The sequence below is a fragment of the Garra rufa genome, unplaced genomic scaffold (genome assembly GCF_049309525.1).
Source record: "Garra rufa unplaced genomic scaffold, GarRuf1.0 hap1_unplaced_066, whole genome shotgun sequence".
Taxonomy (NCBI): domain Eukaryota; kingdom Metazoa; phylum Chordata; class Actinopteri; order Cypriniformes; family Cyprinidae; genus Garra; species Garra rufa.
In genome coordinates this window covers 2095-68308 of record NW_027394341.1, presented here as the reverse complement: position 1 = coordinate 68308, position 66214 = coordinate 2095, and the positions used below count along the sequence as shown (strand labels likewise).

Here is a 66214-nt window from a genome sequence, read left to right as displayed (position 1 = left end):
GATAATGCATTGCTCTGACTTTATGAATAGCACTATTGAAAACACGACTGCAAAACTGCAACGTGTACAGCTGAGTCATCATATCCGCTGAGGGATACAGCTCCACTAACATCAACTATAATCTTAGTCTTTAGTGAAATCCTACATTTATATATATATACACACATCTGGCAGACACCTTAATTGAACTTGTGATGACACTGATACTTGCCATTTAACCCATGACCTTTGCATTGCTAATGTCTAGAATGCTACAGGAACTAGAGCTAAACTACAGGAACTATAGGAACATACTCTTGTCAATAAACCATACATGCACTGACTTTACCAAATAATTGACAGACTCGCCAATGACAAACATGCTAAAGCTTCAGGAACACAGTTCATACAACAGCCCTTCAATGACCATTGTTACAACACTTAAGATAAACGGAAAGCTAGTCATATATTTAACAGTAGATGTAAAATAGCTCACAACGTCATGTTAAAACAGTCAAATCAATCTTCTTGAAAGCAAAGCCCTCATTTAACTCTTTAAAATGAAGTTTACGTGTACATAATGCTAGTCTAGTCTGTGTTTATTTACCAAATCGTCTTTTTATTTAGCCCTAAAACAACATTTTGTTCCAAACAAACTTTCCAGTGGTAAGTTCATACCTGAGCCCATTATGGATCCGTTGTACAATGCAAATGTAAAGCTTTTTAGACATTTGCAATTCAAATCTGATGCTGCTGGTAAAGAAACATATTATATTATATTGCAGAGAATGCAGAGAATTTATTACTGTTAAATTAGGTTATTGGTACTACAGGAGTACATGCAACAATTTGAGTAGAGATCAAATTATGTATGGAAACCCATTTCCAACATAAAGCCAAAATAAATCATAATTATAGCTTAATAAATCATAATTATAAAATTGCTTGTCATAATTAAGAGATAAGTTGAAGACAATTAGAATAAGTTAAAAATTCTAAGTAAAAATAAAAAAAAACATGACAGAAAGTCAAAACTTTTTTCATAACTGCAATTTATTCTCATAATATCTTAGAATCACATACTTTTTTATCTTAAAATTATGACTTAGTGTCTTAGTAATTTTGATTTGACATCATAATTTAGATTTTTATGTCATAATGATGACTTTCTCACAAAACTTTTATCTCATAATTATGGTTTAGAATATCATACTTCATTTTCATCTCATAATTGTGCCTTTTTTGTCAACATTTTATCTTATAATTATGACTTAGTATCTCATAATTTTGGCTTGACATCATCATTTAAAAGTTTTATGTCATAATGATAACTTTCTCATACACTCTTAAAAATAAAGGTGCTTTAAAAGGTTCTTCACAGCGATGCCATAGAAAAAAACATTCAGTCAAAGGTTCTTTAAAGAAGCCTTCTCTTTCTTACCTCTTTATAATCTGAGGAACCTTCTTTCGCCACAAAGAACCTTTTGTGAAACAGAAAGCTTCTTCAGATTTTAAAGGTTCTTTACGGAACCATTTAGACAAAAAGGGTTCTTCTATGGCATCGTCAAGCACCTTTATTTTTAAGAGTGTAATTGCAACTCTCATCTCATAATTATGGTTTAGAATACCATACTTTTCACTTTTTATCTCATTATTGTACCATTTTGACTAATTTTTTATCCTCATACAATTTACCAAAGCATGCCTTTTCTTATGTGGTGGAAATTGGCTTTCATAATTATGAGATTAAAAATTATATGTAAAAAGGTTGTTGTGAGTTGCAGCAAGTTCTTGGGTGAATAAAGCAACAAAATGATAATTGAAGTACTATTAGTCTTAGCCTCAGACGTCATGCCCACAAAATGAAACGTGGCCTCTTGGGCAGGCCTTGGCCATGTAATGTGGCCAAGGTTCCCGGACCTTCTGCCGTCAGTCTGAAGGTCTGGCTATGCAAGACTAAATTACTATTGGAGTCACCAGAAGAGGAATTAAAAAGAAATGTGAGTGGAGGGAATGAAAATGCATGCTGTGAAGCATGACTATGCTAACCTTGGAGAGGGTGCTGGTGTTAAGTGTTGTAATTGTGTTGAAGCACATAGTATTGCACATGAGGGTTATGAAATCAGAAAGAGCATAGTGTAAGTACAACAAGAATGATCTAAATATAATGTATCTTAATAGAGAAGTAGTGAAAGCTCTTGAAATGAGGACCAAATAAAAAGTGAAAGTAGACTATGGTTGAAAACATACTGTACAAAAGTATGTAAATGTGAACACTTGACTTTACCAGTGTATTGTTAATTTGCATTTTTTGTTACTGTAGTGTTAGCAAACCTCAGTCCTCAAGTGATAGAGTTACTTTCAAATATCTGCCATGACCTATTGTTGCAAGAAACTTGTTATGCATGAAACTGAGCTTGTTTACAGAAGGGGCCTTGGTCTATGGGCCAAGGACCCCTCATAGACAAAGACTGTGCTGCTTTACATATTATATGAAACTAAGTGCTGTATTTTAAGCTTAGCCTACCTACATTTTATTTGTATATAATACATTTTTCTACAATTAAAGTTTGGAAAATGTAAAATTTTAAAGCGTCTTGTAAGTTTTTGTTGAAGTTACCTTAATATTTTTATTTGTATTTTATTCGTGACTCTAGACCACAAAACCTTAAGTAGCATGGGTATATTTGCAGCAAAAGCCAAAAATACATTGTAATGGGTCAAAATTTTCTTCAATGCCAAAAATCATTAAGATATTAAATAAAGATCAAGATATTTTGTAAATTTCCTATCATAAACATATCAAAACTTAATTTTTGATTAGTAATATGCATTGCTAAGAACTTCATTTGGACAACTTTAAAAGTGATTTTCTCTTCTCTGATTTTTTTGCATCCTCAGATTCCAGTTGTATCTCGACCAAATATTGTCCTGTCCTAACAAATACATCAATGGAAAGCTAATTTATTCAGCTTTCAGGTGATGTATAAATCTCAGTTTCAAAAAATTGACCCTTATGTCTGGTTTTGTGGTCCAGGGTCTCATTTTATATCTATAAAACATATTGTCAAGTATTGAATTCAGGTTAAAACATAGAGGTAAAATGATTAGGGAAGGAATGGAGGATAATAGCAGGGAAATCGATGCAACAATTAATTGTTAAAACCCTGGTCTAAAATTAGTTTTTAGTGATCTAGAACTTTAATGTACATAGAGAAGTCACAATGGATAGATTCAGGATTAGCTGACTTGGATGTAACTTTTCTGTGTTGTTCTTTGAGATGGATAAAATAGGAAACTATAAAGAATTGTCTTTTGAATAATAATAATATTATATATTCTATATATATTAAAAATATTTATATTGGGATAAGGAGACTGAGGTGACAGTAGAGGGCACTGTTGAGACAGTTTTCAAAACGTTTGTTTTCCTATTATTCCATATAGAAAGGAATCTTGTAAATGAAATGTGATGTTCAGTCTCATCTCATTAATGGTTTCTCTTTTTGCTTTAAATAGCCTGTATTTTTTTAATGTGGGATGCAAATAAGGTTGTGCTAAACCTTTCTGTTCTGATTTGTTGTTTTGTAGCAACTGTAATTGTATTTTGCTTAATGACATGTCAAAATAATACCGTCACAATACGTAAATAAATCTATTTGCCATGATTTCTCAACTAAAGGGCAAAATAAAACATAGTAATGTTAATGCAAAATAAATAAGGGTGAGCTGTTTCGGCGTGATTTCCAATTACATTTCTCACCTCTATCTTACAGCTGCAGTCAAAAGTTTACATACGCCCTGCAGAATCTGCTAAATGTTAATTATTTTACAAAATGCATGCTATTTTTTTTTAAATAAGATATTTAACATGAAAGACGTTTACATACAGTGCACAAGAGAAAATAATAGTTTAATTTATAATAAATAACCCTGTTCAAAAGTTCACAATCAAATAGGCTACACTTCTTAAACAGCCCCTGTAGCTTTTTAAGCGGTATTTGGCTCCCTCTTGGGGAGGAGCTTTGCGGCAAGCGTCCTGTCACGTGACCGTAATTAATATTCATGAGCTATTTCGGCCTTGCTGTTACAAATGAACAGTAATAGGCTATCTATTGATTTTATTTTGCGGTAAAAAGCTAACATTTTTCAACATCAGTGAGAAGAAAAAGAAAGAACATTTATATATCTATCTTCATACAGCTGCATTCAAAAGTTTACATACGCCCTGCAGAATCTGCAAAATGTGAATTATTTTACCAAAATAAGAGGAATCATACAAAATGCATGCTATTTTTTATTTAGTGACTACTGACATGAATAAGATATTGCACATAAAAGACGTTTACATATAGTGCAAAAGAGAAAATAATAGTTGAATTTATAATAAATAACCCTGTTCAAAAGTTCACATACACTTCTGAAACAGCATCTGTCGCTTTTTAAGCGGTGTTTGGCTCCCTCTTGGGGAGGAGCTTTGCGGTAAGCGTCCTGTCACGTGACTTTAATTAATATTCTTGAGCCATCTCGGCTTATTGCTGTTATAAAATAACAGTAACAGTCTATTGATTTTATTTTGCGGTAAAAAGCTAACATTTTTCAATATCTATCTTCATACAGCTTCAGTCAAAAGTTTACATACGCCCTACAGAGTCTGCAAAATGTTAATTATTTTACCATAATAAGAGGGATCATACAAAATGCATGCTATTTTTTATTTAGTGACTACTGACATGAATAAGATATTTCACATAAAAGATGTTTACATATAGTGCACAAGAGAAAATAATAGTTGAATTTATAATAACCCTGTTCAAAAGTTCACATACACTTCTTAAACAGCCTCTGTCCCTTTTTTTAGCGATATTTGGCTCCCTCTTGGGGAGGAGCTTTGCGGTAAGTGTCCTGTCACGTGACTTTAATTAATATTCTTGAGCCATCTCGGCTTATTGCTGTTATAAAATAACAGTAACAGTCTGTTGATTTTATTTTGCGGTAAAAAGTTAACATTTTTCAATATCTATCTTCATACAGCTTCAGTCAAAAGTTTACATACGCCCTACAGAGTCTGCAAAATGTTAATTATTTTACCAAAATAAGAGGGATCATACAAAATTAATATTCATGAGCCATTTTGGCTTATTGCCCTTATAAAATAACAGTAATAGACTATCTATTGGTTTTATTTTGCAGTAAAAAGCTAACATTTTTCAATATCAGTGAGAAGAAAAAGAAAGAACATTTATATATCTATCTTCATACAGCTGCAGTCAAAAGTTTACATACGCCCTGCAGAATCTGCAAAATGTGAATTATTTTACCAAAATAAGAGAGATCATACAAAATGCATGCTATTTTTTATTTAGTAGGTTACTGACCTAAACAATATATTTAACATAAAAGACGTTTACATATAGTCCACAAGAGAAAATAATAGTTGAATTTATAAAAAAAAAAAATAAAAATAACCCTGTTCAAAAGTTCACATACACTTCTTAAACATCCTCTGTCGCTCCCTCTTGGGGAGGAGCTTTGCGGTACGCGTCCTGTCACGTGACCTCAATTAATATTCATGAGCCATTTCGGACGCCTTTCAACAAATCAAGTAGGGCGATTGGGCAGACGTCACTCAAGTATCTTAATATTCATGAGCCAAGCCTTCGCCATAGTAGATAGCGGGGTGGTACACTGACTGGCTGAGTCTGCCGTGAGGAGGGGAGATGGATGCGACGCCGCTTTCTACCGGCTGTGGTACTGAAAATGTTAAATATAAAAATAGAGCTGGCTTGTTTTGAATGGCAACGATTTTACTGAGGAAAGCAGCATATGAGATGATTATTTAAATGTTTAATGCATTTTTGTATGAGTAATTCCGTTCATTTGTGCAGTGAATGAGATGGAGGCCGGTGGAGATGAAGAGGGAGAGGCTCGGGAGGAGAGCACCGAGGTGAGAGATGATGTATGCACGAAAGAATAAATCTTTACTGTCTTCACGTCTAATTATTATAACATTCTCTATTCATGAGCATATTAATCTCAGAGTAGTGAGAAAAGGGAAAATCGGAGATCATTCTGTTGGCTGTTTGAGTTAACCGGCTTTTTCATTCATTCGAGGGTTGACACCCTTTTCATGTGACAATGTCTGAGCATCTTTTGTATGTCTAATAATAGTTTAAGCAGATCATGCAGATGATAACCTTGCATTATTAGTATTTTCCCCCCATCGGTTTATTTTGGCACACATTATTTGTGGTTGTTAATGCCACACCTCTTAAATCCACCTATTCATATTTCTGTTGTGGTTTCATATTAATAATTAGAATTACCGAATTATACTGTACAAATAATTTGCCTTTATTTAAATGTAAAGACTAATGGGAAGTTAACAGTTGACAGGTTTCAGTGGACTGCATTTTTGTGAAATTGCAAGGCAAGACCTTTGCATGTGTTTTCAATTTACATAAAGGAGAAAAGAGAGAGAATAACTGGTTTTGTTAGTTCCTCAGAGAAGTAACCTTTTTAAATAGTGCATAGAGGACAGGATTGCATCACTGTCACCATCTGAAAACATAAAGAAATCTCTTAATTTTTGAAAATGTGTGTAAGTTTTAGGCCACATGAAGATTTATAATTACAGATTGATATTCAGAATAAACTAGCACGAATATAGACATATGTCTGGTTCACAGAGACAAACATAATCACTTTGAAAAATATTATTGTGTTAAATGTGATGGTATGCGATTTTCAGTATATATGTACACTTCTGTTTAAAAGTTTGAGGTTAGAAAGATTTCACATCTCTTATGCTCACAAAATCTGCATATATTTGATCGAAAATACAGTAAAGGTTGCAATATTGTAAAATATGTTGAGAAACATTTTCTATTTGATTTCTAATCACTTTTGATCAATTTAATGCATCCTTGCTAAATAAAAGTATTAATAAATAAAAAAGAAAAACTTGCCAACCCCAGACTTTTGAACAGCAGCGTGCATAAAGTGTTTTAGCAACTGCTGTGCTCTCAAACAATGTAATTTCTCATTACATACACCTAATTTTCTGCCATCACATGTTCTCTTCTTTAGCGCCAGAGACTCGCTGCAGAGAGAGATGAGGCTGAAAGGCAACTCAAGCACATTAAACGAGGTAAGATCAATACTGAATGTGAAGTCACCTATGCTGTTTCATATTTGTATATGTCAGGCATGTTTGTCATTCGAAAGAAAAATATTGCAATATGAAACACAGTGTATATTCTGGTGTGGTTTATAATCATTTGAATGTCATTAGTGGACTGCAGCAAATTCATTTTCTGATCTTCTGCACAGACCAGAGGTCAACAATTAGCATCCTGCGGTCCATATCCGGACTCAACCTGGACCACAAATCATTACTCACAAATGAATACAATTATAAACTGCATTTATCAGCACCCCACTTAACCCTTGCAAGCTTTTTAGTGCGTTCAAGTCAAGTCAGAAAGGCTGCATTAACATCACCACAAAGCCGTACTTACAAGTAGGAAACATTGAACTTTCTGTAAGCCAAGAGTTTAAAGGTTGGGTTCGTATTTGTAAGAAAACATGGCAGATGCAATGGATGCCGCATCTGTATTGACTAGAGGTCAACCGATAATAGATTTTACAGATACCGATAACTAGGATGGACGATACTTTTTAAATGGATACTGAACAAACACTAAAATAGAAAAACCACAAATTTGTTCATAGTTCATTCACTAGTGTTAGCAGAAGCAATAGACTGTTGGATGCAGATCCAACCATTATTGCAAAACCGACCAATTAGTCAGCATCTAGTATTGACAATAAATTTGTGGCAATTAATGAATGAATTATCTCTTTTATAGTTGCATCTACAAAATAAAACAATTCAGTTTACAGCACATTTATAAGTTGGATAAAAACATAAATGGATAAAAAACTAAAAACATATTGATTCACATTCTTTATACTACGGGACTGCTGAATGCTTAAATCTGACGATGCTGCCAGTCACTTTGGAGCAGTGATGGGGAAAGTTACTTTTAAAAGTAATGCATTACAATATTGAGTTACTCCCTAAAAAAGTAACTAATTACGTTACTTAGTTACTTTTTCTAGAAAGGAATGCATTACATTACTTTTGCATTGCTTTTTAAATCTGGGCAGGGCTTGCTTGTTTTTTTAATATAAAATATTGGCAAATGTAAAAGCCTTTTCACACCAAAAGCCTCAGGCTTAGAGAAAAGTAAATTCACGTCTGTACAGTAGACCACAGAAGAAAAAATGTCAACTCTTTAACAAATGTTAGATTATCTTGAGTAATTTTTGCTTATTAGTTTGGATGAATTGAATCATCGAAGGTCGGCAGCAAAGACATTGGTTAATAAAATGGGATTAAATACATAAAGGATATTTGTATTTAACATATTTAATTATTGCAGGTTTGCATTGAATTTCACTGTTTTGAAGAATACTCTATCTGTTTTTTAGAGAGTGAGATGAATTAATGCATGTTCACATTTATTCTAGAACTAAAGTAACATCTTACGATTTCTCTAAACATGGGGACAGGAGAGCTTTTAATCAGTAAATGGGGGGAAAAAGTAACTGGCGTCACTTATTTGAAAAAAATAACTCCGATATTTTATTGTCAATTAAAAAGTAATGCGTTACTTTGCTAGTTACTTGGAAAAGTAATATTATTATGTGATTACCCCAACACTGCTTTTGAGAGACACACTTGAGAGAGGTAATTCACAAGCTTAATCTCTCTCTCCCTCTTTCATTCTGTTTGTCTAAACTTCATTATTAACTGCATTAGTTTGTTATCAATGGCACAAGCGTCGTTTCTAGGTCTAAAATTACATTTTGGAATTAGCAACAAAGGCTTTGGATAAACTGCATAAGAAATTAATCCTATTCACAGTAGTGTTTTAAGGACAAAAACAAGATGAATGCCTTGAAATATATCATCTGATCAATGTCTAGAGGTGTGGTAACCGTAGTATAAGCAGAATAATTGACTTTGGTCTGTTGAATTCTATGGAAATAATGCACACTCTGCTTTGCATCATGGCTGCATCACCACCTCAGGTGTGCATTATTTTCGAAGAATTCAATGGACCAAATCAATTATTCCTTACTTCTGTTTTGCAGAAAAATGTGATTTGAACACGACTGAGACGAATCCATTTGCTTCCTGTACCACAAAATCCTAAAAAGTGTGCTCAATAAATATGTGATTTAGTATTTGTGATTATGTTGGTGTCCAACACACCTGACCTCAGTGAACTCCATACATCACCTTTCCACTCAAGAGTAGGAGGTGAAGATGATCTCATTTGGCTCTTCCCACTAACTTGATGCTCGGTGTTGTCTTATCTCATTTCCGATCCCCTCGCCCTCACCCGTATCATCATGACATTACCTGGGGGCTCTTCTGAATGGTCCATTATTGTAGGTGTTAACAGTTATTCCAGTCTCTATGGTTACTGGGAGCCAACTGTGGAGACGCATTGGTGTTAAGGTGACCTTAGCTGCTTCCGTTGCATTTTGTGACATGTAAGGAAACCCAGCCTCAGTCACTAACTAATTTGTTAGCACTCTGACAACACTCGAGCGCCTGCCAGCTTTAGGAACAGAATCTGGATATTGTTCTCAGGTGAGGAAATGCAAATTCTTCTCTGCAAGATTAAAAATAGGGCTTCATTTGACAGGGTTTTATGTGTTTTTGTATTTTAGCCTTTTGGATTAATCATAATGTTTTTGACAAACTCAGAGTGCCTAGTTAGGCATGTAAAGAGCTAAAGAACACATTTTTGTAATTATTTGGCATAACATTTGAGTTTTTTCTCCTTTCGTATGTTAATTTTACGCTTTTTTTGTGCATGCATTTTTATCAACATATATTTACATGACTATATATATGCATATATACTTGTTATATGTGACTCTGACAGCTGAATAAATAAGCTTTTCATTGATGTATAGTCTGTTAGGATAGGACAACATTTGGCCGAGATACAACTATTTCAATATCTGGAATCTTGTCCAAATCTTAGCAATGCATATTACTAAACAAAAATTAAGTTTTGATGTATTTATGGTAGGAAATTTACAAAATATTCTCATCATCTTTACTTAATATCCTAAAGATTTTTGGCAAAAAAGAAAAATCTATAATTTTGACCCAGACAATGTATTATTGGCTATTGCTTCAAATATACCCGTGCTACTTATGGTTTTGTGGTCCAGGGTCACATATATGTTAAATTATATGTGATCTCGGAGGCCAATTTGGTAAATTATTTGGATACTGTGAATATTAGTTCAATATTTTATTGGTACAAGTGAATATTATAATGAAATTAGTTTTATTTTAAACTGTTTTAGGCTTCTTTTTAGTGGACTCCTGGAATTGTCAGACATTCCCTAGGGAGGCAACATAGACCAGGCTGAATTCAGCTCTCATCACTGTCTTGTTATTGCACTAAATTATTAAAAATCACCAATTATGAATAATTTATTAGTAGTAAATGAATAGGCACCCGCTTTTCAACCTTCCATTGTAGTTCATGCCAAAACCACTCTCATGTCTTTTCTAAAATGCAAGTCAACCTGAATATGATTTAGTGAAAATATATTTAACATGAATAGCTCGAAAAGCAAAATGCATGACATTTTCGCAATTACCTTTGCAATGAGTTACAGTCAATGTTTGGTTAATTTTTAATGCAATGAAATTGCAGTTTAAAAAATGCATTTATTTTATAACCTCATCCTCACTAAATGGCACAAATTCTTGCTTTAGCTTACATGACACAGCAAATGTCACAGTAGTTTGGCCTAGTTGCTGTCATACAGGACAATAGTCTTGTGCTGCGTGCACGTGATTGGTCTGTGTTCTATTTAATGATTGGCTGCTGCAGGGGAACTGCTGTTGAGTATCTGGGAGGTACTGGATGTGCGTCTGGCAAAGCAGCTGTCTCCCACCTCCTCTTTGGGACGCCTGAGCGAGCCTCATTAAGAATACCCTCTGCACTTATGCAAATTAAAACAGGATGCGTGTTAAGCAATCAGCCACATTACTCAGCTTATTTACCTTTACGCTTTACATATCTCACCTTATCAGCTCTTAATATTTACATTAAAATGCATGCTTTTGCATTTTAATGCAGTCTACACATCCGCCCGGGGTTTGGAGTAGATTACGGGTTGCAAGCGCAGGCACAAAATTAGTGCTGGAGTTGAAACCAAAATTGCTGGGTGATTAAACCTCAACTTGTTGAGATTTATTAAAAGAGCTTAATCGCTATGATCAAAATTGGGATGGAAGCGCTTTAGACTAATGCCAGCCTTGTGTTCAAGTGGCAGACAAATGTTTAAAGCCGTCTGCAAAGGACTTCTTTAAGCTTTCGCCTCTGTTCGACTGACTCCGCAGAGCCATATTTTGCTCATGCAGCATTAAGCGTGCTGGACTTGCTGACCTAGAATCTGCTCACAGAAGAAAGCCCAGAAGCAGCACTCTCTCAGTCAATCATTAGAAGCCAAATGAGTTGAGAGCGGAGCAGATGAGTTCGGACTGATCTGCAAGGGAAAGAGAGGGGGACACACCCCTGTTATTGTCCTGCTTTATTTTTATGGGCGGCACGTGCAAACTCGCACACCCTGACTCATTGTCAGAGGCAGAATCTGTGAATGACCCAGATGTGCATAGATTGTTTTGCTTTAATTGTATTTCACAAATGCCAGATCTGGTCATTTATACAGCATTTATAGTTAGCTGAGATGAAATTTCAAGCATTTTCAGTAGTGTTCAGTGGTGTGGTTTTGATTGAAAACAGAGTATTATACATTCGTTTTGAGGGGTATCAGTTGTATCTGTTTAATACAAGATACTGATTTCACAGTACAATACACTCTTAAAAATAAAGGCTCTTTATTGGCATCAATGGTTCCATGAAGAACCTTGAACATCCATGGAACCTTTCAAATGCAGAAAGGGTTCTTTATAGTGGAAATTCTTTATAGTGAGATTTTTTAAATATTCTTCAAAATTATTCTTTTAAGGACCGTTCACTGAAAGGTTCTTTGGGGAACCAATTTTTCAATTGTACACTGCAAAAACACCCCTTTGAATGCTTTATTTTTAAGAGTGTCCTCTCATAATACATTAAACAAAGACAAAATCGAGTCAAAATGTTACTTTTTTAAAATCTGGTATGACACCAGAAATCAGCTTAGTCCTTCTAAATGATGACAAAACTATAAATATTCATAATTCTGCTCAGCTTAAAATGTGGAATTACGTTACACGCATGAGCATGCACTCCCTAAACACATATATATTTAAAAAGTTATAAATTATTGTATTTTCTAAAATAATGCATTTTATGTTTAATTGTACGCTTCTGCGTTAACCATATTTAATGCACCATTACTTTATTTGATGCCAAATTAAATCTAAACTTTTATTTTGGGTGAACTATACACAGTACATGTTATTACTATTCAAAATATATATTGTTGCATTTTTGTATTGCAATATATATTGTGACACAATATACTGATACACCCCTATTTCTTTCACTGCCTCATGTAAAATAAAAAATATGTCACTTTGGACCACAAAACCAGTCGTAAATTGCACAGGTATATTTGTAGCAATAGACAACAATACATTGAATGGGTCAAAATGATCGATTTTTGCCAAAAAAATGCCAAAAATCATGAGGATATTACGTAAAGATCATGTTCCATGAAGATATTTACTAAATTCTTACTGCAAATATATCAAAACTTAAATTTTTGATTAAAAATACGCATTGCTAAGAACTTCATTTGGACAACTTTAAAAGCGTTTTTTTTTTTTTTTCAGTATTATTTATTTATTTATTTTTTTGCACTCTCAGATTCCAGATTTTGTTGTATCTCAACCAAATATAACAAAACCATACATCAATGGAAAGCTTATTTATTAAAAAATTACCCTTATGACTGGTTCTGTGGTGCAGGGTCACAGGTTGTGACACAATAAATTCACTGTAAAAAAAAAAAAAAAAAAAAAAAAAAAAACTAAATTGTTTCAATGTAAATTAATTTGTTACCCCACTGACTAAAAAATTTAAGTTTAGTCAACTAAAATATCCAAGCTGTCATCACATAACATAAAATAACTTAAAATTTCAAGTTGACTAAACTAAAGAATTTAGGGTACACTCAAAAAAATAAGTCATTGGATGAACTCAATTTAATTGAGGGCAGGATTTCCATCCAATAAATATGTGTGATCCCAACTCATAAAAAACAAATTCATGCAATGAAATGTAATTGAGTTGGGCCAACTCAATTTGATCAAATATAGTTCCAATGAAATTGATACGTTTATGAAGTAATTATTTTATGCTTGTTGAACTCAATCTAAAACATTTAACTGGAAAACAAATAACAGAAATTCTTCTACACTCAAAAAATGATACATTGGATTTACTTAACTTTAGGCATTAACCAACTTATTAGGCATTAGCCATAAGATGGCTTTGTTACATCCATGGCATACCCAAAGTAGTTGTTTATTTTATTATTAAAACAACTTTAACTTATGTTATCAGGTCCTCAACCCAAGCACATGCTCTATGCATTCACCACAATGGTAACCCCCAAAAACACTACCATACCAGAAACTGTTTTATATACAAACATTAACAAGTCTCCCAATTTTATCATTTTATTAAAAAAATGCATAAAATAAAATTTTATTTCAACATTTACTCTCCTTATCCAGCCGTGTGCAAAGCATGATGGGAAGGGGAAATCCACTTCCTAGTTACACAAGTAAAATAATTTATGTACTCTCAACTCTACTTAATTGAAATACGTTCTTTCAAAATGAAAATATTGAGTTGAACCAAAACGAAACTGTTTCATATCAGTTTAACACAATGCAATTGTTTAAATGGGAAACCTAACACAATGGTGTTAAATGAAAAAGATTTTTTTTTAAATTAACTGTACAGTGTGGTAGAATCATTTTTTTGAGTGTAACAAATTATTTTAGGTTAAAACAATATATTTTTTATAGTTAATTTCATTTCATTACCTTATGTTAACTGAAAAATATCAACTTCCCTTTAATTTGATTACATGATGCACAGTATTCTTGCAGCATGTTGGGTCAATGCTGTGATGGATCAGTAAGCTAAAAAATGTGTGAATATTTGAATAATTTTTGATATGCATTTCTCTTATGGACATTTGCATTATTCTCTTTTCGAGAGTTCGGATAGCTATTGAGAGCTTCACTTTGAACTGTCAGGTTATTCTCTCATTGGCTCTGCAGATCTGCGCACTGCAGCACTGCTGCCCATCCTGCATATTTAACAGGTAATGAAGGAAAAAACTGCCTTAAACCTGCTGAATTTAAATAGTATCATAGTAAGTATTAAATGCCACCCTGAGAGCTGTTTTAACAGTTTGATCTGTGTTTATGATGATAAGGTTTTGCACATCAAGATTTTTCTAGTGTCAAATGTGTGCTAATATGATGTGATATCAGAATCAGTTGATCACTACCTGAATACGGGGTGAAAGCGAGGCCATGCATTGATGACATGCTTTCCATTCTCACAGTGTACAGTATGTTACCACATGAAGAGAAAATGAGGGATATTTATTCCGGGAAAGGGCTCCGGGGCAGGCCGTTGATGTACTTTGCTGTGACTGCATGTGGAGAGACGCATCGTTCCTGCATAATTCAACAGCCTTTCATGGAATAATGTATAATAAACCCCCTCTCTTGCTCATTTCCTGTGAAAGGCACAGGAACAAATAATGCCCTTTGAAGCTGCATTTAAACTGCATTTCGATCCAAAAGATCCAAAGATCAGCATTTATTGAAATAAAAAGCTTTATTATACACTATACCATTCAAAAGCTTGGAGTCAATATAAATGTTTTGTTTTTTTTGGGAAAGAAATTATAGAAATGAATACTTTTATTTAGCAAGGATGCTGTAAATTGATCAAAAGTGATGATATTGACAGTTATAGTGTCACAAAAGATTTCTATTTCAGATAAATGCTGATCTTTTGAACTTTCTATTCATCAAAGAAACCTGGGAAAAAAAACCTACGCTGTTTTAAACATAATAATAATAATAAATGTTTTTTAAGCAGCAAATCAGAATATTAGCATGATTTCTGAAGGATCATGTGACTGCAGTAATGATGAAAACAACAATTCAGCTTTAAAATCACAGGAATAAATTACATTTTAAAATATATTCAAATAGAAAACAGTTATTTTAAATAGTGAAAATATTTAAAAATTTTACTGTTTTGCTGTTCTTTGGATTGAATAAATGCAAATCGAGCAGCTCTAATTTGAGGGTAAAAAGTATATAAATTGTAATTTTTTTTAAAATAAGCGATCGTTTCACTAGATAAGACCCTTCTGCATTTAAAAATTCAGCTTTGATCACAGGAATACATTACATTTGAAAATATATTCAAATAGAAAACAGTTATTTTAAATAGTACAAATATTTCAAAATTCTACTGTTGGCTGGGATCGTTTAGAGCCCTTTGAAGCTGCATTTAAACTGCATTTTGGAAGCTCAAACTCGATGGTCACCATAGAAGTCCACTATATGGAGAGAAATCTTGAAATGTCTTCCTCAAAAAACATAATTTTTTCACAACTGAAGAAAGAAAGTCATGAACATCTTAGATGATAAGGGACGTGAGTAAATTATCTGTACATTTTTGTTCTGGAATTGAACTTCTCCTTTAAAGAGCTGTTTTTGAGATGCTATTTGTTGGAATTTTAGAAGTAGTGCAATGCTCCAGTGACTTGCTCAGGAGCGTGTTTGATGTGAGCTGCTCTGGCATTGCTATGACATCCAATCCACTATTTGAGAGGCCAGGGTAGTGTATAGAGTTACCACGCCAGTGCTTTGTAGCGACAGTCCATCAATGGTAGCCAAAGTGTGGGAAATGGTCCCTATTGTGAGCATGTAACTGATAACTGTCCATCTCATTAGACTCTGGTAATGTTTCACTGAGAGCAAAACCACATCTAAATGAAAATGTACTTGTTTTATACGCTGTTAATGAATCAAGTCATGTCATATATTTTCATATATGCCTCATCTCTGGTTTAATGGCTTATACAACATGGTTTTCTCTTTTAAAATGTATGTTGTATGTTAAACAGCAGTATTTGTGAACCATTTCTGTGCTTCTGGAGCTGACAGCACCCTCATGAACTGTGTAGGAGGTAGCCTGACGTTCACTCCAAGAAATACTGTAAAAAATATAGATGAAAACATCTATATCTACATATCTACAATGTGTATAGAATCTAGATTTATATCTAATTGACTTAGATTTAGTTCCTGCATGATTCATTTGATTCTAAATATGACCTGATGTGCTTTCATTTACTCATAAATGCATTTGATTTCTTTGCACAGTTTCACAAATGGTGATCGAGGAGGTGAATGTGCTACAGACCCAGCTTGAGATTGAGAAGTCGTGCCGGGAAAATGCAGAGGCTCTGGCAACCAAGGTGTTTACCTTACAGTATTACACTGCAGTTTCATTAGAAAACCTGGTAACACTTTACAATTTTTGTAAGTTGTATGTATTAAGCTATTTAATAAATCTGAGCTAACATAGACTAACAATGGACAGTTGTATTTTATTAACTAATGTTAACAAAGATTAATACATACAAGATTAATGTACCAAATGCATTGCTCATTGTTAGTTAATGTAAGTTAATGCATTAAATATAGTTAACTTATAGGAATATAGGAACCTTAAGTTATTGTAAAGTAAAACCCAAAACCTTAATAATTTTATCCATGTATTTCTGTTTGTTGACATCTTTCAGCTTTTCATATACACTACCAGTCAAAAGTTTTGAACAGTAAGATTGTTGTTGTTTTCCAAGCCTGCATTTATTATTGCAATTTAAAAGAGTGGTTTTAATAGATGTTAAAATAGAATTTATTCATGTGATGCAAAGCAGAATTGTCTGCTTCAGAAATCATTCTAATATGCTTTTTTTGCTGTTCAAGAATTTTTTATTATTATTATTACCAATATTTAAAACAGCTGAGTGCATTTTTTCATTCTTTGATGAATAGAAAGATCCAAAGATCAGCATTTGAATCTAAAATAAAAAGCTTTTTTAACATTATAAACTATACCATTGAAAAGCTTGGAGTCAGTATAATTTTCTTTTTTTTGGAAATAAATGATAAAAATTAATACTTTTATTTAGCAAGGATGCTTTAAATTGATCAAAAGTGATGACAAAAACAGCTACAATGTTGCAAAAGATTTCTATTTCAAATAAATGCTGATCTTTTGAACTTTCTATTCATCAAAGAAACCTGAAAAAAAAACTGTTTTAAACATAATAATAATAATAATAATAATAATAATAATAATAAATGTTTTTGAACAGCAAATCAGAATATTAGAATGATTTCTGAATGATCATGTGACTGAAGTAATGATGCAAAAAATGTAGCGTTGAAATCATAGGAATAAATTACATTTTAAAATATACTCAAATAGAAAACAGTTATTTTAAATAGTAAAATATTTCAAAATATTACTGTTTTGCTGTTCTTTGGATCAAATAAATGCAGGCTTCTTTTTCTTAAAAAAAAAAAACCATTTAAAATCTTACTGTTCAGAAACTTTTGACTGGTAGTGTATTTGTACTAAAAAGCAATACAAGCATAATATATATATATATATATACACACACAACCCTAACCGTAAGATTTTGAATTTACAGAATTCAATTTACAGTAAAAAAAAACATAATATTTAATTTAACTTAGATATTAATATAGCTTACCAAATTACTAAAATATTTTTTTTTTCTTTTTAAAACATATTTATTTTAATGAAAACCCATTAAATGTGAGCTGTTGGATAATTCTGGGAATGTTAGTTTATGTTTTTTATATTTTACTGTAAGATTACATGTAATGTCCCATTAGACCGTTTTCTCTGTATGAAATAAGGATATTTACCGTTAACCAATTAACAGATATTTACTGTATTATTTTTACAGCCTTTTTACTGTTAAAACAATGGCCAAACTTAAAAAATTGCAAAACTTCAAATGTCACTGAATGTCACTAATATGTCATTTATGACATTAATCATTTTGTTTTGACCACTTTTAGTTGAACTGCGAGAACAGGAAGCTGAAATATTTGAGCCTGTCATCACGGCCGTGTCTGGATGAGCTGCTGCCCAGTATTTCTGACTGCATTTCCCTAGAAGAAGAGACTGACCCACAAGATCCTGTCTCTGATCCTTTCTCACAGTATAAGCAGCAAGTCAAAGGTAAATACCATATACCTCAAACAAATAGGGTTCAGTTTCTTGTGTTTCTTGTGTTCTTGTGTCAATCTCTCATAAGGGTACATTCATTGCAATCTCTGCTTTCGCCACAGATCTCCAAGAAACCGTGAGTTCTTTGCTGGAGGAGAAGAAGCAGTTAACTTGTCAGCTTCAAGATCAGCAGAGACGGATAGAGGAGTTGACAGCACTTGTGAGTAGCAAAGCAACTTTTTAAACTTTTTCCTCAAATCGAGCTTAGTGGGGCTTGATGGCAGTGAATGGCGGCTTGCACTGCAAAGTGTAGTATTTTAACCTGTTCATAAATAATAAATGAGCTTGAAATGAAGCCTTAGTGACCTGCTGTATTGCTGATCCTAAAAGGATACCAGCGTAACAATGTCTAATCGAGTTTCTCAGCTGTTTCTCAGACATGTGCCTCATGCTAATTCACAGACTGAAAAGGAGCAGGCCGAGATGAAGGATCTTTATAAAACCATTGAGCAGCAAAGCAAGACCATTAAGAGGTTCAACAGGGGTGAGTACGGCCGTTATGAACACAGAGCCGCTTCATTTCCTCCCTTGTATTCAAATGCATGAGCATCATCTCAGATGGCCTGCAGTGCATCTGTGCATGTGCCTTCCAAGAAGATTAATGTTCCCCACCAGCCCACTCACTACCGGCCGCACGTCAGAGTCCCCGATCAAATTATCTGTAAAAGATTCACCACAGGAAGTCCCTCTTCTCCAGCTGGGGGTGATGCACTTTGTTTTGACATCCTCCCAGCTCCCTCTTTGCTCATTTGTGTTATTACTCTGACTGGAATATTGCATTACTCAGGTCAAATACTGCACTGGCTTGTGCTAAACTTATCCTGCAAATGCTCACTGTTTTAGTGTTTTTTTGACAGTTTTGGCTATGAAATTTAATAGAAGTAGCCATGATGTAAATTATATGATATATGCGCATACAAGAATTCTTGTTTTTTGGAAATGTCTAAAAGGCTTTAAATGTTTATACTGTTCAAATGTTTGGGATCTGTAAATTAAAAAAATATATATATTAATTTGAGAGGAGCCTCTTATCCTCACCAAGGCTACATTTATTATTATTATTTTTTAATTTAACAATTTAAATAGCTGTATATATACACACACACACACACACACACACACTGCCAAACCTTAAGAATAGTAAGACTTTTTTTGTGTTTCAACAAAGTTTCTTTTTTTTTTTTTGATAAAAATATAGAAAAAATATTATAATATTATAAAATATTTTTGCCATTTAAAATAGTGGTTTTCTATTTTAATATACTTTCAAATAGAATTTATTCCTGTGATGCAAAGCTGAATTCTCTACTATATTCATATTCTAATATGCTTATGTATTGTCAATGTTGGAAACTGCTGCTAAATATTTTTTGGAACCTACATTTTTCAGGAATGTTTGATGAAAAAAGTTTAAAAGAACCGCAAAAAGAAAGAAAAAACACTGACCCCAAACTTTAAATGGTGTGTATTGTCGCAAAAGATTTCTGTTTTAAATAAATGCTGTTATTTTAAACATTCTATTCATCAAAGAATCCTGAAAAAATTAAGGGTTCCAAAAATTATATATAGCTTTGCATCACAAGAATAAATTATATTTTAAAGTATATTAAAATAGAAAACTTTTTTAAATTGCAATAATAATTTACAATATTACTGTTTTTTTCTGTATTTTTAATCAAATAAACTAAGCCTCGATGAGAAGAAAAGACATCTTCAAAAAACATTAAAAATAAATTTTATGAACAGCATGTACAGTATATATGCAAATTTTTATATTTTAATATTTTACTTTAATATGAATTTATCCCTGTGATGCAAAGCAGAATTTTCATCATCATTACTCCAGTCTTTAGTGCCACATGATCCTTCAGAAATAATTCCAATATGCAGATTTGCTGCTCAAGAAGCACTACTTATTATTATCATCAATGTTAAAAAAAACAGTGGTAAGGCTTAATATATTTGTGAAAACATTATATATATTTTTCAGGATTCTTTGAAAGTTTAAAAAATAGCATTTACTTGAACATTATAAATATCTTTACTGTAACTTTTGACCAATTTAATGTGTTTATTTTTCAAAATTACTGACACCAAACTTTTGAGCATAAAGCCTTATATTTGTTATGTATATAGATACAATCCAACTATTCTTTGCTTACTAAAAGAATCATTAATGTAAAAGAGGAATCAGTAAATTCCTTACATTTACAATTTATGCTGTCCATAGAATAATCTAAGCCTGTAATACTGTGTTATGATATTTTTTTTTATTATACCTCAAAAGGTCTAGGGATTATACAAATTCAGATGTCATTGTTTCTCTCTTTAGTGTCTATGATGGCCACTCATGAGTATGAAAACATGAAGGAGCAGCTGGATTTGGAGCAGAGCCTCAGGCAGAAAGCAGAGACCTATGCACATGAGGTACGGGACAAAACACATCTGAATTCACTGCAAACTGTGACCTGGTGACCTCAAAATCCAACTAAGACAAGATGAATGCATTTATTGACTGATAAGTATGAATTGTCCATGGTGGCATGCATAATAGCTAAAGCAGGAAAATTAAGTTGTTTCCTAATGTTCATTTTCTTCTGTAGATGATGGTGAAGCAGAAAGAAGCAAACAGACAGAGTATGATTCTACTGCAGCAGGCAGATCCCAGCATTCAGCTGCTTAAAGCTTTAGAAGATGTGGCCAATGTGACCAAAACATTAGAAGAAGAGAGAATACAGCACCAAGAGAAGGTAGGTGAAACTTTAAGGCAAATGAATCGTATGTGTGCAAAACTGGAGTATATGTTTTAGGTTTTATCAGCTAAAAATCTGTGAAAGTTTAATCATATTTGCATGAACACAATAAACCTAATCATGGATTGCATGATAGGATTAGACAATGGAATTAAATATACTAAACCCCTTTTTAGTTACAGTACTTTGATACTGTCAGCTAGAGCTTTTCAGAGACTTAAATCCTTTCATAAATATTAATCCTCTAATATTCGTTATTTTTTTTTAGAACTCATTAAGCATTTTTGTCTTATTCATTATCCACACACAATCCAGTTTAATCAGACATTAAACGTGATGAAATAGTGCTGTGCATTCATCTGACTGGCTTACAGTTAATCGTTAAAAAGTGGTCTAATAATGTAATAACCTTTAAAATGTAATCTTCGGGAAATCTCAAACAGAACATTTTTATACTGCACATTTAAATGACTGGTTTTAGTTTTTAGGAGCACAAAAACCCACACAAACCCTTTTTGGCATTAATAAACTTTTGGCAGGATTTAATAAATACATTGAATGATAAATTAGTGATGAAAAGACATGGAAACAGATGTTTTTGTGGCTGATCTTAGTGCAAATGCATTTCTAGGAGTTTCCCATTGAGGTGCATTTACAAGAATCGCAACAACTGCAAGAAAATATTCAGAATTGTGAGTTTATTTCTAGCAATTGTGACTTTATAACTTGCAATTTTAGATTTTATATCACTCAATTCTGAGAAAATAAAAATTGCAAGATGTAAACTTGCAATGGAAAGAAAATAATCTGAATTGCGAGTTTATTTTTTAGCAATTTTGACTTCATACCTTACAATTTTAAGTTTATGTCTTTCAATTCTAAAAAAAAAAAATGTCAGAATTGCAGTAAAAAAGTCAGAATTGCTAGATATAAACTTGCAATTGCAAAAAAATAAATCGAATTGTGAGTTTATTTCTAGAAATTACGACTTGCAATTTCGAGCTTATATCTCTTAGTTCTGAGAAAAAAGTCAGAATTGCGAGAATAAAGTTAGAACGAACTGCAAGATGTAAACTTAACTGCAAGAAAAAATCTTAATTGCATGTTTATTTCTAGCAATTTTAACTTTATAACTTGCAATTTTGAGTTTATATCTCTCAGTTCTGAGAAGAAAGTCAGAATTGTGAGAAAAAAAGTTAGAACTACGAGATGTAAACTTGCAATGGCAAGAAAATAATCCGAATTGCGAGTTCTAGCAATTTTGACTTTGTAACTTACAATTTCGAATTTATGTCTCTCAATTCTAAAAAAAAGTCAGAATTGCAAGAAAAAAGTCAGAATTGCCACATGTAAACTTGCAATTGCAAGAAAATAATCTGAATTGCGAGTTTATTACTAGCTTTTTTATCTTTAAAGCTTGCAATTTCGAGTTTATATCTCTCAGTTCTGCGAAAAAAGTCAGAATTGCAAGATGTAAACTTGCGAGTTTTTTTCTAGCATTGTGAGTTTATTACTAGTATTTTTTTCTTTATAACTTGCAATTTTGAGTTTATATCTCTCAGTTCTGAGAAAAAAGTCAGAATTGCGAGAAAAAAGTTAGAACTGCAAGATGTAAACTTGCAATTTGTGAAAATAATCTGAATTGCGAGTTTATTTCTAGCTATTTTGACTTCATAACTTACAATTTTGAGTTTGTCTCTCAATTTAAAAAAAGTCAGAATTGCAAGAAAAAAGTCAGAATTGCTAGATGTAAACTTGCAATTGCAAGAAAATAATCTGAATTGCGAGTTTATTTCTAGCAATTTCTCTTATTTCATTATGACTTTATAACTTAAAATTTTAGAGTTTATATCACTAAATTCTGAGAAAATAAAGACAAAATTGCAAGATGTAAACTCAACTGCAAAAAAATTGCAAGTTTATTTCTAGCTTGACTTTATAACTTGCAATTTCGAGTTTATATCTCTCAGTTCTGAGAAAAAATTCAGAATTTGCAAGAAAAAAGTTAAAATTACTAGATGTAAACTTGCAATGGCAAGAAAATAATCTGAATTGCGAGTTTATTTCTAGCAATTTTGGCTTCATAACTTGCAATTTTTAGTTTATATCTCTCAATTCTGAGAAAATAAAGACAAAATTGCAAGATGTAAACTCAATTGCAAGAAAAATCTGAATTGTGAGTTAATTTCTAGCAATTTTGACTTAAAAATAACTACTGTCAGGATTTACTGAAGACATTCAATGATAAATTAGTCATAAAAAGACATGAAATGAGTTGTTTTTGAGGCTGATCTAAGTGCAAATGCATTTCTAGGAGTTTCCCTTTGAGATGCATTTAAAACAATCATGAAATATGTTTTACTAAGATTTGCAAAAGTTAATTTTTTAGGTATTCGCACTATTATTTAAAACCTAAAATGCATGCAGAGGTGGGTGGATAACTTACAAATTGTAATATGTTACTGATTCCAAACTACATGAAAAAAAAATTGTAGTTAGTAATGTAAACCATTGTAGGTAATACAATCAGACTACTTTTAGATTACTTGTGACCTCAATCACATTTTAGTTTCCCCACAATGTCAGTGCTTTTCTTAGGGTCTAATGTGGGTCTTCTGTTCTACACTTGCAGCCTCAGTATCATGTAATACTTTTCAAACCACAATAAATGATAAACGCATGTAGGTGATAGTCTGTCAAAACAACCACAACTATATTAAACAAACACAAATCTCAGAGCATCAGAGGTGTCTGTCATATTTAAGCTCTGGCAGCAAATAAAAACTTTCCAGATCATCTGATACTTATTACACATGATGGTTACCACAGTCTGAGCAAATTAGATGAGCAAGGAATCAGATGAGGCAATATTCAGGTCCTGGATTGACCAAATTGCAGCATTACTAGTACTAGAACTGTTTTTGGGGCCAAATGGGATTTAGTGTTTGTGAATCAGCAGGACTGATGCGTCATCAGTCAATATACAGTCTGACCTGCAATTTCAAAGAGCATAGATCCTAATGTCAGACGTCACGCAATCAATAGGCTGTGTTAGCAAAGCCATGTTTACAAGTCAGCCCGTAAATATGAACTAATTCTGTACTAAAGTCAAGGACGTTTTACACTGAGCATCAGTTTGGGTTCCATTTGAGTTCATTGCACTGATCCAGTCCTAAAGAATAACAGATTTTCACAGAAACAAATAATTTAAATGGGAATTTAAATTATTGTTGAAAATTGGTGTGTTCAAGTGCTCCTAAAAAGTTTGAGGGTTTGGAAGGCGAGTTCAAATTACTTTAGTCAGAGCAAGATGGTAGAAGCTTGTTTTCGCCACTAAATAAAAAATACAAGAGCTAATTGTGACTTTTTATCTCACAGTTGTGAGCTACTGTATAAAGTCAGAAATGTGTGATGTTAACTCGCAATTGTGTGTTACAAAGTCAGAATTGTAAGATATAAACTCACAATTCTGAAAAAAAAAGTCAGTTTAGGAAATTTAACAATTCTGACTTTATAACTCACAACTGTGTAGGATATAAACTCACAACAGTGAGTTATGAAGTCGCAATTGTAAGAATTTCTTTTTTTTTCAGAATTGGACTGTAACTTGAAAAAAGTCAGAATTGCAAGATGAAAACTTGTATTTGCAAGAAAAATAATCAGAATTGTGACTTTATTTCTATAAATTTTGACCTTATAACCTTATAATTTTGAGTTTATATCACATAATTCTGAGGGAGGAAAAAAAGGCTAAATTACTCGCAATTGCAAGAAAATAATCAGAATTGTGAGTTTATTACTAGCAATAATGATTTTATAACTTATAATTTTGAGTTTATATCACTAAATTCTGAGAAAATAAAGACAAAATTGCAAGATGTAAACTCGACTGCGAGAAAAAATCTAAATTGTGAGTTTATATCTAGCTATTTTAACTTTATAACTTGCAATTTCAAATTTATATCTCTCAGTTCTGAGAAAAAAGTCAGAGCTGCAAGATGTAAACTTGCAATGGCAAGAAAATAATCTTTATCTTTAAAGTTTATTTCTAGCAATTTTGACTTTCTAAATTGCAATTTTGAATTTATATCTCTTAATTCTGAGAAAGTCAAAATTGCAAGATGTGAACTTGCAATTGCAAGAAAATAATCAGAATTGCAAATATTTTTCTAGCAATTTTGACTTTATAACTTGCAATTTTGAATTTATATCTCTCAATTCTGAGAAAAAGTGACTTTGCACTTGCAAGGTTATATTTCTAATCTCTGGGAAAATTGCAAGAAAATAATCAGAATTGTGAGTTCATGTCTAACAATTCTGAGAAAAAAAAAAGTCAGAATTGCAAGATGTAAACCGCAAAAAAAAAATTATGAAATTAGAAGTTATTTTTTTATTCAGTGGCAGAAATGGGCCATTACATATTTTCTCACCATTTTCTCATCCCCAATGACTCTGGGCTTAAAGAAAATCCTGATTTTCCTAATTGTTGAACTCAAAAATATGACCTGAACTCACCGTATGTCCCATTTGTTTTTAGGTAAAAGCTCTAGAGACTGAACTGGATGGATGTGCTTTACGTAAGCAGCTAGTTCAACTGCAAAGACAACTGGAGATATTAGATGAAGAAAAGAAAGAGACTGAGGGACGGCTGCAGGAGGAAGAGAAGAGAAACACTCTATTGGAAGAGAAAGGTAAAACTAAGAAAAAATGTAAAATTTAAAGGCAAATTCTAAAAGCCGCAGTGACCCACATACGGTAACATCCCGGCATCCTTTTGTCGTTTGTCACAGTTAAAGAGCTGCAGGAGGAAAGGAGGAGCTGTGCCTCAGAGTCAGGCCCCTCCCCTGGGACTGCTCCTCCCCCTGCCCCTCCTCCTCAACCACCTCCCCCTCCCCCACCGCCTCCTCCTCCACCTCCCCCACCTCCTCCCTCGCGCTGCAACCCCCTCAGGTAACACTGAAGCCAAACTGTCATATACAATAATTAAAACCAGTGTTGTCAAACATCCAATTACATATCTCTGTTTACGGCAGCTCTCTCATTGCCATTATGAGGAAATCGTCCAAGGGAGGTAAAGGAACCCCCAAACTAGAGCAAGCCCCAGGTAACTGTCCCTACAGTGTGTTTTTAATTTATTCTGTTGCCTTATTATTGGTTTCTGGACAAACACATTCTCTCTCGACGCAGTGAACGAAGCTGTGGACGATGTCAAAGTCAAAGCTGTCAATGAAATGATGGAGAGAATTAAACACGGCGTGGTTCTTAGGCCTGTCAAGAGTCAGGACACTAAGGTCAGTTTTTGAACCTGGACCAAAATTCAGACCTTAATTGACTCGCTTTATGAGTTTGAGTTTGAATCTAATTGGCCTAATTGGCTGATTTGGAATGACAGGAAAATAAATTCATTGTATCGCAATTTAAAAAAATTCAAAACATTCTCACAGCAGAGTGATTTAATTCACCCTAATTCACCCTAACCAACAAAATTGTTAAGGAAAAAATTAATTAAAGTTTAAGGTAAACCTGCTTCGTGACTTTGAGGTAAATTTTCTTCCTTCATGGTCTATAAAAATAAATGTTCATTTTTTTTATTATAAAGAAATATGTATAGACAATTATATATATAAATATATATAAATTTAATTTCAAACAGTTACACTAGCACTTTTTTCTAATTATTTTTTAATATGTTAGATTTTTTATTTATTTTATTTACAATTTATTTTATTTTGTGATCTATATCACCCATTTTAGTATTTTTTATTGATTTTTTTATATTTTAATTTTAGTTTATGTTTTGACTTTATGTGCTTTTGTAATTTTTTTCTTTTAACATAATTTTAGTTTTTCAATTTTCAATTTTAAATCTAATATTTATATATTATTTCAGATTTATTTCAATTATCGAAACAATGATCAATGTTAAATTCTGACAAATAATATTTTTGCTGAAACTATGGTACATTTGATGAATAGAAAGCTTAAAAGAACAGCATTTATTTCAAATAGAAATCTTTTGTAAAATTATAAATGTTTTTACTCTCACTTTTGATCAATTATAATTAATATTATTATTATTGAGTACCTCATATGCATAAGTCTCTTATGCTCACCAAGGCTAATTTATTTGAACAAAAAACAGTAACAACGGTACTATTGTGAAATATTATTGCAATTTCAGATAATTATTTTCATTGTGAATATAATTAAATGTAATTTATTAAAATATTTCAGATTATTATCATTGTTGAAAACAAGTGTAATGATTAATATTTAGTATTATTTAATTTGATTTAATATTTCATTTTTTTAGGATTATTTGATGAATAGAAAGTTCAAAAGAACAGCATTTATTTAAAATAGAATTTTTTTGTAATATTATAAATGTCAACTTTGATTAATTATTATTAGTAGTATTAATATTATTAGTGTATATGATAAGATATGCAGATATCTTATATTTTTATATATATAATATAATATCATATAATATCTTATACATATATTTTTAAACAGTAAAGACCTCAGTTCAATTAACTGAAATGTTATTAATTCTAATTTCCAATGTAATGACATTTTCTAAAATTTAAATGACACTTCTGCATGTTTAACTAAATCGGAATTTTAAAGAAATTCTCATTCCATTTCAAATTGTGCACTTGTAACACACATTTTTACATTGGTTATGAATATATTGTGTATTTTGTGTGAACTAATTTATGTGATGTGATGTTTTCTTTACTCTGTACCATCATCTGCTGACCTCATCATCGCAGAGATTTGGCACAAAGGTACGTTCAACATCTATTGTTTACAGTGTTTAACAACAATCATCCCACCATATCATTGTTCCTCATGCACCAGTGTTAAACTGCTCAGACCGCTCCATTACAATCAACGCAAATCCTGTGTTTTACAACTCAGCAGCATTTTGTCAATATGAAAGACCCTGCAGAAATGCTTCATAGCATTTGATCGTCCTCCCTGAGGATGGGTCGGCTCATTAACGCATTTTGAGTATAGACAGCTGAGAAGGGATCCATCTTGTTTAAGTTATTGACGGGCAAAGCCACCAAGATTATCCTGAGGCTCAGAGGGGCTGTATAACTTCTGATCAACAGCTGTAGTCCTGACTCTAGAGATTGCCTGCTTCCCATTATGCTGCATACGAAGATTGTCTTTTGTTTTTGGCTTTCGGACATAAACTTAACTACACCACCTGCTGTAGCTGCTTGTTAATAATTTACAAGTTTCTGTAATGTTTAGTGTTAGAATTGTTGTTAGTAGTGTAGTTTAGTATTATTTATAGAATGTTATAGTATTTAATAATATTTTGAATTTCTTTTTTAGATTTTCATTTCAGTATATGTTATGATTTTGGTAGGTGCTTTTGTAATTTATATTATTTGTGACACTGGACCACAAAAACTTAAGCAGCATGGGTATATTTGTAGCAATGTTTTTCTTTTAACATTTTTATTTAGCTTTTAATTGACTTTTATTTTTACATGCAGTAATGTTACAATTTGACAACATACAGCATATTTAATTCAGTTACTTGACAAGGCAACATTACTAATTTTAGTTTTTCAATTAAATTTTTTTAATCTAATATTTATATATTATTTCAGATTTCAATTATCAGTATTGAAAATTGTGATGCTTCATATTTTGCTGAAACCATGATAAATTTCAAACTTCAAAGAATATTTATTTATTTCAGAAAGAAATCTTTTGTACAATTATAAATGTCTTTACTGTCACTTTTGATAAATTATTATTATTAAGTACCTCATGTGCATAAGTCTCTTATGCTCACCAAGGCTAAATTTTTTTAACAAAAAAGCAGTAATATTGTGAAATATTATTATAATTTCAAATAATTCTTTTTTTATGTGAATATAATTTCAAATGTAATTTATTCCTGTCATGCATAGCTGAATTTTCAGCATAATTACCCCAGTCTTCAGTGTCACATGATCCCTCAGAAATCATTCTAATATGCAGATTTAATGCTCCAAAATATTTCTGATTATCATCAATGTTGAAAACAATTGTGATGATTAATATTTTGTGCTGAAACAAAATATTACAAAATGCTTTTGTAATTTATATTATTTGTGACCTTGGAACAAAAAAAACAACAACAACAAAAAAAAACAGTTGAATTCCAGTCATTCTAACTTCCAATTGAATTATACTTTTGTTAAATTCAAATTCAGACTTACACTTAAATACACTTCTGCATGATTGTGCCTCCATATCAGAAACTGAATTGGAATTTAAAAGGAATAATCAGTTACTTCACAAGGCAACCTTTCTAATTTTAGTTTTTCGTGTTTAATTTTTTAAAATCTAATTCATATATTATTTTAGCTTTATTTCAATTATGTAATGAAATATTTGAATGATTTGATCATATAATGTACATTTACGTTCCTGATCCACAGCAGCCGAGCCCAGTAGCAGCAGTGGCAGCAGCGGCAGCAGCGGCTGCAGCAGCAGCAGTGGAGGAAAAGCACCAGGAAAGTGCAATGGAAGAACTGAAAGGCATTCTGGTAGGCTTTCTGATTAACATTTGCTTACGAGGCCAGCTGTTGATCCACAGATTACAGAAATTAATAAATTTTCTGTTTGTTTACAAAAATTAACTGAGTGATGATGGTTATCTGTACAGTAGTGGTTGTAAAAAAAATCTGTAATATACTATATAAAGTACTCTTTGCTCATAATATTCTGTTTTTTTTTTCTAAATCTATAGGAGACAGTGAAGAAGAGTCCCAGCCGTGGTTTCCAGGAAGTAGTTCATGCTAAAAAGGACAGTGAACTGGAAGTAATTCTAAGGAGGAGACGCAAACAGGCCTGTGATCCGGACACACAAGGCGAGAATATAAACTCTACCCTTCAAGCACATACAGTGGTGGCCAAAATGATTAGAACACTAGTATTTTCAGCAGCAAAAAAAAAAAAGGTTTTAAGTCAGTTATTTCTATCTTTTGTTGTAGTGTATCAATAGAAAATATCAGTCTACTTTTACAAACATTCATTTTGCCATTAGTTGTGATAATCCAGAGAGATTTTAGTTTGCACAAAGAGTCTGACAACAGTCAGTGATCTGATCTCATCATCATCCAGTCTGTCTGGAATGACATGAAGAAACAAAACAAACTGAGACAGACTAAATCCAAAAGAACTGTGGCAACGTCTCCAAGATGCTTCAAGAGACCTACCTGCGAAGCTAGATGAAAAACTATGCACAAGTGCGCCTAGGGGAACAGCTGCTTTAAACGCAAAGGATGGTCACACCAAATGTTGATTTAATTTAGTTAACAGATATTAATTGTTAAAGAAAATCTATTTTTGACAGCATCCTCATTTTATGGCATTTTTACACCTAAACAGTGCCTAAAACTTTTAACAGTACTGTAGCTTTGCAGGTACAGTAGCATCTTGTAGACATCGCCACAGTTCTTCTGGATTTAGTCTGTCTCAGGTTGTTTTGTTTCTTCATGTCATTCTAAACAGACTGGATGATGAATAGATCAGATCTCTGTGTGGAGCACTGGCTGTTGTCAGACTCCTTGTGCAAACAAAAATCTCACTGGTTTATTGCAACTAATGGCAAAATGAGTGTTTGTAAATGTAAACTACTACACACTACAGCAAAAGACAGAAATAACTGACTTAAACCCATTTTTAACTAGTGGAAATACTAGTGTTCTAATAGTTTGGGCCACCACTGTATGAAATATGTGACATAAACAGTGTTGGGGTAATGCATTACAAGTAACGCAAGTTATGTAATAATATTACTTTTTCCAAGTAACTAGTAAAGTAACGCATTACTTTTTTATTTGACAAGAAAATATCTGAGTTACTTTTTCAAATAAGTAACGCCAATTACTATTTTCCCCCATTCATTAATTAAAAGCTCTCCGGTCCAGATGTTGAGAAAAATTGTAAGAAGTTACTTTAGTTCTAGAATAAATCTGAACATGCTTTAATTCATCTCACTCACTATAAAAAAATATTCCTTAAAATGAATAAAAACAGTGAAATTCAATGCAAACCTGCAATAATTGAATATGTTAAATAATACAAATATCCTTTATGTATTTAAACCCATTTTATTAACCGATGTCTTTGCTGCCGAGCTTCGATGATCCAATTCATCCGTACTAATAAGCAAAAATTACCTTTTTTTATTGCTGAAGAGTTGACATTTTTTCTTCTGCGGTCTATTGTACAGACATTAATTTACTTTTCTCTAAGCCTGAGGCTTTTGGTGTGAAAAGGCTTTTACATTTGCCAAAAATAGAATTTTTATATTAAAAACAAACAAGCAAGCCCTGCCCAGATTTAAAAAGCAACGCAAAAGTAACGTAACACATTACTTTCCATAAAAAGTAACTAAGTAACGTAATTAGTTACTTTTTTTAGGGAGTAACTCGATATTGTAATGCATTACTTTTAAAAGTAACTTTCCCCAACACTGGACATAAATAATCAAAAAGGTTTTAAATAGCCTGCAGGTTTTAGTCCACAACCATAAACCATAAATTTGCTACTTTCTATTGCTATTCGGAGATTTATAAGCATTGGATTGGACAAAATTGGATTGAAGATTATTGAAAACACCCTAAGCGTACTGCGTTAACTTGAGTGAGTAATGAGAATCTTTCATCTGTTGCTCTGTAGACGATGGACAGCTGAGTAAAGTGTCCTCATCAAACAGCCTGAACGGCCGGCACAGTTCTGACTCTGGCAAAGACACAGAAGGGCCAGGCAGCAGCTCTCTGTCAGGCAGTGAGCGTGGATCAAGAACCAGCTCAGACTCGGGCCGAGAGCCAGCTGTGGCTCGACAGAGCTCAGACTCTGGCATGGAGTCCAAAGGAGCCACTCAGACAGACAGCGTCTGTGGATCTCTCTCGGAGAAAGAACCCAATGAACCAGTCACCAACGGATGCTGTTCAGGGTAAGGTTACACTACACAACCTATTCATTCAGCAGTGAACAACGGTAAATCCATTAAATAAATAGTTTCTTCATCAAAAGAGATTTGGAGAAATTTAGCATTATATGACTTACTTACCAATGCATCCTCTGCAGTGAATGGGTGCCGTTAGAATGTCAGATGATAAAAAAAAAAACACGTAATCCACACAACTCCAGTTAACATCTCGAGCAATAAAAAGTTGCAAAATATCAGTCTATAATAACGCTTCCCCCAGTAAGAAAGTCCATCCCCTGTTGTCCTCTTTGCTTATAAACTGTGTTTGATCTGTGCATATTTCTATCCTGATTCAGTTGAGACATCTTTTTCACTGGAGAAACCAATATTATGGATTATGGACTTACAGTCAAACCCGAAATTATTTTAAAGTTACTTTTATTCAACCAGCAAGTTTTTTTTTTACCGGAAATGACACAGGCTTCTCCCAAAAGATAATAAGACGATGTACGAGAGGCATCATTGTGAAAAAAAAATATTTCTCAGCTTTTATTTACATACAAACAAAAAGTGTCCAAAATTATTCATACCCTTTGCAAACTGTCACAGACTATGGGGAAATACAAAGTTCTATACTATTCCAAATAGTCCAAGCTGTTCTAAAGCATTCTAATTACCCTGATTCATTGGGAACAGCTGTTTTAATCAACTCAACAGGTGAAAAACAGAAGCTCTCTTCTGCTGGTTTGTGGACAGTCATGGCTAAGACAATGAAGCCCACTGAGGACCTGCGGCTGCGCATTGTGGCTGCTCACAAGTCAGGAAAGGGCTATAAGACCATATCTAAATGTTTTGAAGTTCCAGTGGCTACAGTGCGAAGTATTATTAAAAATTACAAGACCTCAGAGGATGTGGTCGGAAGCCAAAAGTGACACCTGTGCTGGCCAGGAGGACAGTGAGAGAGGTAAAAAAGAATCTAAGGATCACCACCAAGGCCATCCTGATGAATCTGGGCTCTGCTGGTGGCAACATCTCAAGGCAGACAGTCCAACGTTCCACGGACGCAGACCAAGGAGGACACCACTTCTCCAGATAAGGCATGCTTGGCCTTTGCAAACGCTTATCTGGACAAAGAAGAAGACTTCTGGTCTTCTTTTTTATGGTCAGATGAAACAAAAATTGAATTGTTTGGCCACAATGATGTAGCCTTCATTTGGCGTAAAAAATGAGAAGCCTTCAACCCTAAGAACAGCATCCCCACTGTCAAACATGGTGGTGGGAACCTAATGTCCTGGGGGTGTTTTTCAGCCGGTGGACCAGGGAACCTAATCACAGTAAACGGCACCATGAAAAAGGAGCAATACATCAAAATTCTCAACAACAACATCAGGCAATCTGCAGAGAAACTTGTGTCCACACCAGTGGACATTTCAGCACGACAATGACCCAAAACACACAGAAAAAGTGGTGAAGAAATGGTTTGCAGACAAAAACATTAACGTTTTCCAGTGGCCCAGCCAGAGTCCTGACTTAAATCCAATTGAGAATCTGTGGAGGAGTTAAAGATCAGGGTGATGGCAAGGAGACCCTCCAACCTGAAAGAGTTGGAGCTCATCACTCAAGATGAATGGGCAAAAATACCAGTGGTCAGAATTTGCCAGGGGTATGAATAATTTCGGGCTTGACTGTATATTTGTCAGAAGCAATGGTTTAAAGTTAAAACGTCTTAATAATGGACTTGCTTCTTACAAACACGCAGCTTTTCACTTCACAAGACATCACCCGATGGACTGGAGTGGTAAGGATTACTCATAGATTATTGTGATGTTTTATTAGCTGTTTGGACTCTCATTCTGACGGCACCCATTCACTGCTAAATTACATGCTAAATTTCTCCATATCTGTTCTGATGAAGAAACAAACTTACCTACATCTTGGATGGCCTGAGAGTGAGGTCATTTTTGTTTGAACTATCCCTTTAAAATGGTTACCTATTTTACCAAATGTTAACCACGTATTTAATATAATGATCTGTGTTAAATTGTTTCCCATTTTTGCTTATACTTTCAAAATCAGTGAAATGAAGGATGGCGATCCAGAGAAGTGGGCAGGGCCCAATGGGATCGGCCATACAGATGCAAGCAACGACCTGCAAACCACCATCAGCTCCTCTGCACAAAGCCCCAATGCAGCAAACGGAAGCACAGATGCCGAGTGTTAACGGCAAGTGGCGCTGTAAGGACAGCTGCATTATTTGCACAAAACCATGCTTTCTAAATTTCAGTTTATTCCAAGTTCAAAACCAACCGTTCATATTAAATGAATATAGATAGATCATTTCATCATTTGCAGCTTGAAAAAAACTGAAAAACATCCTACCAGACCACACATTTCTTTCCTTTCAAATGTAAATGTACTGTACCAATAAACACAGGGTGTTTAGACATTAGAGACATCAGTAGCACAGTAGTTGCTATTAGATTCATCTTGGTTTCATAGATTCTACATCTGAGTCACATTTCCATAAGAATGCAAGCAAGGAAACTTTAATGATGAAGAGTGTAGTTTCTGTGCCGCTAGCAGCAGTATTTAAGCAAACCCAATTAAGGAGATCTGAAATACCTGGAGAAAATGATCCGTTAACAGTCCAACTCATCTCAATCCACCTGAGATGGCGCAGGACCTCATGGATGTTTGTGATTTATGAGCTCCCATCTTTGCAACCAGCGTCCTCAGTTGCCCTCAGGTTGTTCCAGAGCTGACTTTTTTTTTTCATCTGATAAACACAAAAGATATTCTGAGAAATGTCTATGTCAGTGGAAGTCAATGGGGTCCAAAACATTACTAGACCCCTCTTTCATTCTTTTTTGTTTCACGGAACCATTCCTTTAAGATAAAAGCATTTTACATGCTAACCAGTCAAACCTTGATGCCTTGGGCTCAAGTTTAGGTCAGGACTACTTGACAAATGCTGCTAGTGGCACAGAATATACTTCAGATTCATTGCAAAGCAGTAAAACAATCCTGACACAATCACTGCACTGCACATCATGGCACCTTTGCTGTTATAAAAGAGGTCATAAGTGTGGACTAGACTATCCAAAAACATCAAGAGATGCAATTATAAGCCATTCAAGCGATTCTTTCCGTAAAGAGGAACTGTTGTGGTCTGTTCCTTCTACCTCTGAAGACACACTCACCTCTTACGGATCTAAATCGCACATCCTAGATCTTAAGAAAATGAATACCATCGAATCATGGAGGGCTATGCACTCATGTCTTCCACCCATTTCCAAAACTTTGCACTGCATGAATGCACTGTAGAAAAGTTTGGCTTTGGCAGTTGCGTCTTGATTAGATTCGCTCACTAATGCTGAGCTGTTCCAATGCAATATCATCTGCGAATTGTAATATTGTGCAGGATCAGGCTGCCTTTAATAACTATGAATATTTGCCTTGTGCATTGCAAAAAAATGCTTTTCTGACTTAGATTTTGTCTTGTTTCCAGGCAAAATATATAAAAATTCTTAAATCAAGTAGGAGTTCAAATTATTGTTAAACAAGCGAAATTAATCTGCCAGTGGGGTAAGCAAAAAAAAATAAAAAATCTTATTTCAAACGGAAAACAAGATTATTTTTCTTACCCCATTGGCAGATTATTTAGCTTGTTTCAAGAAAAAACCCACTTAATTCTGATTTGTTTTTTCTGAAAACAAGAAAATATTTTTTACTCGTTTAGAAAATCCTTCTTGATGTAAGAATTTTTAGAGATTTTGGCTGCAAACAAGACAGAAAATCTAAGTAAGAGTGTGACTCCTCTTGACTCGAAGTGGATCATGTTAATGGTACGACGTGGAGAATATTAATGGCACTGTCTCAGAGAACGTTCTTAGAACCTTGGCTAATGTTCTGGAGAGATTAAGAACGAATGTTCTTTCAGTAACATTAATAGAATGTTCGTTCAATGTTTTCTGGTCTTTAATAAAGTTCTGAAAATGTTAGCACAAAAGCATTATTTATACATCGTTCATGAAACGTTTTTTAATTTTAGTTGGATGTTCACCTGTGTTTTGCTACTTAACTTGTTTCAGAACATTCAAAGAACATTTAAATTAAAAAACAAAACATTTTGACTGTTTAGAGAACATTCAAAAAAGAACATTTTTGTGAGTTAGGCGGTCTGACGTCTTGGATTTTAGGCTGACAACTGCAATAACATATGACACGGCCGATAATTATGGTTGCAATTATGTATCACTGAATTGTTTTATTATATGTTCTTGTTTTCACTCTGTGGTCACAAGTGATTCTAATAACCCACGTTGACGTGACTCATTTACACTCTTTTTTAATGTAGGAGACTTGTTTAAATTGCTCCTTGATTTCTCACCACCTTTGGAATGTGTTTTTGCCTTACTGTATGCACCACTTCTTCCTTTTCAGCCTTATTGGAGTGTAGGCTTGATTTTGTATAAGAACTCTGAGAGGTGATTGATCTGACTTGTGATCTTGAAATGAGTGTGTTTTGAAGCTTAAACTGAGTGTACCTGTTTTTATTTAAATTGATCTAAATCTCCCTCTTCAACATACCTTTTAAACTGAATAAACTTATGAAAAAAATACAGACTGTTTTCTGTACCTTTTCTGTTTTTCAAACAAATGCACATCAGCATTTCATCTCATGGTTAATATTAAAAGGCCTTTTTTAATAAGAACTTGCACATTTGTACTTTAACATATTTGAAGTAGTCGGTTTCTCTAAGTAGTTGGTGTCTGTTGTCTAAGTAGGGACTTTGAGTTCAGTGTAACATTGTGCAGTTAAACAAAAGGAAGTGCAAAACATTACAAAGAGTGCATTGAAATATACATGAGGGCATCAGCAGGTAATGCAACTGGATCTGGAGTGAGAAACACAACCTGGACATGTGCAGAGAGGAATGGCAGGAGTTGACAGAGAAGAAGAGGAGACTCAACAGTATACAAACCTTTTCAGGTTGGAGTAGAAAGTACATCATAATTATACACACATAATGGTGGCTTTGCACTTTTAATAAAGGTAACCAGATTTCTGAAATGGAAACGGGAGACATTTATAGATGAATGTTGACAAAATGTTGACAATGTTTTTAATGTATAATTATGACTTTCAATGGCATAATTGTTACTTTTGCCTCAAACGTTCTACATTTGATCAAAATGATGAATTAGTATATCATAATTTAACTTGGTATGCAGGATTTCAACTTTTTATTTCATAATAAATAGTATCTCATAATTTTGAGAATTCATGTCATGAATATGAATTTGTCTTACTAATTCATATGTATAACTTACTATATCATAATTATATCTGTTTATTTTAATAATATATTAATATATATTAATAATAATATAGATATTATATCTTATACTGTAATTTGTGTCGTAACTATGACTTTCTGTTATTTTGACTTTATATCTCAGAAATAGTAGATTTTATGTTGTAATTTGGACTTTATCTCAGAATTATGATACAGTTTATACAATTAAAAAATGCTGAATTATTATGTCAATTTAATCTAGGATGCTAAAAGATAGATATTTTGACTTTACTAAAATATTATGACATACTATATCTATAGTGAAATAAAAAGTTAAAATTTTGGCATTCTAAATTAAATTAGATTATTAAAAAAGAGATAAAACTGAAATTACTATGAAAAAGTAAAAATTATTAAAAAATATAATTTCAGCTTTATCTCTCATAATTATAATTTAGTATCTCATAATTCCGACAGTTTATGTCAAAGTGATGAATTAGTGTAATAATTTAACGTAGTATGCCAAAAGTTTGACTTATTTCATAATAGATATAGTATCTCATAATTTCAGTAGAAATTCAACTTTTTATGACCTTTTTTGACTTTACTAAAAAAAATAATGAGATACTGTATCTATAGTGAAATAAAAAGAGAAAATTCTGGCACCCTAAATTAAATTAGGATTATTATAATTATTATAAATTATAGATAATGCTGAAATTACTATGAAAAAGTAAAAATGATAATATAATATAATATTATATAATTAAATATAATTTAGTATCTCGTAATTCTGACAATTTGTCAAAACTGTCAGAATAAAAAAGTTACAATTCTGTAAAGTAAAAAAAAGTATCAGAATTCTGACAATTCTGTCTTTAACGTAGACTGCCTAAATTTCGATTTTTTTTATTTCATAATAGATAGTATCTCATCATTTTGATATAAATCAGGCTTTTTATTTTGTAATTTTGACTTCTTTCTTTTCTTTCAATTTCTTTTACATAGTAATTTCAGCGTTATTTCTCAATTATAAAATAGTATCTCATAATTCTGTCAATTTATTTTAGAATTATGAATTAGTATTTCATAATTTAACTTAGGATGGCAAAATTTCGACTTTTTGTTTTTATTTTTAATATAGTATCTCATAATAAATTTGACTTTTTATGTCAGAATTTTGACTTTATCATCATCATCATGTCCTTTAACCAATACCACACAAAAATATGTATCAGACTATATCAAAAATATATCAGAATTGTTACTTTTTACATAGTAATTTCAGCTTAACCCTCTGGGCCTCTTCGGTCATTTTTGACCGAAAAATTTTATGTTTTGAATTTTTAAAAATCGTAGCTTCATCAGAATGAGATGACACTTGGTGACTTTTGTTGCATTAGCTATGTGAGTACAAAAAAAATCAGTGACATGATTCGGATATGTTAAAGGGTCAAAAAAAAAATAGTCACACTTGGCTCCTTCGCGGTCAAAAATGACCGACATAGGAAATGAATGGGAAATACGAAAAAATGTGATAATTCAGATAATCTTTTGGTAATACAAGCTACAAATGAGCAACTGTGCTGAAAAGAAGTGTTCAGCAAGCAAGGACTGACACTCTAAAATAACAAAAGTACAGAACTGACACACACACGCACACACACGCGCGCACATACACACACAGACACACACAGAGACACACAGAAATAAGCAGAAAAATGCAAAACCTGATATTTATCCAATCAAAAAAATGTCTAAACCTTGCCAAAATTTATCTTTTAGAATGTCTGAATATATTTCTAAATGCAAAGCCTAATAAAATGAAGAAACAATAAAAAGAAAAAAAAACAATAGGAATCCCAAAGCCCCTGTATATATGTATATAGGGAGATACAGGAGTTTACATGGCATTATACAAGTTTTTATTTTTTATGCCACTAGATGGTGCAATTTTCACTTTAAAAAAATGGATTTTAAATGCTTTTACTCTATTTTAATGTGAAATGTTGTATTTATTGAAAAATAATAAATACATAATTAATTAAAAAATATAATATAAAATATAAATCTACTGGGAAAAAATTGCTCATTAAAAAATGCATAGATTCATAAAAATGAATAGATTCATGAATAGATTCATAAAAAATGCTCAAAATTCTAAATAATAATTACAAAATATTATTGAACAAAAATATATTTAATTGATTTTCCTGAAGAAAAAAAAAGTTAATTTTTAAGGCTTCGGTCACTTTTGACCGCGAGTGTGACCCCTTAATGAGGAGGCCCAGAGGGTTAATTATAATATGGTATCCCATAAATCTTTTCATCTCATTTATTTTTATCAAAGCATGCTCTATTTTTCCTTTGTGACTGATGCGGGTTACCAAGTTCTATTTATAACCAAAGACTATTGGTATAACTTCAGTATGTAATGTCACTCCCGTACTCCAGGTGGCGGACAGTGACTTACGGGTAAGGATGCAGCTTAAATACACGGCGAAGGAGCAGCAAGCATGGCGTCCTCATACTATCAGGAGATGCAGGAGGTTTTTAGGAATAACAATAAAAGCAGAGAGTTCCCGGCTCACAGTGCTAAAGTGCATTCGGTAGCCTGGAGCTGCGATGGAAAACGACTGGCATCCGGATCCTTTGACAAAACCGCCAGCGTGTTCGTCCTGGAAAAAGACCGACTGGTAAGGTTTGAGTTATCATCTGCAATATACATTATACAAGTGAATCATACAGTATGGGGATTATTGGTAGGCCTATTATCGTATATTAAAACGACATTTCGATAATTATAGTTAGTTCTTGCAGTTTTTTTTTTTTTTTTTTTTTTACAAACTTAGTCTATAGTAAAAATAATAATAATATGGGGTCACCAGGGAGCTTTAAAACTGTTTTTGCTATTTCGTTCAAATGGCCGAAATTCACTGGGAGACTCTAGCTTCGGGTGTAGGGGCGGTTAATAATGGTCATTTTAGATGTCCTTTCGGTTGTATTTAATTATAAAACCCTTTATAATCTATAATAACATTAAACTTAAGTCATATTTTCTCTAAACTTTCTTGGATATTAAGACAGGCACCTGCAATTATGGACAAATCAAAGAATTGTTGTAGGCCTATGTTAAACAACAACAACGTAGGAACACCTTCTGATCACATGACAGAAATGAACTTTCCCATTATAAAGCGATATTTGACTCCTTGAAGTTTTTATTTATTTTTTTACCTTTGTAATGCCATTTTTCTAACTTAATTAAATGTATGTCATCTTTCGTGACTAAAATTAAATGAAATTTTAATTAAACAATAAATTAAATACTACTGCATACTGAATCTATTATTCACATCGTTTATACACTTTGTTATAATGAAATACAAAAACTGCAGTCTGCTTTCACAATCTGTACTGCGCTGTCTATTGATGTCCACAAATTAACAAATTACAGTGCCTGCAGCATTTCTGTCATAAACAAATGGTAAAATATTAAAGATTGAGTGGACATTTGAATTAAATGTTTTTTGAGTCAATATTAAACAAGGTTTAGAAGTTTAAAAAACAATCGTCAGGCCGTTGGCACCCTCTGCAGCCATTTGTTATAATGCATAATGTACATTAGCTTTACTGTTTATAATACATTATGTATTTGAACAGTTTTGTTAAAAAAACCCATGACTACTTGCTTTTGATAATTTATTTGAACTAATTATTATTGCCTTGTTGCTATTATATATGTACTCAAGTCATTTTAAAGGCTATTGTTAACTTAGGTCTATTTTATTATTACAAAAAAAATGTATAATAATCCGTTTACTCGATCAACCATTAGAATAATTGACAGATTACTCAATTACCAAAACAATAGATAGTAACAGCCCTAATTTTAAGTGTTACCATGATAGCTGTAACTACAGTCGTGGCCAAAATTACATAAATATTGAAAATTGGAAAAGTTGCTGCTTAAGTTTTTATAATAGCAATTTGCTTATACTCCAGAATGTTATGAAGAGTGATCAGATGAATTGCATAGTCCTTCTTTGCCATGAAAATTAACTTAATCCCGAAAAAACTTTCCACTGCATTAAGAAGGCTTCAAGGCATCCAAGAAAGTCCAGCAAGCGCCAGGATTGTCTCCTAAAGAGGATTCAGCTGCGGGATCGGAGTGCCACCAGTGCAGAGCTTGCTCAGGAATGGCAGCAGGCAGGTGTGAGCGCATCTGCACGCACAGTGAGGCCAAGACTTTTGGAAGATGGCCTGGTGTCAAGAAGGGCAGCAAAGAAGCCACTTCTCTCCAAAAAAAAAACATCAGGGACAGATTGATCTTCTGCAAAAAGTATGGCGAATGGACTGCTGAGGACTGGGGCAAAGTCATATTCTCCGATGAAGCCTCTTTCCGATTGTTTGGGGCATCTGGAAAAAGGCTTGTCTGGAGAAGAAAAGGTGAGCGCTACCATCAGTCCTGTGTCATGCCAACAGTAAAGCATCCTGAGACCATTCATGTGTGGGGTTGCTTCTCATCCAAGGGAGTGGGCTCACTCACAATTTTGCCCAAAAACACAGCCATGAATAAAGAATGGTACCAAAACACCCTCCAACAGCAACTTCTTCCAACAATCCAACAACAGTTTGGTGAAGAATAATGCATTTTCCAGCACGATGGAGCACCGTGCCATAAGGCAAAAGTGATAACTAAGTGGCTCGGGGACCAAAACGTTGAAATTTTGGGTCCATGGCCTGGAAACTCCCCAGATCTTAATCCCATTGAGAACTTGTGGTCAATCCTCAAGAGGCGGGTGGACAAACAAAAACCCACTAATTCTGACAAACTCCAAGAAGTGATTATGAAAGAATGGGTTGCTATCAGTCAGGATTTGGCCCAGAAGTTGATTGAGAGCATGCCCAGTCCAATTGCAGAGGTCCTGAAAAAGAAGGGCCAACACTGCAAATACTGACTCTTTGCATAAATGTCATGTAATTGTCGATAAAAGCCTTTGAAACGTATGAAGTGCTTGTAATTATATTTCAGTACATCACAGAAACAACCTAAAATCAGTTTAGCAGCAAACTTTGTGAAAACTAATATTTGTGTCATTCTCAAAACTTTTGGCCACGACTGTACTGTAAGTTTAGGTTATATGCAATTATTATGTTTTGTGCCCTTATCATCTTGCTCATTTTTGACTCAATATTGAATGTATCAGGTGAAGGAAAACAACTACCGAGGGCATGGAGACAGTGTGGATCAGCTGTGCTGGCATCCCACCAACCCTGATCTGTTTGTCACCGCATCAGGAGACAAGACCATCCGCATCTGGGACGTACGGACCACCAAATGCATGGCCACGGTCAGCACCAAAGGTGAAGCGCTAAACCTGTCTAAATCTGTCATATCTGTTGTTATTAGGAGGGTTATTCATGTGTGGGATTTTCTCTGACAACTTCTAGGGGAGAACATCAACATCTGTTGGAGTCCTGATGGTCAGACCATTGCTGTAGGCAACAAGGATGATGTTGTGACTTTTATTGATGCCAAGACGCACCGTCCCCGGGCCGAGGAGCAGTTTAAGTTCGAGGTCAATGAGATCTCCTGGAATAATGATAACGACATGTTTTTCCTGACAAACGGAAATGGCTGTATTAATATATTAAGGTATGTTTGGTTGTAGTTGGAAGAGGCTGTGCAGAATATTTGGGTGATTTCATGAAATCAAATGACATGGTTATGTCTTTGTTTCAGTTATCCTGATCTCAAGCTCATACAGTCAATTAATGCTCATCCATCCAACTGCATCTGCATTAAATTTGATCCCACGGGCAAGTATTTTGCCACAGGAAGTGCAGATGCGCTGGTCAGCCTGTGGAACGTGGAGGAGCTGGTGTGTGTGCGCTGCTTTTCCAGGTTAGTTCAACATCACAAAATTTTGACTTTTTACCTCACAATCTTGCTATGTCATCGTTTTGACTTTATCTCATAGCGTTTCATTTCATGTCATAAAGACTTTTTGAAATGAAGAATTTAATTTTATAATTATGGCTTTTTATTTCAGAATTATTATATTGTTTGCCATATGTGACCCTGGACCACAAAACCATTACTTTGTCATAATTTTGACTACTTATCTCATAATTATGATTTTGACTTCTGAATTTATTAACATATGACTTTTTTTAGCATTTTATCTGGTGTTTTATGTCATAAGCATTAAAAAAAAATACTTTTGAAATAATAAAAAAAAAGATTTGTTTGGGTTTTCAAATAAGGTTTAATACTTAGAATTTGTACTTTTATGCTATAATTTTTCTAATAATTTTAATATGGTATGTTATAATTTCTGAAAAAGTCTAAATTGACATAAGTATGACTTTATTTAATAGTTTTTACTTTTTAGATCATGAACACTTTTTGAAATTAACTTTTAGAATAAAAAAAATCAGTTTTTTTCTTGTCTCATGATTTCTACTTTTTGTCAATTGTTCTAATAATTTTACCATGGTATGTTATAATTTTGACTTTTGAAAGTTTTTATGCCATAAAAACACTTTTTTTTTATTGACTTGAAGTTAAGAAAATGTTTAAATACGCTTTTACTAATAATTTTAACATTTTATGCCATACATTTGCTAATAATTTTAACATAGTATAACATAATTTTGACTTCAGTCAAAATGGACAAAAGTATGACTTTATTTAATAGCTTTTACTTTTTGTCATGGAAACAGTTGTACTACTTCTCATCATATTTACTTTAAAAAAAAAAAAGTTTTTACTTATGCCATGGAAACACTTTGAAATAGACGAATAAGACAAAAAAGTTTATTTTTTTATTTATTAAATTAATTTTTTATATTTTTTTTAAATATTGCCTTTGCAACTCACTCGAATAAGTGAGTGAAATATAACTGTGAAATAAATTAAAGCTAAACAGAAATACAAAAAAAGGCAAAAATTCTGAAAGCTAAAATAAAAATACAAGCTAATTCAAAAATGTTAATATATTTAACAATGTTATTACATATGTTTGTTATGTATGCACTGTAAGAAACAGAAGAAATATGCAATTAATCTAACCTGTAAGTAGATTCTGTAATAAGTTATTTATTTTAAATCAATTAATTTATTTGTGTTGGTCACTTTCAACTTTGTTTTCACATTAAATAATATTTTCATTATATTTTAAATCCTACTACAGACTAGACTGGCCTGTGCGGACACTTAGTTTCAGTCACGATGGTAAAATGCTGGCGTCAGCCTCCGAGGATCATTTCATCGACATTGCTGAAGTTGAAACAGGTAAACAGATATTTTGAAATATCATAATAGCTTGAATTGGGTTGTACCGACTGACGTTTGTTGTTGTGTTATTGCTGTAGGTGAGAAGCTCTGGGAGATTCAGTGTGAGTCTCCAACCTTCACTGTAGCGTGGCATCCAAAGAGACCGCTGCTAGCGTACGCCTGCGACGATAAAGAGGGCAAATACGACAGCAACCGAGAGGCAGGGACCGTCAAGCTTTTTGGACTTCCTAATGACTCCTGAGCAGACTCCTAGAGTTTTAATGTGTTCAGGATTATTTCCCCTCATTTGATGGATAGTTCATTCGATATTGTTGCTTCGTATGAGATTTCTAATTATTTTGAAATAAAAGCTGTAAATAGTTCAAAAATGTTTTGATGATCAGCTCTCATATTACTTGAAGAGTTCCTGAATGATCAAGGTATCATTGATAAGCATAAATAACTACTGCCTGCAGCTTCTCTATAGAACATAAGAAATATGTTCTTCTGTTTCCAAAATCTCGCAGAGCTTGTTTTTGTTGTCCCGTAATTGACTTTTGCCATTTTGACCAAAAAAAAAAAAAAAAACTGTTTTGGATTTCATTTTTCATTTTCACCCTAACAATCTTGTTCAAACGCATGACTTGTGTCTCAAGTTTCAGAAATGACCAGCAGAGGGCATCACATGCTCAAAGGAAACAAGGCATTGCTATGTCTAATATGGGCGTTTTTTTATGTTGACCTTTTTCTATAGAAATAAATGTACTGTATTTTTTAAATAAAAATGTTTCATGAAGTATGATTGACCTAAAAGCTTTATTTTTTTGTTTGTTTATATTTTCTATTTTTATTTAGTTTTTATTTATTTACATTTCTAGTTTTATGTTTTTCATCTATAAATTTATGTTTATTACAATTAACAAAACTTTTTTTAAGTTTTAGTTTTAGTCTGACACTGCATATGAGAGGAAAAAGAAAAACTGAAATAGAAAAGTCACAAAACTGATTTTTTTTTTTTTTTTTTTTTTTTTTGTTAGTTTTGGGCCTGGATCTTTCTTACTTTCTTAATATGTAGTAAAAAAAAAAAAAAAAAAAAAATGACCCTGGACCACAAAACCATAAGAAGAAAAGCCAAATGACAATTTATTTACTTTTTTTTAAATGTCATGATCAACCCCGAAACTAATTTTTTAAACATTTTTGCTTAAAATCTTAAGTTTCAGTAATTAAGTTAAGTGCTTTAATCATTTATTTTTAATTTATATTGTATATTAATTTCTATTTTTATTTAACATTCATTTATTTATATTTATAGTTTGATGTTTTCCCTCTATTATTGTATTTTTATTTCAATTAACAAAATTTTTTTTTTTTTTTTTTAGCTTTAGTCTCACACTGCATGTGAGAGAAATAAAAATAAAAATAGAAGCGTAACAATCTGGAGTAACAATGGATCTTTCTTTCTTTAAATGTGTAATGTTTAGTCAAAAGAAATGTGATCCTGGACCACAAAACAGCATAAGGGTTATTTTTGTTTAAATTGAGATTTATACATCATCTGGAAGCTGAATAAATAAGCTGTGCATTGATGTATGGTTTGTTAGGATAAGACAATATTTGAAAATCTAGAATCTGAGGGTGGGAAAAAAATCGAAATATTGAGAAAAAAGTTTTTTTTTTTTTAAGTTTAAAAAGTTGTCCAAATGAAGTTCTTAGCAATGCATATTACTAATCAAAAATTACATTTTGATATATTTACGGTAGGAAATTTACAAATCTGTTCATGGAACATGTTCTTTACTTAATATCCCAATGATTTTTGACATAAAAGAAAAATAGCTGTAAAATAGTAAAAAAAAAATATTTTGATTTTAAACTATTGTTCAAACGCATGCCTTGTATTTTAAGTTTCTGAAAAGGCCATCACATGCTCAGAAGAAACAAGGCATGGCATTACTATGTCTAATACGGAATTTCTTTTTATGTTTACCTTTTTAATAGAAATAAATGTATTGTATTTTTAAATAAAATTGTTTCATTAAGTATAATTGACCTAAAGGCCAACTGACAATTTATTGTGATTTTTTAAATGTCATGATTAACACCGAAACTAAAATGTAAAATATTTTAACATTTTTGCTTAAACATTTTAAGTTTTAGTAATTTAGTTATGTGCTTTAATATTTTTTATATATATATTTATTTCTATTTTTATTTAGCTTTCATCTATTTACATTTCTAGTTTTATGTTTGTCATATATTGTCATTTCAATTAACAATACTCTTTAATAGTGTTTTAGTCTCACACTGCATGTGAGAGAAAGAAAAATCTAAATGGAAATAGAAGAGTTACAAAACTGATTTTTTGTTTGTTTTTTTGTTTTGGGCCTGGACCTTTTTCTTTCTTTCTTAATGTGTAGTCCTTTTTACAACATCTGAAAGCTGAATAAATAAGCTGTGCATTGATGTATGGTTTGTTAGGATAAGACAATATTTGAAAATCTGGAATATGAGGGTGCAAAAAAAAAAAAAACAATTTTAATATTACTAATCAAAAATTAAGTTTTGATATACTTATGTTGGAACATGACCTGTACTTAATATCCTAATGATTTTTGACATTAAAAAATCGCTATAAAATAGTTAAGATTAATTTTTTTTACCTTAATCTTTTGTTCAAACGCATAGGTATGTGCTTTGTTTTTTTTTTTTGTTTAGTTTAATATTTTATATTAATTTCTATTTTTTATTTAGTTTTCATTTATTTACATTTCTAGTTTTATGTTTTTCCTCTATTAATTTATTTTTATTTCAATTAACAAAATGTGTGTTTTTTTTTTTTTTAAGTTTTAGTTTTAGTCCCGCACTCAAAGAAAAACTGAAATAAAAAAAGTTATTTTTTTATTTATTTATTTTTTGTTTTCTTTTGTTTTGGGCCTCTTTCTTTCTTCAAATGGGTAATGTGTAGTCAAAAACATATGTGACCCATGGTCCACAAAACCAGTCATAAGGGTCAATTTTTTAAAACTGATATTTATACATCATCTGAAAGCTGAATAAATAAGCTTAGGACAATATTTGGCCGAGATACAACTATTTGAAAAACTGTAATCTGAGGGTGCAAAAAAATCTAAATATTGAGAAAATCTCCTTCAAAGTTGTTCAAATGAAGTTCTGCATATTACTATTACTAATCCAAAATTATGTTTTGATATATTTACGGTAGGGAATTTACAAAATATCTTCATGGAACATGATCTTGACTTAGTATCCTAATGATTTTTGGCATAAAAGAAAAATCGAAAAAATAATCTAAATCATTTTGACCCATACAATGTATTTTTGGCTATTGCTACAAATATACCCCTGCTACTTATGACTGGTTTTGTGATCCATGGTCACATATACAATATCTAAACTATTGCCTTGGGAATTATAAGAAGAGCATCCTAAACTTCCCAGAAGCTTATGAAGTTCTGGTTACAGACTTGGCAGTTTAAATAACTTTGTTATTATTTGTGCCATACCATGATGACAAGACTCTATTTAGAACTTTCCTGTTCTTTGGCTCTTACTAAAACGCTGACGTCGTGATTTCTCTGGGATGGCTGTGGAGGAGGGTCACTGGAGGTGGAGCAAACGGCGGTAGTCTGTAGACTTGGAGCAGTCTCCAGTCAGCAGGGAATAGCTGGTAAGTGAGATTAGGTGCAGCCCCATCATTAATCTTTCTCCGTTGTGACAGACTTGCACAGCACGCGCGTCCTCCGTGCCCACTTCAGGAGCCTCCAGTCTGGCTGGTGGCAGCTGTCCTCACCCTTCTCTGCTGATTCACCCCAGCAGGCTCCAGGATGTCTCACTTTGCCACTTCCTACATATGACACGCTGCTGCGGGCGTCTTTCGATTGCTCCTTAATTACATTTCATTTAGCAGAGTCCATTTCCCTTGTGATGTCCAGTTTCCAGGCTTTGGCTCATCACCATTATTTTCATCCTTTTGTTTATGGTTGAAGATTTAAATACATTTAGTACTATTCATTTTGCAGCTGCTCATTAAGTCTGAACTCACTGGGATTTATTTCTGTTTTACAGTTGTAATTAAATGCAACCTTTTCCATTAACAATTTTGTAAACTAATACAAAAGTCATAATTTACATAAGTATGATTTTTGATGTAATAGTTTTTACATTTTATGTCATAAACAATTTTTGAAATAGATTTTTGAAATTTAAAAAAAAACAACATTTGGATGATTTTTTTCTATTTTTACTAATCTCATAATTTAATTTAATTGTTTTTACTTTTTGTTATGAAAACACTTTTTGAAATAGATTTTTGGAATAAAAAAAGATTTGGGATTTTGTTTTAAATCAATTTTTACTAATGTCATAATTTTTCTAATAAATTGAACAGTATGTTATAGTTTTGATATCTGAAAAAGTCTAAAGCGAAATAAGTATGACTTTTTATTTCATATTATTTCATATAACATTAACAATTTATAAACTAATACAAAAGTCAGAATTTACACAAGTATGACTTTTTATTTAATAGTTTTTACATTTTATTTCATAAACACTTAGAAATAGACTTTTGGAACGAAAAAAAGATTTTGGATTTTTTAAAATAAATTTTTACTAATCTCATTATTTTTACTAATTCTAATAATTTTAACATAGTAAGTTATAATTTTGACTTCTGAAAAAGTCTAAAAAGTGTGACTTTCTATTTAATAGTTTTTACATTTTATGTCATAAACACTTTTTGAAATAGACTTTTGGAATAAAAAAAAAAATTGGATTTTTTAATCAACTTTTACTAATCTCATAATTTTTACTTTTTATGGCATAATGTTTCTAATAAAATTAACATAGTATGTTATAATTTTTACTTCTGAAGAAGTCTAAATTGATATAAGTATGCCTTTTTATTTAATAGTTTTTACTTCTTGTTATGGAAACACTTTTTTAAATAAATGTTTGGAATAAAAAAGAGATTTTGGATTTTTTTTAATCAATTTTTACTAATCTCATAATTTTTACTTTTTATGTAATAATTTTATAAATAATTTCAACATAGTATGTTATAATTTTGACTTCTGAAAAAGTCTAAATTGACATTAGTATGACTTTTTATTTAATAGTTTTTACTTTTTGTTATGGAAACACTTTTTTAAATAGGATTTTTTAAATCAATTTTTACCAATGTCATAATTTTTTACTTTTTATGCCATATTTTTTCTAATAATTTTAACATAGTGTGTTATAATTTTGACTTCTGAAAAAGTCTAAATTGACATAGGTTTGACTTTTTATTTAATAGTTTTTACATTTTATGTCATAAACACTTTTTGAAACAGACTTTTGAAATTTAAAAAAAGGATTTAGGATTTTTTTTTTAATTAATTTTTACTAATCTCATAATTTTTACTTTTTATGCCATAATTTTTCTTCTGAAAATATCTAAATAGACACAAGTATGACTTTTTATTTCATAGTTTTTACTTTTTGTTATGAAAACACTTTTTGAAATTTTTAAGTTGATTTTTAAATAACAAAAAAAAAAAAGATAAATTTTTACTTCGTACTATTAATTTTGCAGCTGTTCATTACTTCTAGGTAGGCTGCAAAACTCACTAGGATTTGTTTCTGTGTTATAGTTCTAATGAAATGCAACCTTTTCCATTAACAATTTCATAAACTAATACATTATATTAAATATATATTTATAAAACGCTTAGTTTTGGTCTTCAATTTTGATTGGCTGAGCAACTTAATAACATCATTATATGGGCGGGATTTACCTCTTATTGAATAAATTTGTTTAAATTAAGTAACAATTAACTAAGGGATATTTTCTAGCATTAGAAGTATGCTTTATTTTTTTAATAATTCAATGGACTGTCAGTTATTTCGTTATATTAGGGTTACCACACCTCAAGACATTATTCAAGTTTTATTTTTAAGATATTTGACAGGCTTTTGTCCTTAAAACACTCTTGTGTAAAGAACTAATTTATCTCATCCTATGCCCCATTTCAAGCTGCTAATAACAAATCGTCATTTTAGAGCTAATATAACGGATATACAAAGTAGACTAATGTAGTTATTAGAAAGAGAGATCAATTGTAACGTTAGTTGTGTGAATTGTGTGTGAATTAACCTTACCTGAGTTCGTGCATCTCTCAACAGTGTTTTGGCAGCAACATCTCCAGTAATAGCGAAACTTTACGTTTAACTGCTTCATAAACAGCGACGTTACCAACTCAGCACTACGAAATGCCTTAGAGCTTTTCAGTTGTGAAAATATTTCATTGATGAAGTCGCGCGCGGTAGCGGTGAAGTTTTTGTGCGCATGCGCGGCTGTACTATTTGTGCCAGTGTTGCCAAGTCCCCGCGGAATTAGGAATAGTTCACTTCCAGAACAAAATTTGCAGATAATTTACTCACCTCCTTGTCATCCAAGATGTCATGTCTTTCTTTCTTCAGTCCTGAAGAAATTATGTTTTTTGAGGAAAACATTTCAGAAATGTTCTCCATATAGTGGACTTCAATGGTGCCCACGAGTTTGAACTTCCAAAATGCAGTTTAAATGCAGCTTCAAAGGGCTAAACCATCCCAGCCGAGGAAAAACGGTCTTATCTAGTGAAAACGATTGTTAATTTCTTAAAAAAAAAAAACAAACAAAAAAACTCCCATCTCATTTTCTCCTCCAACTTCAAAATGGTCATACATCGCTGCAAAAGTACTTTTTTTATAGCTATAGAAAATAACAGATTGTTTCACTAGATATGACTCCTCTTCTTTTATGCATATGCGTTCCAAATACAACATGATAATTTCTAGAAAAAAAAAAACTATTGTATTTGGGATGTTGTTGGATGACAAAAAGCACAATTAATGTAATATTTATTTTAATGTAAGTGCATGAAGACAACCCTATTTTATGTAATTAAAATAATGTTTGTAACCATTTTCAATTTTCATTTTTTCAAAAATAATTTTTTTCTTTAAAAAAAAAAACTAAATAAGTAAGCTTTCTATTGATGTATGGTTTGTTAGCATAAGGCTAAATTTGGTTGAGATTTATTTAAACTATTTGAAAATCTTGAATCTAAGGGTGCAAAAAAATCATTTTTAAAGATGTCCAAATAAAGTTCTCAGCAATGCATATTACTAATCAAAAATTAATTTTTGATATATTTATGGCAGGAAATTTACAAAATAGTTTCATGGAACATGATCTTTACCTGATATCCTATTGATTTTTGGTTATTGCTAAACAGGTCTAGATTTGCTGGGATTATATAAGACTTTAATTTATAAATGAAAAAACTCTTCTTTGTTCTCCCAAATTTATTGGTGTGCATGGCTAAATTATTATTTATTTGCTTTTATGAATCCCATTATAAATGTAAGTATAATGTAAATAATTAGCTTACTGTGTTAACTTAAAAATGAGTCACTGAATCGTTCACTCAAACAACTCAATTGCAATCCACTTCATTGAGATGCCAGTGCCATAATCAATATCAAATGCTTTATATCCCAAGCGCATTTGAAATAGTTCTGAATGATGCAACAAATCCTACATTAATCCATGGAATTCTCCTTTGTACGAAATTTGAATCGCATTCTCTCATTGAATCGTTTTCTCTGCTCTTAAGGTAAAGCCAGTAAACCTTCACCAGGCAGGTAATGCCTTCAGCTTTTTCCAGGATCAGAAGCGTTTCTAAAGAGGAAGCTCAGAGTTTGCACTGCGTTATGCTGCGGATCTGCAAATCCTAAAAGATATGGTTATTTACCTGCTGACCGGAATGGGTTATACTGGCACTCAGCTTCACATGCAAGATGTTAATTGATGGACTGGAGTGGTGTGGATTACTTGTGGATTATTGTGATGTTTTTATGTTTTCATTCTGACGGCACCCATTCACTGCAAATATTTCCCCAAATTTGTATTTTTTGCCCGAAATATTCCTTTAAACTTCACACTGCATTTAAATAGTTAATAGCCTCTCTGATCCATTTTATACAACATATATTTCATGTGGCTAAAGATCAAGTATGGTGCAGCAATTTACATTAAATGCATCCAGTATTCTGCCTAAGTTTGTTAGATTGTTTCAATTTTGGATGTTGAATTAATTGTAAAATTGTCTGACATTTGCATAATATATTGTATAAGAATGAGTCAGAATATTATGGTTATGGTATTATGGTTATAAAATCAGATGAGGGTTTTTGCATTTAAATGAACAGATATATTAAGAATAGAAATTTTTATGAACAGCCACCAGTGATAAAACAAATGAAATTTCTGACTGAAAGAGAATGAATCTGTCTTAAAGCACTTACATTCACAGTGTTTTATCAGGACTGCTTACATGAGGAGGATAGGTTATAGAAGATATAGTTTGAATGATCTATATTCTAAGTAGACTTTTACCAGCCGAGATGCAAAAAAGCCATATTTTTTCATGATTCATGTAATAGAAAATTGTCTTACACATGTCATAATAAATCACCACAGGTTAAACCACAGCAGAACACACAAATGAAGAGGTAGAAGTAAAACGCTTTCTGCTTTTCTCGGTTAAAATGACATGACACATTTTGGTATCTCCCCTAATTTCCATTTCAATAGATAGAGCTTCCAGGTCCCTTATGAGACTCTCTCTCGGTCCCTGAGGTCTTAATGGATTAGTTTCTCCACAATCATATTATTGGCTTTCGTTACTCTTCCAATTTGTCTTTCAATCCTTGCTCCAGTAATTTATGGGGCTTGATGTGAAAGAAAACATTTTTGACATGCAATTTATTAGCAGCCCACATAACCTTTGTCTGTTCAACAATTTGTTGTTTTTTCAACTGCTTTGGAATGAATAAAATTTGCAATTCACATGCAGGAGCAATATTTTATGCTTGGCCACTTTCCTGCTCTATTTGTGTTCAAATATTCAGATTGGACTACGCTTCTTACTGCAATCAAGCTGTTTCTTATGTGCAAACTTTAACTAGTTAGTTGCCTCTTCAGGAGACTGGATTTGGAACTGTAGTTACTTAAGAAGGATATTCGCTCTTTAAGGTGAGACACTGCAGGTGAATAGGGTAAAAAGAAATTAACTAATAGTTATGACCTTACTTACCCAGTTGATTGATTACATTGCAAATTTTTTTGTATTACAAGTTTTCTAAAATGTTATGTTTAAATATGCAAATGAGGCATTATTTAATGAAATATGCACTAATTTGCATACATTTCTAGAACAAAAATCTAAACACTGGATGAAGTCAGTTTCAAAATTTTTGTTTAATTTTTTTGACATATTAGAGTCAAAAGTTTTTACAGAGGGGATTTTGGGTATCTCATTTTGTCACTCCATAATTCAGAAAAAACTTAGAACAGATAGAAAATCTTTTTTTTTTACCATTTTTTGGGGGAAAAATGTATAAAATCAAGCAAATTATATATGAAAAAATCCCTTTGTAAAAACCTTCAGAATATAGACTGGAATAAAAATTTTAATTTTGGTGTGTGTAAGTGCTACTGAAGTGGAGATTTATGGCTCAGTGTAGGAGACAAAAACTCATTTTGAGAAAACGGCCTTTAAAAATATGTATTGTAATTGAAATCTATTGACACAAATAAAGTGCTATAAAAGAAACACTTAACAGTGTCTTTTGGATGTTTTCTTTCCACTAGTCTGAAAAAACACTTAAACCAAAAAGCTCAAAATCTCAAACTTGACAGATGCATGAAAAAGCAGTATTTTTGCCTGCAGTGTCTCCCCTTAACCCTTAAAGCCTGACATATGAAATGGCAGTCTAACAGCAGTTTGTTTTTATTTTTTTGCAAAGTTTGTTAAGTACACTCTTAAAAATAAAGGTGCTTCACGATGCCATGGAAGATCCTTTTTCGTCTAAATGGTTCCATAAAGAACCTTAAACATCTGAAGAACCTTTCTGTTTCACAAAAGGTTCTTTGTGGCGAAAGAAGGATCTTCAAAATAAAAAAAAAGGTAAGAAAGAGATGGTTCTTTAAACAACCTTTGACTGAATGGTTCTTTATGGAACCAAAAATGGTTCTTCTATGGCATCACTTGAAGAACCTTTTAAAGCACCTTTATTTTTAAGAGTGTATCATAAGCTTTTATAACAGATAATTGCTCAAAAGAAAGTTTGAGAAGTAGGACAAGCATATGAAGTAACCAACACAAAACCTGTCATCATCAGATCCTTACAGTCTCATAGGAGCATGATATATATAAACGTGAGTGGGCTTCGGTGAGCAAGTCCCACGTCAGCATTTGCTCATGAAATTCAGTCATAACCTTGCCTAATACATTTTTGGAAATCAGTGGGAGCTTTACTGTCAAAACAAGAGTTTGAAGGCAAAGTTATGAGACGTCCATCTGCTGACACTCCCTTTTTTAGTGCTTGAATGATTATAGTCTTGTTAGGGCTTCACAAGAATGTCAACATTTAAACCTTTTTATAAAGCATTTTTATTTGCCATTTCAAAAAATGGTCATTTAGGTTCATTAATGTAACAGATGTACAGTGATTTGGTTTGACAGATGTTGTATTACTTTACATGCAATAAGAAAATCATTCTCTACATTCTCCACACACTTATTTCCAGTATTTCCAGTTTGTTTTATTTGACTTCTCATACGTTTGTTAACCTAATGCTTCTCTACTGATTGTTGTTTCTTTCAATGTATGTTCGTATTTTCTCGTCTTTGTTACATGCATTGTAAAGTGTCCTTGAGCTCTGGAAAGGCGCTATATAAATAAAAATTATTATTATTATTATTACTTAACCCTGGATCAAATACTTCTCATCCATTTTTTTTTTTTTGATAGCCTTTCAACTTTATCATAATCAAATATGATAGACATAGATATATGCAATGAAAATGAGTTAGTGTACTTTTAAGTCTGTTCTTAAGTGTTAAAAAAAATAGTTCACCCAAAAATGAAAATTTGCATCTTCATCTGAACAGATTTTGAGAAAGGCAGCATTACATCACTTGCTCACCAGCGGATCCTCTGCCGTCAATATGAGAGTCCAAACAGCTGATAAAAACATCACAATAATCCAGAAGTAATCCACACCACTCAAATCCATCACTTAACATCTTGTGAAACAAAAACGTATGTCTTTGTAAGAAACAAAACCATTATTAAGGCATTTTAACATCGCAACAGTCTATAAAAATGCTTTCTCCAGTCCATTTTTGTCTTCTCACATCAAAATCCACTGATGGATTTGTTAAGAAATGTTTTAATCTGTTATCCCTTGTAAACTGTTTGATCTGTGCATATTTTTTCCTGATTCAAACAAGATGGCTTTTCCACTTCAGAAACAATATCATGGATAAAGGACTTATGTTTTTTGCTGGAAGCAACATTTGAAGAAAAAATGTCTTCATGATGGATTTGTTCGTCTTCACAAGATTGGTGAGCAAGTGGTATAATGCTACATTTCTCCAAATCTGTTTTGATGAAGAAACAAACTCATCTACATCTTGGAGGCACTGTAAAAAAACAATTTGTTGAATCAACTTAAAATAATTTGATACCTGGCTGCCTTATAATTTGAAGTTCAGTCAACTCAAAAAAGTTTAGTCATCTTAAAATGTTAAGTTGTACTAAGTGACAACTTAGGTAATTTACCCAGCTTTTGAGTTTAACCAACCAATTTCTTGTTAAGGCAACTCAAATATCTAAGTTGTCTCTTAATACAACTTAACATTTCAAGTTGACTAAACTTATTTGAGCTGACTGAACTTAAAATTTTAAGCCAGCGAGGTAGCAAATTATTTTAAGTTTACTCAACAAATTGCGTTTTTTTTTTTTTTTTTGAAAGTGTGGCCTTTAGGTTAGTACATTTTTAGCAAATGCTTACTTTTGGGTGAACTATATTGATAAACTGATATGTTCAACCAAAGACACATTCTCCGTGTGTCATCATTAAAATAATTTCAGATCCATAAATGATTTGTTTTCTACTGCTAGACAGTCCGACAGCATCCTCATGTTTTAGCTGGAAGCAACATTTGAAGTAAAAATGTCTTCATGATGGATTTCTTCGTCTTCACAAGATGTTAGTTGATGGACTGGAGTGGTGTGGATTACTTGTGGAAGTTTAGCATCACTTGTTCATCAATGGATCCTCTGCAGTGAATGGGTGCCGTCAGAATGAGAGTCCAAACAGCTGATAAAAACACCACAAGTAATCCGTACCACTCCAGTCCATGGCTTCACAAGTTGTTAATTAATGGACTGGAGTGGTGGACTACTTGTGGATTATTGTGATGTTTTTATCAGCCGTTTGGACTCGCATTCTGACGGCACCCATTCACTCTAGAGGATCCAGTGGTGAGCAAGTGACAAAATGCAACATTTCTTTATCTGTTTTGATGAAGAAAAAATGGTATTGCTTAATGCTGACAGCATTACACACTCATTGACTATATGAGTTTGAAACATGAAAGCCTATTCAGCTTGGAAGTGTAATTTTATAGCTATAAATAACACATTGAGCATCTACAGTATCGTACCTCGGGATAAACTGTGGCCAAACTACACTTTTTTCACACTCAAACTTTCAAAAACTTGCCTAATTACAGCACCATGCTCATAACAAATTCTAGAGGGCTTATTTGATGAAACACACAAATATCTGTGTCTCAGTGCAACACGCTCTTGTTTTTTTCCATCGCAGTTTTGATAAACATGATCATCTGACCAGATAAAGCTGAAAGGTTGCTGAGGTTCATTTTGATGTGAAGTAGTTGTTTATTCTGATCCAGAGTTCATGGCAAATGATCAGCAATGCAGTAAACAGTAAATCATTCTACTAAAGTTACATTTCCATATGGTTTGTAATTGCTTTTTTAAAGAAATAACATTCTAAAGTTGTTTTACAAACCACAGCAAGAGAATAAAAGTGTTATAAATCATATGTACCAGTATTTTACATATGTTTAAGAAACGACTTAAAACTGAAATGAACTGTTACAAACTCATTCAGGTCCCTGACAACAGAAACGAGCTCGAGTTGAATAGTTTAGACCTCTGCTTTTATTATCATCCTGTACAGCCACAAAATTATGGCACAAACTCAGTTATTCAATAATAAACATACAGTATGATGAGAAAACATGCATGTCCAAAGCCTACATAAATGGCATTTGTCATGTATTAGATTAGGTATTTCTAAAATCCAATACACCCGATATGTACAAAATGATTAATATTTTCTAATGCTGAAACAAAAAGACCAGTCCATGGCCTGCAGGTTGACAGTTCCCCAGCTGACAGTGTTGAAGGGTGCTGTGGCAGTTCAAGGATATTTTTAATCAATTGAATGTTAGCAGTGATTCATCCAAAGTCTTTCCTTATTTATGCGCATACACGGACAGCGCTAAAGTAAAAAATAGCAATTTTTAATGGTATCATGCATTCACAGCCAAAGAATGAAAACAAATGACTCATTTTCCTCCATTCCTGAAATAAATTAAAGCATGCAAATGTTTGGTCCGAACCAACCAAATGGTTTACTAGAAATGTGAAACATAGCCCTTAACATAGACACTTTTAGTTTAGAGCATCATTACTCTTTTATATATTGATTAAATATTAAAACATCTCAATATGATTTCACAGGCTGTGACTTTAGCTGTTGTTAGTTCACTGAAATCTCATGGATATTCATCAATGAAATGTCATTGTGCTGTGTATTTATCATATTCATCACAAAATTGTCAGTACTCTTTTGTATTCATTTTTTATGTTAGGCATAATTCACCCAAGAATGACAATGTGCTGATAATGTTCAAGATGTAAACAAGTTTGTTTATTCATCAAAATAGATTTGGAGAAATTTAGCATGACTTAATCACCAATGGATCCTCTGGAGTGAATGGGTGCCGTCAGAATTAGAGTCCAAACAGCTGATAAAAACACCACAAGCAATCCATACCACTCCAGTCCATGGCTTCACAATTCGTTCATTGATGGACTGGAGTTGTGTGGACTACTTGTGGATTATTGTGATGTTTTTATCAGCTGTTTGGACTCGCATTCTGACGACACCCATTCACTCCAGAGGATAAAGTGATGAGCAAGTGATGAAATGTTACATTTCTCCAATCCAAATCGGTTTTGAAAAAACAAGATGTAGATATAAATGAGTTGGTTTCTTCATCGTAACAGATTTGGAGAAATCGAGCATCATGTGTTCACCAGTGGATCCTCTGTAGTGAATGGGTGCCGTCAAAATTATAGTCCAAACAGCTGATAAAAACACCACAAGCAATCCATACCACTCCAGTCCAACAGTTAAAGTCTTGTGAAGTAAAAAGCTTAATTAAAAAAAAAAAATCTATTGTTAAAGCATTTTATCTTTAATTTTCTGGCCAAGTCCATGATCCAGAATAACACTCCCTCCAGTGAAAAAGTCCATCTTCTGTTGTCTTATCACATCAAGATCCACCCACTTATTTGCTTAGATCCGAGTTTGGACTGTTTTCACTTGTAAACATCATGGCCTGTGTTTAATCTGTGCATATTTCTCTTCTGTTTGCCACTTTTTCACTGGAGAAAGCAATGGTTAAAATGTTAAAAAGTCATTATAATGACTTACTACTATTATTATTATTATTATTATTATTACAAACACAGCTTTTCACTTCACCAATTGTTAACTGATGGACTGGAGTGGTGTGAATTACTTGTGGACTATTGTGATGTTTTTAGCTGTTTGGACTCTCATTCTGACGGCACCCATTCACTGCAGAGGATCCATTGGTGAGCAAGTGGTATAATGCTACATTTCTCCAAATCTGTTTTGATGAAGATACCAACTTGTCTACATCTTGGATGCACTGTAAAAACAATTTGTTGAATCAACCTATAATAAAATGTTACCTGGCTGCCTTATAATTTTAAATTCAGTCAACTCAAAAAAGTTTAGTCAACTTAAAATGTTAAGTTGTACTAAGTGACAACTTAGGTATTTGAGTTGATTCAAAATACTTAAAATATTAAGGCAGCCAGGTAACTTACCCAGCTTTTAAGTTTAACAAACCAATTTTTTTAAGTCGACTCAAATATCTAAGTTGTCTCTTAGTACAACTTAACATTTCAAGTTGACTAAACTTATTTGAGCTGACTGAACTTAAAAATTTAAGGCAGCAAGGTAACAAATTATTTTAAGTTTACTATTTTTTTTTTTTTTTTTTTTACAGTGTGGCCTTTAAGTTAGTTCATTTTTAGCAAATGCTCACTTTTGGGTGAACTACAGTAGTCAACATTTGAAGTGGATCAAAAAAAAGTTAATTAAAGTTGTCCTAAGACAAGAACAGCTGTTGTTTTTGTTTTTAGGACACCCTTGAAGAAAGGTTTTGATCCACTTCAAATGTTGACTACTGTATATCAATAAACGGATATGTTTCGACCAAAGAAACAGAAGTCATCATTAAAATAATTTCAGATCCATAAATGATTTGTTTTCTACTGCTAGACATCTACAGTCCAACAGCGTCTTAAAAAGATTACAGAATCACCAACACAGTCAGCCCTTTTACCCAGTTTATTATGTAATCTTCATGTAATAGAAAAATTACATAAAATGAAATGTCTGATACATATGAAACAATGGAAGTTTCAATAAAGTAGGAGTTGACACCTAAAGCGTTTTGATTCTGTAGGAAATCAATCAGACCTCAAAAAGTATCTGAACAGGTGAGCTGCACTTAAACATGTATGAATTACTTTGTGCATTGTATAACAAAAATGAAAAAACGTATTGAACAGGTGTAGAATCAATTGTTTGCAAATGACACTTGGCTTGATATTTTATATCTTATGATTATGATCTCATTTAAGTACAACCAAAAGTGTCCAAATACTTTCTAGGGTGTTTAAATGTCATAAAGTTATGAACAACTGCATTGTGTTGACATGTCATATTTATGCCAAGAGGTATACTAGAAAATACAACTAATATAATATCACACTTTCATCAAGTTGTGAATGATAACTGACTAGAAATGACCCTAGTTGAGTAGCATCAACTGTTTTGAAATGTTCTCTCCGTTCTGTCAACCAAACAACCTGAATGATAGGCCTGATAATTCATCACATCCCATTAAGCAGATGGGAACTAATCCCTGGATAAAGGGTGCAGCTTCTGTTGCAGGGACAGCGATACATAAAAAGGTACAACCTGACAATCGGATTTGGTATTTAATGCAAAATTCATCTGCATGCATACATGAACATAAGGACTCCCATATACCCCGATTCCACCGTCTTTTCACGACAGCGGACACAGCCTGCTTTAGACTGTACACACATAAACACATCAACAGTACAACATGAAATAACATTGTACAGCACAAACAGATACAGACGCACTTACATTGAGAACATACAGTAGACCGTACTACAGTAGCGATCTTTTTAAAAGACTCTCTCGCTCTACGGAAAGTATATACACTTTCTGAAACACACCATGAAGAGTTAAATAGATTTTTAGAACATATTTTTACAGATGCATGACTACAAGATGATTATTTTTTTCATTAATTATTGCAGTCTAACAATATGGCTTTGACTAGTGAAAAACCTTTTAGCACTACAAAAATGAAAGTCAATCTCATTCTTTCCTTATAGTTGAATTTAAAAAACGCACTTGCGTCCTGCTAAAATCAAATTCTACTTGAGAGTAGCAATGTGTTTTTCTAAAGGATGTCATTCTGTTCTTACTAAGATTTTTCTTTTTTTTTTTTTTGTTAAGCAAACTTTACAATCTTAAAAGCATTTTGATCACAGAACAACCAGCCTAATGGATAAGGATACATTCCTGTAGGCATATCATTTGCTAACAGAGTTTGAAAAGGGACACATTTTTCATCTGACTGATATTGTATGGAAAACATACAACTACTGACTTTTTGTCATGAAAACTTATCTATTGGTTGATATTTCCCATCATGCAATACAATACTCATTTGAGCATTACTTTACAAAATATGTTTGCCTCTTTAGCCCAGTTTTCATAAACATTCATGTAAACATTTAGCCAAAAATATGCGTCCAACATGTTTATCAAATGGCAGTGTTTCCTAAATGCTTAAAAACGTAATTTAATTGAAATAAAAAGCCTTAAGTTATCATATTTGCAACCCCACAGATTTTGCCAGCAGTAAGATTATTTTGGGCAGTATTTTTATAAATCGCCATGTTGATATATTGTGTTTCACAGCAGGAATGATTGTTGTTCATCAGATGTATGAATATAATGGTTTCTCAAAATATTGTATTGAAGTAACAGTTCATTCAACATGCAGTTTATTCTCTCTTTGGTATTTTTTACTGTTGTGATTGAAGCTCATGCATTCCTAGTATTAATTTAGTATATATTTTCATTGATTAATAATTATTTTTGATGAAAAAAACAATCTTGTCTACATCTTGGATGCACTGTAAAAACAATTTGAAAAAAATAATTTGTTACCTGGCTGCCTTATAATTTTAAGTTCAGTCAACTCAAAAAAGTCTAGTCAGCCTTTAATGTTAAGTTGTACTAAGTGACAACTTACCCAGCTTGTAAGTTTAACAAACCAAATTTTTTGTTAAGTCAACTCAAATATCTAAGTTGTGTCTTAGTACAACTTAACATTTCAGGTTGATTAAACGTATTTGAGCTGACTGAACTTAAAATTTGAAGGCAGCAAGGTAACAAATTACTTTAAGTTTACTCAACAAATTGCATTTTTTTTTACAGTGTGGCCTTTAAGTTAGTTCATTTTTAGCAAATGCTCACTTTTGTGCGAACTATATCAATAAACGGGTTAAACGGATTAAACAAATAATTATTTTCAAAAACTATGGAGGCCCTTTTCCATATTTTTAAGGTAATTGCGACTTTTAATCTTTACATACATATTCAGCTAAATATTTTGTGAACCATGTTTTGTTTTTTCTTGCAAAACAAGAAATCAGTCTCACAATTCAAACTTTTTCCCTCACAATTCTGAGATGAAAAGTCAGAACTGTAAGATATAAACTCACAACCGCAAAGAAAAAAATAATTTTGGGATAAAAAGTTACAATTACTTAAAACAAAATATTTCAGAACTCTCTCAGAATTATGAAGAAAGTCAGAATTGTTCACAATAAACTTAAAACTCTATTGTTCTTGTCATTTACATCTTGCAATTCTGAGTTTACATCTCACAATTCTAAATTCTGAGACTGAAAAATCTCAATTGTAAGAGAGACTCACAACTGCAAGGAAAAAAAAGAATTTTGAGAAAAAAGGTTACAATTATTTTTTACATTTCTGTACACATTAGAATTCAGGTCAGACCTCTACATAATATTATAGAACATCTCAAATATTTTGTGAGCCATGTTTAAATTGCTTTCAAAAAAACTTTTGATGTGAAATCTACAAATAACAAACAAAATATGATTCTTTTTCATTTTTGTATGAGACCAGTTCTGATTGTCATGTGTGAGTGATCTAACATCAGATCTGCTTGTTTTGGAAATGATGAATGTGCTGTGAAACCCTGACTGACAATACGGTTTCAAGATCTTAAATCGTCCTGAATAACTTTTAATTGTAGAGACTATTTTGGTCCGGTTTGCACTTACTGAGCTTTTCCTGATCTTTGCTGGCAAGGCTAATGTGAATATTACTTGTGGTCAAATCAAGTTTTGATTCACACTAACAAAACTCAGATAAAAAATAAATAACAATACATCACAGACAATTGAGAACTGCCAGGCTGCAAACCATTTGAGCATTCAGGTGGTCTAATGTGGCACATCTAAGACAGTATATCAGCGTCTTCCATTTTAACAAATGGCAATGTGTAATTCACCATATAGTGAGATTTTGACCTCATGCACTACTGAAAGCATTACGGCTGCATTCTGCACAATTTCTCTGTGAAAAAAGGAACAGTTATAATCAAGCTAGCCTTTAAAAATGAAGTAATCATCATATCGCCAGTGCCAGAGCTCAACCTGTAATGTGCTGTTATCGTGGGGCTGATCGTTCAGTGCCTAAGGCAGATAACTAGTATCAGAGACCTTGGTGATCAGTAAACAAACACAGAGATCTATAGAAAATGTAAACAATTTGAACCTGAATGGCAGTGAAAGACCAAACGTTGTTGGGTTATGATTTGAATATCTATCCGTAAGAAAGAAACAAATAAAATTTTGTCAAGGCAGTGAAAAGCCTTTCACCTGTTTGGCAAAAATCCCCCCTCACCCATCTTTCTTGAGAAACAGCTTCGTGTCTGTTACTTTTTAAACATGTCCTGCAGAGGTCCGGGCAGGAATTTGAGAACGGTGTCTAGAATGCTCTCCTCGTCCTCGTCGTCATCCGCCCCGCAGCCTGCTGGGATGGCCTTTTTGGGGCGAGTCAAGGAGCCTTCGCATGCTTGTTCCATAGCCGCTTTCTCCTCTGCTTCCTTCTCTTCTTTCTTCTTTAGTCCGTACTGGATAAACATACATCAAATATGAAGTGACAATTAAACATGATAAAAACAGGAGCAGTGGATTATTAAAAATGCTGTGATAAACAATAGAGCTTTGAGGAATGGTATTATTTATGGATAAAATAAAATACCAAGTGCTCAAATAGCACAGGAATATTTGTAGCAATAGCCAAAAATGCATTGTATGGATCAAAATTATAAAATGATGCTTTAAATATGATTTTATGCCAAAAATCATTAGGATATTAAGTAAAGATGATGTTGCATGAAGATATTTAGTAAATTTTCTTACTGTAAATATATCAAAACTTAATTTTTGATTAGTAATACTGTGCATCACTTAGAACTTCATCTGGACAACTTTAAAGGCGATTCTCTCAATATTTAGATTTTTTTTGCACCCTCAAGAATGAGTGTTTTGAGTGGAAAACGACAAAAATATCAATTAAAAATATGTTTTGCAGTATTTTAGGTGAGCTTCAGTAAGTCTATACTACTGTCATCTATGTATTCATCAAATAACCAAGGAAAAACTTTAAAGGTTTAGAAAAAAATAAAGGTTTACACAAAAATATGAAGCAGCCCAACTGTTCAACATTTCAATATATTTATTTTTTCATTTTAAAACCCTCAGATTCCAGATTTATATATATAAATACATAAATATATCATGTATCATGCTATTTCTTGTATATTTTGCTTATCAAATATAATTATCTTGTTTAAAGGATGTTTTGAGTGGAAAACAACAAAAATAACAATTAAAAATATATTTTTATATTGTTTTTGTATCAATTTGTATCCTGTTTTACATTAAAATATAAATAAAAATTCATGTCTAAAATTCCAATGCCCCAAAAATTCCCATTATATATATATTTTTTAAGAATATTTTATTTTGTTAACCTTAAGATTATTTTATTGTTTTTACACAGACACACACACACAAAGTAAATTAAAAGTGATAAAATAGAGGGGGAAAACAATTTGCCAAATAGGGAAGACAAATATAAATATATGGTAACACTTTAGAATAGGGAACACTTATTAACTATTAACTACGACTTTTCCCTCAATAAATTCCGAATTTGCTGCTTATTAATAGTTAGTAAGCTAGTTGTTAAGTTTAGGTATTGGGTAGGATTAGGGATGTAGAATAAGGTCATGTAGAATACGGCAGTAATATGTGCTTAATTAGTACTAATAAATGGCTAATATTCTAGTAATATGCATGCTAATAAGCAAAAACCGTAAAATAAAGTGTTACCAAATATATTTAGATATATCTGTTATCATGCTATTTCTTACTAATTTTGTTTATCAAGTATATTTGTCTGGTTTAAAGGATGTTTTGAGTGGAAAAAGACAAAAATATCAATTAAAATATGTTTTGCAGTATTTTAGGTGAGCTTCAGTAAGTCTATACTAAGGTTTATACAAAAATATGAAGCAGCCCAACTGTTCAACATTTCAATATATTTATTTATTTTTAATTTTCTGTTCATGAAAGAAACCTAATTGGGAAACTTTATTTTAATGGGAAATTTTATGCCATCATTAATTTTATGCCAAAATCATGAGGATATTAAGTAAGATCATGTTCCATGAAGATATTTGGTAAATTTCCTTACTGTAAATATATCAAAACTTAACTTTTGATTAGTAATATGTATCGCGTAGAACTTCATTTGGACAACTTTAAAACCGATTCTCTCAATATTTTGATTTTTTTGCACCCTAAGATGGCAGATTTTGAAATAGTCCTATCCTACAGGCTTGTGCACAATACAGAATGACTCCTAAATTACAATTCAATTCTTGAATTTGAATTGATGTCAAAAACAGGATCTAGAATTACAATTCGAATTTGAATTAAAGGAAGCAGAATTGCAATTCAATACAAATTCAAAGAAATTCATATACATAAGTGAAGTGTTCAACAATGAAGCTTTACAATATATGTCAGATATGATTTCATTACATATTCAATAAATG

General features: G+C 32.4%; 3 protein-coding genes across 3 annotated transcripts in view; 2 read left to right on the top strand and 1 right to left on the bottom strand.

The window, feature by feature from the left end:
- Positions 1-5667: 5667 nt before the first annotated feature.
- Positions 5668-36352, top strand: LOC141316018 (shootin-1-like). The gene is made up of 18 exons (XM_073832761.1): positions 5668-5730; positions 5868-5926; positions 7069-7129; positions 16457-16551; positions 18194-18356; positions 18467-18564; positions 18807-18888; positions 20737-20831; positions 21008-21154; positions 25695-25848; positions 25948-26107; positions 26191-26261; positions 26345-26448; positions 27934-27948; positions 29608-29715; positions 29919-30039; positions 31856-32132; positions 34185-36352. Exons 1-18 carry the CDS (start codon positions 5700-5702, stop codon positions 34327-34329), a joined length of 1986 nt encoding a protein of 661 aa, XP_073688862.1. The 5' UTR covers positions 5668-5699; the 3' UTR covers positions 34330-36352.
- Positions 36353-39889: 3537 nt separating this feature from the next.
- Positions 39890-45489, top strand: LOC141316020 (THO complex subunit 3-like). The gene is given in 7 exon segments (XM_073832763.1): positions 39890-39917; positions 39920-40104; positions 42619-42775; positions 42863-43067; positions 43155-43316; positions 44608-44708; positions 44789-45489. Coding segments are annotated over 7 exon segments (1002 nt in total). The 3' UTR covers positions 44953-45489.
- A 17368-nt stretch (positions 45490-62857) lies between these two features.
- LOC141316019 (complexin-2-like) overlaps positions 62858-66214 on the bottom strand; it is a 4349-nt gene continuing 992 nt past the window's right edge. The window contains exon 2 of the mRNA XM_073832762.1: positions 62858-64219. Coding sequence (XP_073688863.1) covers positions 64022-64219 — 198 coding nt within the window. The 3' untranslated portion in view covers positions 62858-64021. The remainder of the gene's footprint in view (positions 64220-66214) is intronic.

What these genes read in the sequence shown, in the direction of transcription:
- LOC141316018 (XM_073832761.1), top strand. Translation starts at nt 5,700, where the DNA reads ATGGATGCGACGCCGCTTTCTACCGGCTGTG. An exon ending in TAGAGGAGTTGACAGCACTT is followed by an intron (nt 18,565 to 18,806) that starts GTGAGTAGCAAA and finishes GCTAATTCACAG; the next exon opens with ACTGAAAAGGAGCAGGCCGA. An exon ending in CAAACTAGAGCAAGCCCCAG is followed by an intron (nt 26,262 to 26,344) that starts GTAACTGTCCCT and finishes CTCTCGACGCAG; the next exon opens with TGAACGAAGCTGTGGACGAT.